Here is a 72,089-nt window from a genome sequence, read left to right as displayed (position 1 = left end):
GGGGGATTTCAGACAAAGAAGTGAGCCATAGTTTGATCCAGTGCTCTGATGAGGGAAGTAGAGATCACTGTGATGGTAGCACACAGGAAGACTGCGGGGCTGCTGGGGAGGTGGGCTTCCGGCAGGAAGTCCTTTCTAAGCTGAGATCTAGATAATGAACATGGAACTTCAGGAACAGAAGTGGGATGGGATGGGCTAGTGTGGGGGGCATGGAGGACGAAGTGTTAATGCAAAATACAGTCCAATGGGAGGTGCGTTCCAGGAACTGAGCATAATTCAAGATGCTGAAGCACAGCGTGCAGTTGGAGTGGGCAAGGGCTTTTTAAGAGAGGAGGCTAGGGATGTGTATCCAATTATGAAGGACCTTATAGGACAAGCTAAAGATTGATCTGAGGACAAAGGGGACCCAATAAGGATTTTAAGAAGGAGAATGATGAATTGAGAAAGATCAATTAGGCATCAGTGTGAAGAATGGATTGGAAGGGTCAGGAGGTAAAACGGGGAGCCAATAGGAAGCTGTCAAAATAATGCAGTTGAGAGATAATGATGACCTGAACTAGGGTATGAGAGTGGAGTGGGGAGAAGTGGACGGAATTAGGAAGTGAAAATAATGAGACTTGATAATTGGTTGAAAGAAGGAGGTGAAGGAAAAGAAAGAGGCCTATGTTCCCCTACTTTCCTCGTTGAAAGACCTTGTGGATGATGTGTTTCCTCTCCGGGAGGGAACCCCAGTCAGTTGGGTTGGAGCTCTTTGCACGAAGCCATGCTATCTCCCTTCTATCGCAGATTATGCCGTGTTGAGACAGAAGTTGGGCAGCCAAAATGCAGCTATGAATCAGGTGCGACAGTCATGATTTCCCAAGACAGTCCTGTTGTCTGCCTGTTGTCCTCATCTCTCATCTGGGTTAGCATTTTTCCCAAGAAGAAAAATTATAGTCCCCCTACTTATGGGTAAGCACCCTCACAAGGAAAAAGAAGTTAGTTCTTTTCTGGAACACAAAGTTCACTGGCGTTGCTGGCTTTTATAGTATGGAAAAGGGATGAGTTGGCTGGAATCATTTAGCAATGAATAATTCATTATTCATATAATTTATCTGAGTAAAATTACTGTAGAAGAAATTCTAGGTTCTATCTATCCTAATTGCAAAAAGTTCAAGTACTCATTGAACTTGGGAAATTATTTCACCCCCAACTTCCATTTTATTTTTTAAATTGTGAGTATAAGTGATTCTAAATACTCCGATAGGGCTCTAACAAGCCATAGACTTGACTACAGCATTATAAATATTTTGCGGAGCTTTTTTTCACATAGATATGATTTACTGTAGATGAGATTATTCTTAGGATATATTTAAGGAAAAGCCCCACTCTATCCTAAAGTGAATAACTGATTTCTGTGCTATGGAAAAAGAAGATTTCCAGGATGTCTGAACATGGTGAAACTATTCTCTAGCTCTGTCTTAAAAATCTTAAAACCTACCTAAATGTTTTTATCTGCTCATTTACATATTTATAGCCCATCTCCTTCCAAAAAGTATACAAGACGGTTCCAAAAGATTCAGCCCCCTGAGAGACCAGTTTTTCATAGAAGTCGATATGTTTCTCACTGCAAATTCTTTTCGAAAGATAACTTATATGGGCTGCCTGGTTATTTCACTTTCAAACAGATTGCATTTGAAAAACGCATTTGAGGGTTGGCTCTTTGAAAGCTGGAACACATTTTTCTTTCGGAAACACTCTGATGGTTGAGTTCCCAGGCAAGCGCGCAAAAACCTGGTCAACCTTGGATGTATATTACTTGCTTGAATTTTGGGTCCTAGAAGTGTTACTGAGGAGCGAGGAATGAAGAGAGCTTCCCTCCACCCCCGTTTTCTATATAAAGAGGAAAAGTCTAGAAAATGTGAAGTCTGTCTTATCTCCACCTTTCCCTCCCTATTTCTCTTTCCTGCCGGTGCTTCTCCAGGGCCCTCGTGCTATCTTGAGTCCTCACTGCTTCCCTCCATTTGGGCCTGATTCCAACTCCTTACAAATGTCATATTTCCTAATGATGACTTCTTTCTCCCCTAATAAAACGTCCACGCCCTCAGTGTAGTTAGCTTAACTTTCCATTAAAACATTCTTATTCAACACCTGTATGTGAATGACTAATGGATTCTGAATATTTGCAGAGCTCTTAAAAAAAAAAGACAGGGAATATATATTGTTTCAAACACATGTTTTTTGGAGGAAGAGCATAACACAATTTAACAATAGAAAGTGGGGAAATTGGGGGTCCACCCAGTGGCAAAGAGGTTAAGTGTGCACGTTATGCTTCGGTGGCCTGGGGTTCGCTGGTTTGGATCCTGGGTGCGGACATGGCACCGCTCCTTAGGCCACGCTGAGGCGGCGTCCCACATGCCACAACTAGAAGGACCTGCAACTAAGATATACAACTAGGCACCAGGGGGGATTTGGGGAGATAAAGCAGAAAAAAAAAAAAAAAGATTGGCAACAGTTGGGAAAAAAAAGAAAACATAGGTCAATATCTACCATAATTGTTTTTCAATTTTCCACTATTGATGAGACAAGGAAATTACATCATCTGTAAACATCAGTGTTTAGGAAACATTCAGAGATAGAGAACATATACCTGACCAAATAATGAAGAAATGAAAAAAAAAAAAAGGAGGTACAATTCAAGAAGCCGTCCCATTCACCGTAGTGATCAGAATCGAAATGAAGCCTGTCGATATAAAAAAAAGACTGTCTTTGGAAGAAAGAAAGTGCCTTGATGGCAAGCTCTGATCATGGCATGGAAACTGGATTGGCCCCAAAGGAGAAGGTAAACTAAATCTTCGTAACAGGTCCCTGATGTCATTTAGGGATAAGAGGAGAGTTTCCTCACATTCAAAAAATGGAGTCACGCGATCTTGGGTGAAAGAAAGGGGTTTGGGGAGTATGGGGGAGGAGGGAGGAGAAAGCGCTGAGGAGCGCTGAGGTGGTGGGTTTTTTTAAATTGCTGATAATCTATCAATCCTAGATTGCAGAAAATCCCCACAATGCAAACGGTAATCCACTTACTTTAAACAAAGGCTGGGACTTGAAGAAGGCAGATCGGCTAAATCTGTCACTATTCGGGAGTGACCGCATCTGTTTGAAATTCGGAACCTCCTCAGATAAAGTGAAGGTTAAGGCGGAGTGAAAGAAGCACTTTTTATTTGGTTTTCAGTCTTATTTTGGCAGAAGGGGACTTCTTGTCTGTGCGGAAGCATATTCGGGTTTATTAAGGTATAGGGAAATTCGCCAAGGTTAATTTACTGTACTACGTTTTATTAGTAAAAGAAAGGTTCTAAAATCACTCCTATTTCTACACAATACTTATTCTTAATATTCCTTACTCAGTGAATTTGTCATTATTTATGTAGACATAAAAATACTGAGTCTCTGTAATCTTTTTTTGGGGGGGGGGGCGATTAGCCCTGTGCTAACATCTGCTGCCAATCCTCCTCTTTTCGCTGAGGAAGACTGGCCCTGAGCTAACATCCGTGCCCATCTTCCTCTACTTTATATGTGGGACGCCTACCACAGCATGGCTTGATAAGCAGTGCCATGTCCACACCCGGGATCTGAACTGGCGAACCTTGGGCCACTGAAGCGGAACGTGCGCACTTAACCGCTGCATCACCAGGCCAGCCCCCTGTAATCTTAAATTCCAGTGCAAACTATGATTCTGTTCTGCTATCTCCCATCATGCCAGAACGTAATTCTCACAGTTTGATAAAGAAGCTTCTTTCGTATTTCAAGAGCTGTTTACAGAGCAAGTATATCTTTGAATAATATATAATTTATGTTTTGGATCAATTTATATTCAAATCTAGTACCTCTATAGATTTATGCTAAGAACACAATACTTTTTGTTTAATGAATTATTTCTTGAATAAATGAATTTTCTATGGAGAATTTAAGAACAAGGTAAATTTTTTAAAAGCGCGTTTAGCTGGGTAAGTCAGGAGATGCAGTACAGATGCAAAGAGCGGATACAGTGAAGTCCCATTGGCAGCATAGCAACTCAACGCAGTCCTCTTAGTAAACAAGGCTCGGGGCCGGGGAGGGGGGGGGGACAGTAAACCACGGCATTCTGTAGTTTACTAACTTTGTTCAATTCATTATTTCATAAGGTCTTCATAATTTCTACCTCCAAAGTATGTCTTACGTATGACTACTTCTCTCTTTCTAGCGACACTGCCACTCCTTAGTCCAAGCATTCATCATTGCTGCCTTGGGTTATAATTGATGGCTTTTACTTTATTCCATTCCCCACGCAACTGGCAGAACAATTTAAACCAGATTATGTCACTCCCTGGTTTAAAACCCTCCTACTACGGGGCTGGCCCCGTGGCCGAGTGGTTAAGTTCGCGCGCTCTGCTGCAGGCGGCCCAGTGTTTCGTTGGTTCGAATCCTGGGCGCGGACATGGCACTGCTCATCAGACCACGCTGAGGCAGCGTCCCACATGCCACAACTAGAAGAACCGACAACGAAGAATACACAACTATGTACCGGGGGGCTTTGGGGAGAAAAAGGAAAAAATAAAATCTTTAAAAAACAAAAACAAAAAAAAACAAAAAACAAACAAACAAAAAAACCCTCCTACTAGCCCTCAACTCAGAACACCATTCATACGGCCTCTACATCTGGACCCTGCCCACCTCCAACAATCCATTCTCCTCTCTCACTCACTTCACTCCTGGCACGAGTTTTCTTCTAATTCCTCCAATACTTTAAACCTTTCCCATCTCAGGGTTTCTGTGTATGCTGTTCTACTTAAAAAACTCATTCCCTACTATAAGCTAAGTTAGTTCCTTCTCATTTTGGGGCCAGAATATTATCGTACTTATCCTTTTCTAAAGTTTCTCTTTCTTGCTCTCTTGTTTCTTCATGACATTTGCCACAATTTGTAGTTGCCTTGTTCATCTTCAGTTTACTTAGTGTTTTTGTCTTGTCTCTCCTAGATCCATGACCACGGAGACTCTGCCCATCTTGTTCCGATGAGCGCCCAGCACCTAAGGCAGAGCCTCGTGAGTAGTAAATATGCAATAAAAACTCATTACGCGAGAGTTCATAAGTGAAAAAAATGAACAGTAACCCTGTGGAGTGGACACGGGCTTTTCAAAGTGGCTAAAACTGTTTACTGATGATGACACACCCGTTAAGCGGTGAACCAAAGAGAAGTTAAGCCTTTGTGATTGATAGTCTAGGGTTCACTCCTGTTCACTGACTGGCCATCGGCTGTCTCCCCCTCCTGCCACACAGCTCTGTTGAGAAAATTACTTAATAACAAGGGAGAAGCTGAGGATAGTCATGGAGCATGAAGGGCACAAATTATAGACAAATTTGTTATCTTCTATACATTAGTAATGAGCAGACCAAATACAATAAGTGAGAAGCATGTAAAAACCAGACTGGAGAAGGCCTTGAACGTCAGGGTAGAAAGTCCACACTCTATTTGGGAGGTAATGAGCGCCCTTCGAAGGTTTCAGAATAGAGGAATGGTATTTACAAAATGGAACTTTTGCATGAAGAATGTGAGGATAGCGTATCAAAGGGAAGTGGAAGGGATGTCCGCTAGGGAACACATTGCTGTTGGATTGTGTGGTTCATCAGATCACATCCTTCGTGTAGATGGTGTTAAAATGATCAAGTGAGGGGAGTCCAGAACCAGAGGAGGGTGATTCCATTCTGCTTTCTGTCTCCAACTACCTAAGTGTCTTATAACCTCTCTGGCTTGTATTAGATAACCTCTAATCTTCTAATTCTAGCACTGACAAAAGTGCTAAGCACACAAACACATACTTATTTGTTAAACAAATGAGTGAATAAGTAAATGAAATCCAGGACAATATGATACATTTTTCATATTTTAATATTTCTAGTTCCTTGTAGAAACCTTGAAATTTTAGAAAAGTGTAGGAAGGAAACAAAAATCACACATAACCCCAGCATCTGAGACAGCTATGATTAACATTTCATGCCCCTCCCTTCCATCTCTTTTTTTTCCTGTTTTTATCTCTTGCACTTTATCACTTCCATGCTACCTCTGTAAAAATGTTTATTATGAATTGGGGGGTGATTAGTATATTCTCTATGTGAAACATTTGGAAACGCCAAAAAGAAGAAAATAAAGCTTTAGAATCCAACTGTGTGTATACTTTTGTATACTATTTTTTTTTTCCTAAGGAAGACCAGCCCTGAGCTAGCATCAGCCACCAATCCTCCTGTTTTTGCTGAGGAAGACTGGCCCTGAGCTAACATCTGTGCTCATCTTCCTCTATTTTATATATGGGACGCCTACCACAGCATGGCTTGATAAGCAGTGTGTGGGTCCACACCTGGGATCTGAACTGGCAAACACTCAGACTCCCAAGCAGAGCGCAAGGACTTAACTGCTGCACCACTGGGCAGGCCCCTGTAGCCTACTTCTTAAAAACTGGTGTAGCACATTTTCTCATATTGCTAAAAATTTTTCAGAAGCATGGTTTGTAATATCAACAAGCTAGACAAAGATATGGATACTGTCACGTACTCATCTTTTTGCCCTGCGAAGACATCCTAGACTTCCATAACTTCAGCAGAATTATTTATTCCCTCCTCTGCGCTCCAATACAACGTGTTCACCATTCTATTACCCTAACTTTGACTTCGTACCATTATTACTCTAACTTTGACTTCGTACCCTAATTAGCTGTCTGTGTCCTCCGGTTAATTACGGGCCCCCAAAGGGCAGACACTTGCGCATCCCTGTGTCCTTGGGGCCTAGGACAGGGCCTGGAGTTAAAGTGGGTTTTTTGGTTTTGTTTTGTTTAAATCTCAATTTCAAAAGGCATCCTAGAGTATCAACAGCCATCCATCAGAAATTTTCCCCTTTAGGCATTTACTGTCATTTCAATTCAATATATCTAAAACTGTTATGACTCACATTCCTCCTACAAGAAAACAAACAAAATAAAACAAAACCCTCCCTACTCCCTCTGTAAGAATATTTCTCCTTATCGGAGGTACCTGATTATCTTGGTCAAGCTTTCAATCTTGAAATTATTTTGACCTATCTGGCTGCTTCTCGTTTCCGGTAACAATTTATTCATCCCACAAACTATACTGAGTGTTGCTTTATTCCATGCGTTCTTCCGGGCGCTAGGTGTATCATGGGAAACAGGACAGACAAGGTTCCTTATCTTCTGGCGCTTACATTCTAGAGGAGAGAGAAAGTCAATATGCAAAGAAGTAAATAAATATGAAAAATAGCAGGTAATGGCAGGTGCTCTATGGAGAATTAGAACAAAATGACAGGCAGACGGTGGATACTTTCACTTGATGGGCAGAAAAAGCCTCCCTTTGGGACGTCCGTCCTCTTCTCCTGTCCCTCTACTTCTCTCGCCAAGAGGCCATCGTTGCCCCACGCACACATTAGTATAACAGCTTAACGGATGGGCTCCCTGACTCCATAATAAACTCCGTATCCTGCCGCTATGCTGATCTATTCGATTGTTGTGGGAGGGAGGGGATAAGATCCGTGGAAAATCGTAATTTTCTCCTTTGTTAAGCACACTGATAACAGTCTAAATTACAGAACTCAGATCCAATTTTTACTTACCGAAAAGAAAACTTAATTACTCATTAGTTAATAAGGGATTAAAATTGGAGAGATCTCTTTGAATTTCAGCTCAGAGACCTTTCCGATTAGTGTTTAGGGACAAGGGGTTCAGAATTACCCCCCGAGGGAGCAAGGACCAGGCCCTCAGTCTTTGACCGCTGAGGAGCTGCAAGTAAGTGCTATGAATGGCACCGTTTTATTGACCTTCTACTACTTACACCTCATCGTAACCCTCGAAGATAGACATAATTAATTAACTTGCCTCAAATCCCCCCAATTAGTCAGTGGTAGTGCAGTGACTAGAACTCAAGTGTGTCGTTTGTCCAGGGAGATGCCTTAAACCTTACAAGTTGTTTGATTACAAATGATATCCTTCAAAACATCAACAAGAACTACAAATCAGTGGAAAGACAGTGGCGCCTAGAACAATTATTTGTAGAATAAATGAATAAACACATAAGAACAGATAGGAAAATTTATACCTGAAGTGGTCATTTAGAGAAATGCGCAGAGTGAGGGATTAACCACCGTTAAAGACATTTGTCCATTCATCAATGCAGCAGATATTCATCAGTACTTGGGGCAGACGCTGTGCTTGGCAGTGGGGATATTTCCTGCGCTCAGGGACCTTACAAGCTAGGGGGGCAGGTATATATTAACATATATACAGGCTTTGAAAGAAAAGCACAGGCTACTTCGAGAGTTGCGGACCTGAGCTAAGGTCCCTGGAGGGTCCTTAGGCACTGACACTTCAGTTGGAACTTGAGAAGTAAATAGGAGTTTGTCAGGCAAGGCAGTAGGTATAGGCATTCAAGGCAGAGTGAGCATTGCATCCAAAGGTCCCAAGGCAGAAGGCAGCATGGTATTTGAGACGCTGTAAGGCAACCACTCTGGGTGGAGCATGGTGAAGGGAGTGGGCAGCAGGGATGAGGGAGATCATACAGGGACTAAAGAGCAATGAAGAGACACCGAAGGGTTTAACCCAGAAGGACAAGACCAGACCTGTATTTAGGAGGCGTCGTTACAATGGTGCGGGTGAGACTTCATGACAGCGCATTGGAGAGAGAGAACTGCGTGGATTCAACACATGTTTAGGAAGTGGAACAGACAGGATTTGTGATCGACTGCATTAGGGTGTGAGGGACAGGAAGATTTCTGGACTGACTGGCCATGCTTCCAAAGTACGAAGGTGGTGTTAATTAACAGGATTGGGACCCCAGCTGGAATGAGAAGAGTGTGGGGAGTGAATATCATAAACTCCATTTGAAGACCTAAGCAGTTGGGAGAATGAGGCTGGCCTGGGCTGCATCAGATGGTTGTCACAAAGGAAGGGTTGAATCTCACTGGCTGAGAACAGTGATCTCTAACTTTTTTTTTTTAATTATTTTATTTTATTCTTTTTTTTTTTTGAGGAAGATTAGCCCTGAGCTAACATCAGCTGCCAATCCTCCTCTTTTTGCTGAGGAAGACTGGCCCTGAGCTAACACCCGTGCCCATCTTCCTCTACTTTATATGTGGGATGCCTGCCACGGCATGGCTTGACAAGCGGTGCCGTGTCTGCACCTGGGATCTGAACCAGCGAACCCCGGGCCGTTGAAGTGGAACGTCCGAACTTAACCGCTGTGCAACTGGGCCGGCCCCAACGATGGAATATTTTAAAGATACACAGAAACAGAGAGATGAGTACAAGTAACCCCTTGCATGAACCAATCATCTAGCTGTGCCAACCATCAACTTACATTCACTCTGATTTCATCTATACCCCCACCAGCTCCTTCCCATCAGCACCCGATTATTTTGAGGCAAATCCCATATATAATTTCATCTCATCCATAAATATTTCAGTGCATATTTCTAAAAGATAACTTTCTGTTTTTCAAAGATTGGCAGCTGAGCTAACATCTGTTGCCAATCTTCTTTTTCTTTTTCTTCTTTTCCCCAAAGCCTCCTAGCACATAGTTGTTATATATAAGTGGTGTGTAGGTCCGCACCTGGGATCCAAACTGGAGAAGCCTGGGCCACCAAAGCGGAGCACGCAAACTTAACCACTGTACCACCAGGCCAGCCCCTCTTAAGTCTCTTTTTCTTTTTTAGGAGCCTACACTTTAATAGGATAGATAAGACCTAATTAGTTATATTTGAAGTAGAAGTGGATAGGTGGCATAAGACACAGAGAGGTAAAGTACAATGAGAATTCAGAAATAACTTTTGGTGACAGTCTCCAAGAACAATATTATTGTTCTAAAAAAAAAAATACAGGGGCCGGCCCAGTGGCGCAGCAGTTAAGTTCTCATGTTCCACTTCAGTGGCCCGGGGTTCGCCGGTTGGGAAGCTGGGTGCAGACCCATACACCACTTGTCAAGCCATGCTGTGGCAGGCGCCCCACATATAAAGTAGAGGAAGATGGGCACGGGTGTTAGCTCTTCCTCAGCAAAAATAGGAGGATTTGTGGCAGATGTTAGCTCAGGGCTAATCTTCCTCAAAAATAAATAAATAAATAAATAAATAAAAATACAGCGGAATAGTACACAATACCTATTATACCCCTTGTAAATGAGAAAGGATTCTTATACTTCTAAGCACTCAAATACTTTCTTGTATCTAGGAAATCTAATGCCCAACTATATACAACAGAGGAAAATACATTTATTCCTAGCCAGTTTACAGATTCCTAAAAACTTTATTATGGTAAATTTTAAACATATACAAAAGTAGACATATTACCCTCAATAAGCTTCAACAATAATCATAACTAATCTTCTTTCATATATAGCCCTACTCACTTATCTTTTCCCATATTATTTTGAAGAAAATCCCAGATGTCATATATTTTATCTGTAAATGTTTCAGTATTTATCTCTAAAAAATACGGATTTTAAAAAACATAAGAAAAATGCCACTATCGCACCTCAACTATTACCAATGATCCTTTCGTATCATCAAATATCCAGTCAGTGTTCAAATTTCCAGTTGTCTCAGAAATTTCATAAAGGGGCCTCCTTCATACATTATGTCTATTTGAATGAAGATCCAAACAAGGCCCACAAATGATAAATGGTTGGTAGTTTCTTAAGCCTCTTTTGCTGTCTGGCTTCTCCCTCCATTTCTCTTTTTCCTCCCTTGCAATGCATTTGTTGAAGAAACTGGGTCCTGTGGCATATCCCACATCCTGGATTTTGCTGACTGTAGACCTGTGGGGTCGTTTAACCTATTACTCTGTCTCCCGTATTCCCCGTTAACCTGTAATTTATCCTAGAGGATTGATCTTGTACAGGTTTCGTTCTTTGAAAAGACTGCATCACAGCTGTATTATATATTTTCCTCAGGAGTCACATAATATCTCCTTGTCTATCCACCTGCTTTGAAGGCAGTTAATGATGGTCACTGTTTAGAGCATGACCGCCCAAGAGAAATACAACATGAGCCACGTTTGTAATTTTAAATGTTCTAGTACCCCTAGTTTTTTAAAAGTGAAATTAATTTTAATAATATATTTAACTCAATATATTCAAAATATTATCATTTCAACATTGATTAAAAATGACTAATGAGATATTTTATACTCTGATTTTCATATCAAATCTTTAAATTCCTGTGTATTTTTTTCCCTCGCAGCTAGCGGGTGCTGGAGCTGGCTCACACTGGCTCACGAGAGCAATTGTATCTCACGCCAGCTCTACATTCATGACATCCTATTAGTAGCTCGAAATTGGCTACGGTGGTAGTATTTACACCTCGGCAAATACCACAAAGCAGGGCTCTGAGAGCCACTTATTAAACATTTACCAGCACACCACTGCTAATAACACATCTCAGTTTGGACCAGCCACGTTTCAAGTACTCAATAACCATGAGCGGCTAGTGCATATTGTATTGCCTAGTCCATTACGGGTTTGCAAACGAGTGTAATCTATTCCATCATTCCTTCTTTGTTTATGAGCTGGAATACTTCTACAGAGAAAACTTTTCTTCAGTTAACTGTTTAGTTACCAGAATGCTCAGTAAATGAAGGAAGGCAAGATAAGTCCTTGATTCTTTTCCTTTATCAACTAGTGTTCAAAATAAAGAGTTGGTTCCCTAGCAAAAGTAACCAATTAATACTTTTAGTGTCATTATGAACTCATAAATTCTAACATATTTGATTGTTTAAATCCATTGCGTTTATTATTTTTATTGATGTTCAAATTGTCCCATCTCTGGCCAGTGGAATCCTTTTCAAACTCACAGCCTACACTTCCAACGGCTATACTAACACCATCCAGAGTTTACACTTTATGATCTCAATCATTAGAAGGCTTATTTTCTAGATCAAAAGTTCAGAAAGTCTGGGATTCATTGGCTCAGCTCATTTCAAGTTCTCACCACGGCGACCAGCAGTGTCACGTGGAAACTTGGCAGCTCTGTTAGGAATCAAGGGAGGGGGCAGTCCCAGAAGATGTCCACCATAACATATTGAAAATATTACACAGAAAACTTTAAAACACATCATCCTTCTTACGTCATCAATTGGTTGCTTCGTTTATTCATTCAATACATATCCATCAAGAACATACAGTATTTATGGAACTATTATTCTGACTATACAAATTTGTTAAAAGAAGCATAAACCTATGTGAAATTGTTGAATCTCTAAAGATTTTTGGCTTTATCAAACTGAAAGAGAATAAGTGTTAAAAACAGGGATTTTTTTTAGAAAGTAACACAGAAGGCATAATTGTACGTATTTCAGAAGACAAAGAGCATCTTTTCGTTTCATGTGAGTTCAAGAAACAGGCACCTTTTACTCAGATTGTCCCTTAGCTATGAAAAGTCTATTTCACATTAAACTATTTGATTTTAAATTTACCTATGGTAAAACTTAAATGGGACAATAAAGAGCTCTAACCAAGTAACTGTGGTCCCTCCGCCTTTTTAGCATCCTCCGCTGAAACCTCTGCAGGGACTAACATTGACCCAACATCCCTGCTACTCGACTGCAGGCTGCACAGATAGGCACTTCAGTCACGGTCACATGCTCGCATAATTTCCAGGGAGCAAAATATGAAGAACCTGCTTTCTAGTAAAAATAGAATGCACAATAAGCAAAATATTCAAAGAATAAATTGTTAAAATTCATCGGGTACTCCTAAATAAGCAAAGAAGTAGTTCCATGATTTCCTTTTTAAAAACAAAAATATCAATGAAAGTTTCAAACCTGATGATTAAAACTGTAGTTGTCTTGTAATATTTAAGGTTTTTCAATAATATCCTTGCACAAGTACATTTGTAGACAATTTAACAAACAAACACAACCATAAAACACGTTAGCAGGGAAAACCAGTAATAAACCTGGGGGATAAACAGGGAAAGATACTAGCAAAGGCAGCCCTAGATTCTGAGACCCACAAACGAGGAATTGTCATCCTGTTTATTTTACTCGAATCTTGGTTATCAACTTTTTTGGGGGGAGGGGAGGCCTAGGAGCTAATTTACTTAACACTCCTGATTTGCTTAGCAATCTTTAAATAGAGTCATCGTTGCTTACCGATGGGGATGCGTTCTGACAAACATGACATTAGACGCCTTCATCATAGTGTGAACATCATACAGTGCACTTACACAAACCTAGACGGTACAGCCTACTACACACCTAGGCTCTATGGTACTAATCTAATGGGACCACCATTGTGTATGTGGTCTGTCGTTGACTGAAACATCGTTATGTGCACGTGACTACATTACTTAGTCATTTCCAGGAGTCTGGCACTAAAGATAAATAATTATACTTACTCATGTTTGCTATATTCATTTGAATTACAGGGTTCAGTGATTTCTAGGGGACGTAAAAGTACCAATGAGAGTTATTGTCCTTGCTTAGTCACTCTATTTTATATTATTCATTTCAGAATAATCTATTGCAAGTTCAAGTTGATAATTTTATTTCTTCTAATTGTGTTCTATTACATGCACTAATAATGACACACACTGTCATTTTTTCAGTCAACATCCCTAGAAAGGTTACCAGCGTAAGGCACTATGCTAGTGTGTTAGGGATACAAAGGTAAATGTGACATGATGTCCCCTGGGAGAGTCCATAGCATGGCGGCACAGAGAAATCCAACCATAGGTTTGTTAATATAATGTGGTAGGGGCAGTGATAGGCCTGGGTCCTGGGTATAATAAAAACACAAAAGTTTGTGTGTGTGCGTGCATGTGTAGGCAGATAAGAGTTTCTAGGAAGACACAGTAACTGAGGTAGATTTTACTAAAGAACAATTAGGAGTTAACCAAATGATGAGGAAGAAGGTAGGAAGGGGGAGGGTGTTCTAGATAGAGACAGAGGAGAAAAAACACCACTGCTAGAGAGGAACGTGAAAGACAAGCAGCAGAGGGAGGTGATGAGAGACTAAAACAGAAAGTTAGGGGCACAGGGCCAGCCCGGTGGCACAGGGGTTAAGTGCACATGTTCTGCTTCAGTGGCCCGGGGTTCACTGATTCGGATCCCGGGTGTGGACATGGCACCGCTTGGCAAGCCGTGCTGTGGTAGGCGTCCCACGTGTAAGTAGAGGAAGATGGGCACGAATGATAGCTCAGGGCCAGTCTTCCTCAGCAAAAAGAGGAGGATTGGCAGCAGTTAGCTCAGGGCTAATCTTCCTCAAAAAAAAAAAAAAGAAAGAAAGTAAGTTAGGGGGAAGCCACACCATAGAATTCTTGAATTCCCTGTTAAGGAGCTTGATCTTTAAGGAGGAGTCACTGAACTTTCGAAATAGGGAGACACACTGGTAAGAATGAACATGGCCAGACCAGACACTGGAAGACTAGTTAAGTGGACGTCGCGGTGTTCACGGCGAGCGAGGATGGAAGCCTGAACTCGGTCAGTGACAGCAGGGGTGCAGAGCAGGGAGAGGATGCAGGAACTAATTAGGAGGTATAATTGGTAAGACTCGGTGATTGGTTGAATGTGGAAAATCTAGAAAACGAAGAGTTAAAGACACTTGAGAAGCATAGCGTCAACACCAAGTCTAACAGAATACGGGAGACGGAGCAGGGTTGATGCGAAGGGAGGCCTGCCATGATGTTGGACTCACCGAGCCCGAGGTCCACCTGGAGCATACATGTGGCAGACAATCCGCAGCTCAGGAGAAAGGTTTGGGGTCTGGCTGCAGACTTGGGGCCATTACCAAGGGATGGTTAAAATAACGGCAAGGCGTCAAGTAACTCAGAAAGAAAGTAGGAGAATTTTTCTCTCTCAACTCACTGTGGAATGATACTTTCAGGTACTTCTCCCCGCCATTCACTGTGGACTGTAGGTGCAGTAACTGTTGTCAGTGGATCAACCTACAAGATTTATCATTCATTTCTTTTGTTGATGTTTTTGAGGAGGATTAGCCCTGAGCTAACCTCTGCTGCCAATTCTCCTCTTTTTGCTGAGGAAGACTGGCCCTGAGCTAACATCCACGCCCATCTTCCTCTATACGTGGGACGCCTGCCACAGCATGGCTTTTGCCAAGCGGTGCCATGTCCACACCTGGGATCCGAACCAACGAACCCCGGGCCGCCGAGAAGTGGAACGTGCGCACTTAACCACTGCGCCACCGGGCCGGCCCTGTTCTATCTCTTATTTCAACTCTTATACCAAATTCTATCTTTCTAGCAAAGACGTCCCTAAATTTTAGTGATTCAGTTCTTCGTCTATTAATACATCATTTGACAATATGACAATATCAAGGCAGCAGCAATCGCACCATAAGATTTCTTGCGGAACTTTTAAAGCGGCAGCTGAATTCTCTGATTAATTTTTTTAAAAACCTCTTACTTTCATTGACTTTTAAGTTAATTCAGAACTGTCTTCTGAGCACCTTCAAGGAAAGAACCATGAGCAGAACTCTGGTAGTGACATTCTAGAACCATGTGGGGCAACCATGCTGACTAGCATTCACACAGTTTCCAAGAGCTTCTGAAAACAGGCTTTGCGCAGTTGGGCAAAATGAGTGGCTGGATAGATTTTCTTTTCAGGTAGGGCCATGACCTCTGAGATCTTCCGCTGTCTTTGCTCTGATCTATAAAGTGAGCAAAGCGCTGTCTGCTTTCTGCTAGAAGTAGTCCATCGCTAGTCTGAGACCAAGGCGTTGGATACGAATGAAGGCACAAATCCTGTTGCTGATCTTAACAGCCAACGGGGGCCACCTGTCCCTCCGTGCCTATGTCCCATGTCCATGGTAAACAATCTGACACAGCAGGTCACAGCTCTAATTCCCAACCACTCCAATTTGTCACAGTACTTTTTGATGATCCACGACTGTACTTCAGAATCCTAATCACATTGCCCAGCAAGAACTAAATTACTACTAATGAGTTGGAGCTGACAAGCAGGATGGAGCTCGAGTGCCAAGGCGGGTCAACACCTTCCTTTTCTACTTGACTTAAGGCAGGCATCAAATGTGATTTTTCTGGAGATAAAAAACTGAACTGAGAGTATAAAGATAAGCAGAATTGTGCTCCTCCTTCAAGGAACTCACAGAGGAGTAAGGGAGACAGACCTGTGAGATAAGTGCAATAAGGGAGGTTCCTTCACATTTACAGTTTAATTTGATTTTACAGTTAAAACAAGAAAGTGGAGGGGCCGGCCAGGTGGCGCAGTGGTTAAGTTTGCACATTCTGTTTCAGCGGCCTGGGGTTCACTGGTTCAGATCCTGGGTGCGGACCTATGCACTGCTCATCAAGCCATGCTGTGGCAGGCGGCCCCCATACAAACCAGAGGAAGATGGGCACGGATGTTAGCTCAGGGCCAATATTCCTCAGTAAAAAAAAAAAAAAAAAAAGAAGAAAGAAAAAAAGAGGAGTATTGGCAGCGGATGTTAGCTCAGGGTTAAGCTCTCTAAAAAATAAATAAATAAAATAAAACAAGAAAGGGGAGACGAAATAAACATACTCGTAATCTACATCATCCTATGCAAGTACACAGAGTACAAAGCTTTCACCTCCTACCAAACTGATATCCACGAGACCACGGGAAGATCGGTTTATTTCATTCAATCATGTAAGGGTGCTGAGATTCATCTCTTTGAAATGTCACAATCCACATGGATTTCATGTTAACAATAAATACAAAAACTTAGCCAGCTAGACATAAATAGCCACAATAAACTGGTTCACTAGAAACCCTGTATTTAACAGGGAGCAAATCCAAGCATAGCGCTGGGATACAGAAAGTTACCATACAAAAAATCTCAGAAAACTCTTCCACAATCCTCCAAGCGAATCTCCAAAGTACAACGTCCAGCGACAGATTCCACGAGTCAGAGGGACGTGGAGAAGGTGGGAGGGATTCACCAGAGAGCCACAGAGATGATTGAAGGGTTGGACGAATAGGAGCTGGAAGTTATTTAGCCTAAGTTAGAGAAGACTACCAGGTTTCTTAATAACAGTATTCAAGCCTAGGGAGGGTTGTTATATACAAGATGATGAACAGCTGCTTTCTCTCTCAACTGGAGAGCGGACAGAAGAAATAGACTTTGATTACAGCACGAAAGATCTAAGTTAGATATAAAGATGAACTTTTGAGAATGAGGATTATTGGATGAGAAACTTTCTCAGGATCCTCTTCTTGCACCTGTTCTTTAGATTTGTGTGTGTGTGTGAGGAAGATTGGCCCTGAGCTAACATCCATTGCCAATCTCCCTCTTTTTGCTGAGGAAGATTAGCCCTGAGCTAACATCTGTGCCAATCTTCCTCTATTTTGTCTATGGGATGCTGCCACAGCATGGCTTAATGAGTGGTGCTAGGTCGTGCCCAGGATCCGAACCCAGGAACCTTGGGCTGCCGAAGCAGAGCATGCAAACTGAACTGCTACACCACTGGGCTGGCCCCCATACACCTGTTCTTTAAATGATACTGTTTCACAGGGTTCTTTGCAAATTCTGTATCTCTTCTCACTTTACTTGTTCTCCTTAGTTGATTTCATTTACTCTAGTTGTAATTACCCATTATAAGCTGATAATTCCCAAATACCTATCTAAATATCTCCAATCCAGACTACTTTCCAAATGCCTGCTGGACGTCAGGCTTTTATCTTGTGCTGTTGCAATAGCATCATGATTGACAGCCTTGTCTCTCCAGTCTTCAAATCCATTCTCTGGTCTCTATGATGGTCTGCCCTTTCTATCTAAAAGCAAGTCTAATCATGTCATTTCCTTGCTTAAAATCTTCCAATGGCTCCCCATGACTTATTTGCTTTCCATTATTTGGCGCCTGACTTATCCAATATCATCTCCTGTCACTCCCCAAATTTTATTGATTCTAAGACAATTTCACTTCTTTCATCCCACTGTGTTTTTATGTCTCTGTGCTTTTTTAAGACTCTGTACCCTTCATTCCTCCTAGAACACACCTCTGCATTTCTTTCTATGGCCAATCTCTACTCCAGTTCCAGGAATTTTTCTCTGACCTTACCACGTTGGACTAATGACCCCCAATCAATGTTCATGAATTTCCATGAGAACTTCCCTTGAGTACTTTAATGTTGTAGTTAGTATTAGTAAGAGCCTTTTCAGGCTTCAGATTCAATAACTGCTCATTTAGACAACATCTAAGTGGCTTTCTAACAGAATCTAGTGATCAACCTTCGAAATGGTATATACCAGACTATTCTGTTTATCACGTTACATTCGGGCTGCTGCTCATCTGACACTCCTTGCTGCATTTACTCAGGCATTTCCATATTACTCCTCCACTACTGGCCCCAGTACCTTTGCCTTGCTCTCTCCTACAGTAGCTCAGTTATCGTTATATGCTTAGGCACTTTATGTACATCATCTCCAACTCAATTCTTACAATGTTCCTATGAAGCAGGATTAGTCTGCCCATTTATTTTTTTTTTTTTGAGGAAGATTAGCCCTGAGCTAACATCAGCTGCCAATCGTCCTCTTTTTGCTGAGGAAGACTGGTCCTGAGCTAACATCTGTGCCCATCTTCCTCTACTTTATATGTGGGACGCCTGCCACAGCATGGCTTGCCATGCTGTGCTAGGTCCACACCCGGGATCCAAAGTGGTGAACGTTGGGCTGCTGAAGTGGAACGTGTGAACTTAACCGCTGCACCACCAGGCCAGCCCCCAGGATGCCCATTTCACAGGTGAAAAAGTCACCACCGATATGCAGATGACATACGTTGTGTGTGTGTGTATACACACATATATTTGTTTATGACACATATATATCCTATAAGCCTAGCCTACTTAACATGTCCTCTTAAATATCTCAAAAGAACCTCAAAATCAAATTTCCAAAAAATGAACTCATAATTTCACCACCAAACTTTGTCCTTCTGATGTCACCTGTCTCAGTGAATGTTGTGAGAAACCTGAGGCATCCTCAGCACTCACCATACCCAATTCATCACCAACTTCTCTAAAGTTTCCCTCCCAAAGCTCTCTCCAATTGGTCCAGTTCTTTCCACCGTCACCATCATCAACCTAGCCCCAGCTTTCACTGTCTCTTATAATAGCCCCTATTCCCTCTGGTCCTCTTCTTAGGCATTTTCAACAGCCAACATGATCTCAGAAGGCAAATCTCATTATGTACTTCATGCTGCCCCTTCCTCGACCTCATTTAAAAGCCCTTCAGTAGCCTCTCATTGTTCTCACCAGAGACAAACTTAAAACTGCTACACAATGGATCCACCCACTTCATCTCAAACCCACCTTCTGTCTCATCCTGCTCCCCCGTCAACTGCTCCAACCACTCGGGCTTGCTTTCCATCCTTCAAACCTATGATGACCCATTCCTCTGCAGGCCTCTGCACAGGCTAGAAAGCCATCTTTCTTCTCCACTTCACCAAATTACTTTTCTTTCTTTCTCTCTCTCTTTTTTATTTTTGCTGAGAAAGATTAGGCCTGAGCTAACATCTGTGCCAACCTTCCTGTTTTATATGTGGTTCGCCACCACAGCTTGGCTGACAAGTGGTGTAGGTCCACGCCCAGGATCTGAACCTACAAATATGGGCCACCGAAGTGGAACGTGCAGAACTTAACCACTAGGCCATGGGGCCAGCCCCCAAATTAACTCTTAATCATCCTTCAGATACCAGCTCAAGAGACACTTACCCAAAGAAGTCCTCTCTGGTCACCCTAAAGAGTCAAATCTTTGAAGGTGCAAAAGCATCATGTTCTGCTCCTTCTTCCCTCCCTTTCTTCTTTTTACATTTGTGATTATTTGATTGTCAGTTTCCTCCATTAGACTGTAAGCTTCATGACAGCAAGAACTGTGTCTATACTTGCTCACCATTTATCTCCAGTACTTACTACAGCACCCGGCGTGTAGTAAGGATGTGACAACTTGACTAATTTATTGGTTTATATTTGCCAGACGCTGAGCTAAAAGCTTTACATATACCATCCCATTAAATTTTCACAGCAGACTTAGGGGGTGACTACCATTCTTCTATTGGCTCCATTTAACAAATGAGAATAACAGGGTCTAGAGATATTAGGTAATTTTCCCAAGTCTCAAATTATGAAAACTGAAGTCCTCCACAGCATGTGTGACTGGTGCCCACCATGGATGTGGATATCTTTGCAGACCTAAATGTATTAACTAAAGTCACACTGAGCATGCGAGAAGGTAGAAATCGCTGAATCAGGAATTGATGATTTATGTCTCTTGAGCAAACCTGAAAATCCTGAAATATTTAAGAGGCAACAACAGAATCCCATGGTTGTTAGGTCAGGTTACCTAAATGGAAGAAAACAGTAGGCTGTACCTGAATTGTACTTGTTCAATGAGCCAAGTGTTCCACTGATCATTGAGGCATAATCACTTTGCACAGGACAACACTGACTGCGACGGGCCTGGGGAAACCTATCTGAGAGCAGTCAAAAAACTTATCAAACCGAAATTAATGACTTGATTTTCACTTCACCAACAGGAAAATAGCTTCCCTCACTTACGCTGACTGTCCTTGTACATGCAGATGACACTAATGAGCCACTGTAAGTAGTGCAACTACGCTGAGCAGCTTATCCAAAGGTATTTATGACTCTTCCCTTCTCCACCCACACTGTCTGGTCCATTCCTTTTGGGGACAGAAGAATAATGGCACCACCATTCTTTCTGGCTCTTGTTGCAAGAGTAGCACAAAGTTTGAGGCAAAATTTTATGTTGGTAGATCATGAGTGTTTGGAAGAGCTCCATCTATGTTTCTGGAAGTAAAGGATTTTTTTTTTTTTTTTTTGAAGATTGGCCCTGAGCTAACATCTATTGCCAATTTTCCTTTTTCTTTTTTCCTCCCCAAAGCCCCAGTACATAGTTGTATATCTGAGTCATAAGTCATTCTAGTTTCTTTATGTGGGATGCCACCACAGCACGGCTTGATGAGCGGTGTATAGGTCTGCGCCCAGGATCCGAACCCCTGGGAACCCTGGGCCGCTGAAGCGGAGCATGAGAACTTAACCACCCGGCCCCAGAAGTTAAGGATTTTTAAAGTATCATTGCTATCTTTTTTGAAATTGTTGCCATGATAGCTGTGGAATTCTCATTATACCTGAGAGGTGGGAGGCCAATAGATGCTATGGAGAAAGCTGTTAGGAGTCCTACTAGCTTCTTGGGCAGGACTTCAAGAGGTGGGAAGAACTTGTCCATCTCAATGATATTGTCTCAGATTTGCAGCTCAGGGATGGGCATCCCCAAACTGGGCTTGATCACTCTGTTTAAAATATTTTAGATTTCGGACACTACTTCAAAACCAATCAAATTCAGAAGAGACTGCCAATTCACTATTTTTCAACAGAACATTTATCTGGCAGGATAATCTAACTTGTTTACTAAGAGAATTTCTTCCTAGTGGGTGAATTTACATAGGAGGCCAAATCAGAAATCAGACTGTTGGGCCAGCCCGGTGGCGCAGCGGTTAAGTCCGCACGTTTCGCTTCGGCGGCCTGAGGTTCACCAGTTTGGATCCCGGGTGCAGACATGGCACTGTTTGGCAGGCCATGCTGTGGTAGGTGACCCACAGATAAAGTAGAGGACGATGGGCACGGATGTTAGCTCAGGGCCAGCCTTCCTCAGCAAAAAGAGGACGATTGGCAGCAGATGTTAGCTCAGGGCTAATCTTCCTCAAAAAAAAAAAAAAAAAATCAGATTGTCGGACAAGCATATAATTAGGAACCAGATGTTACTAAGAAGTATGTGATTTAGTCATTCCTTGCTTAAAAATCTTTCAGTCTTCCTATTGCTTTCAGGATAAAATCCAAAGTCTTTATTGATCTCTCCTCCTCCTTTCTTTTCAAATCTCACCTCAAGCATTTCCAGATAGTCCAAACACACTGAACTACTTAAAATTGCCTTACTTTTAGGATAAATTTCCTCTTATTTTGGCAAAATGCACATCTGTACCTCCAAACCCTGCTCAAAGATCTATATTCCTCAGCAACTCAGTTTTTCAAGCCAGCAACAATCACTCCATCCTCCACGTTTCCACAGCAATCTGTACATCTCTCTATCAACACTTAACCGTTATAATTACTAACTTACATGTTCCTGTCCCTCACTGAAACGTGAGTTTCTAGGGAGTTGGGACAATCTTATTTATCTATTAAATCTTAGTGTTTGGTACACAGTAGAAATGCAAAAAATGCCTTTAAACGGCTTGCTGGCTATGTCCATTAAACTAGGTGGTAAGTTGGCTGTGTCCATCTCTCAATAATTCCAGAATATTCTGTTTTATAAAATATTCCCCTTTACATTCCGTTAGACCAGTGGTTAGCTCAAGGTTTTGAATTTTGTAAGTAAAAAAAAATTTTTTTTTAACGTTTTGGGGAGCAATGAAGAACATTTAAAAGAAAAAGCTACCATCCATTGACATCACAATTTCAAAATATATGTCAAGTCTAAAACATCAGGAAAGATTTAATTTCAAAATAATAGGCAGTCTTTTATTTATTTTTTTTGAGGAAGATTAGCCCTGAGCTAACATCTGCCGCCAATCCCCCTCTTTCTGCTGAGGAAGATTGGCCCTGAGCTAACATCCGTGCCCATCTTCCTCTACTTTATATGTGCGATGCCTGCCACAGCATGGCGTGCCAAGCGGTGCCATGTCCGCACCCGGGATCCGAACCAGCAAACCCCAGGCCGCAGAAGCAGAACGCGCAAACTTAACCGCTGCGCCACCAGGCCGGCCCCCAGGCAGTCTTTTAAATTGAACAAATTTAACTTCATAGAAAGTTCTCTAGATTGTCTTTATTTTTCATTTCACCACCAACTGGTGAAAAATAGCATTTGGGAAACACTGAACTGGACCAGTGTCCTCCCAAAATAATTTTGAAATACTATGTACCATTTTATACATTCTTAAGGTAGCATCTGAGATATTTTCATTGTATGTCTAAATTGTAATGAATATCATTTCTGGCATGTTGTAAATATTGACACTACAAAATAAAATGATATCTTCATAGAAAATATTCAATGGAATCTATATACTACAATTATTTGATATCCACCATCATTTAAAAATACATGAAAAAATAGTTAGAAAATTTACATTATTCCTTTATTTTCATTCCACTTCCCCACAGTTTTATAATATGATATTTATACTCAAAACTCTATCAATTTAAATTTAATTTAAAAAATTTCTATGACCCTAAATGTTATAAAATATCCTGAAATGAGATACGATTACAATTATCAGTGCACTTTTTATCAAAGCAACATAAACATATTGATATTAGACATGACATAAAAATGTACTGAAAACGCCATTTCTTAATTAGCTGTTTTTCAGTTAATGTGCCAAGAATCTGTTCGCTAGAAGGAGAGTTTGTCACACATTTTATTCTTTTTTCTTCTTTTGAATACATGCTGAGAACATCTGTGCACAAAAAATTATGGATGATGGAAATAGAAGTTTAGTTTTAGCTATGTCACAAAATTCTTTAAACCACTTCCAAGTTATGTGTGAAAAACCCTGAGTGATCTCTCTCTGCAAATTATTCCTAAGGATCAACCAACACTTCAACAAAGTCCTTCTTCAGTTTTGTTGAAAGCAAAAGCTGGAGTCGAAACAGTGTAGCTATCATGCGATTAGGGACATTTACTTTCTCCCTTTGTCTCTGGTGTCCCTTTTCCAACCCGGGGCCATGTAACACAGTCAGATTAGGGATCGGTGAAAGGTTTGCCTTTCCTGGCGGAGCGGGGGAAGGGTGACTGTGAAAGGGGAAGTCGGAAAGGAAAACCAGCTTGGGAGGCGCATTCTCCAGAAGTTCAATTTTTTGGAAAAAGAGTGCATATGGAAGTTGAAAGCCTGGCAACTAATTCTCTTACAAACCAGCTATGTGCTCACGTGTCCCTTGGAAATTCTTTGTACACGTCCAGGGCTAAGCGCACCCCAGCCTGAAGAGCGCTGAACTCGACCTGAAACTCTACGAGTTTTCTTGGAAGCAGTTGCATTCCAACCCCAGGATGTACTCTCGATCCTGAACATGTGGAACAGTCACCCTAATCACATCTGTGGGACGGCGGGTTTCCTTTGTAAAGACCATCTCATGATATATACCGATTCTGTCAGCTTTAGTTTCAAGGTGTGGCATTTTCTGACCTTGACATTACCTCCAAATTCTGGGGGGAGGCAGTCATCTTATTTGGCATTTAAGCCCTCTGTGAAAGTGCTGCATGAGGTTCCGTAGAAAGCCCTGTTTTAGGGTATTTCTTCATAGTGCTGTACCTTTATAGCTTTGGCATCTTCCTCCCTTCCATGTTTTCTCACCTGATCCTTCTGAAGCTAATTTGTTTGCCTTGGTAAATTTATGAAAGAGGTGGATTAGTGTGAAATCTGTGGCGCCTGAACAGATCCTAATTAATCGACCTATCAGGGAAATGAATATGTGAGCCAAACAGTATCTGTAACGAAGTATTTGGGATGGATCTCCTACTGAAATCAATAATGTAGATGTGGTTCTAATAATCCAGGTTTTGATAAAAATAACTATCAGCCTCCTACCCCGACTCCATTGTTCTCATTCCTTGCAGCCTATATAAAAATTCATGTTGTAAAAAGAATCTATTTTTGTGCAACTCATATATGCAAAGAAGGCGTTTGACTTTTTACTTCTCTCTGAGAATACAGTGAGCCAACCCCTATTTGTGACGAATTAGAAGATAGAGAAACTGCAATCACAAAATGGTTAGCAATCATTAAATTTGGAATTTTCAAAAATTTTTAATTAGAAGCATAACTTCAGAGATAAAGCAATGTTTTTATTTGAGAGTACCTAATAGTTTTAATTGGAATTATTTTCATTCACTAGCTTTAATTTTTAAAAATTCCAAAACCACCTTTCTCCAACTGTACACTTTACGGAAATGCCTTACATTGTACAACACGCAAATATTATCAACACTTAAAACCCACCATAACATATCTCTGTTCTACTAGTCTATTCGGTAAAATTCTGTTCTATGGTTTAGTCTTTGTTGAAAGTTCAAGGTTGTGTGTACCTAGTGCTTGCAAATTTGCACGTTCGTAAATTGAGTCATTCAACAAATCCTTACTGATTGTCTGTGTCATAGTCACTGCTTCTAAATGCTGGAACTACAACATTGGCAAAACCAGAAATGATCCCTGCCCTCACTGAGCTGTAAGTTTATTGGAGGAGTATGCAAAATTCGAATAATTACACGTTCAAAAACTGCAATTGTGACAAGTGCTGTGACAGAGAGTTAAAAAACACTAGGAGAATCTGCAATGGGATATTTGAATGTTGGGGGGTGTGGGAGGTCAGAGAAAGCTGCCTTGAGGAAGTGATGGAGGGATGAATGTGGGTTAATGAGGAGAAGGGACAGAAGAGAGTTACAGACAGGGAACAGCTTGTGCAAAGGCCAGACAGGGATCAAGCAAACATGAAGGAGAGGAGGAGGCCAGCTTCTGGGGGAGAGTGTTGGAGAAAGGGGGGAACCGGGCGCGAGATGAGGCTGGAGCGGTGGAAGGCAGCCAGACCTTACTGGGCTCTGCAGGCATTGAAAAAGTGTTTTGAGATGTAGACCAACAGAAAATAATTGAAACCTTTGTACGGTTAAGTGTGGGTGGGGTGATAGGATCAGACTGGCATTTTGAGAAGATTACTGGCTTCCCAGGAGGAATGGAATGGAATGGACCGCCAGAATGTGTGGTTTATTGAGATACCTGGAGATGCCTCCCTGGACGTATGCACGTCAACTTAAGATTTTGAAAAATAGTGTTCTAAAGGGATTGGAATTTTCTAAGAAAAGAAACACTGGTTTTTATCTTTTAAATCTTTTGTGTTTATTTTTGGGGGGCAGGGCAAAGTGGTTCACAATAAGTAGAGAAAAAGGAGAATGAATAGTACTTTTCCCCAGAAGTCTTGGAGGAAAATACATCACTGATTATCAAAGTTAACTTTTCTCCCCCAAATAAAAATAGCTTTATTGGTTGCTTGGATTATATACTCAAGGTAAACAAACATTCTCAATATAAGACAGTATAGAAGGTGTATTGTATAAGAAAGTTTTCTAGAAACTGAAATTCTACTACTGAGATAATTATTGTCCCCATTCTGGTGAATATCCTTTTAAACTACTTTCCAGGCTTATATTTACTAGGAACTTATGTATAGCTCTAGGGAACATGGCTGTTTTTTCCAGCAACATAATTATGCCCAGTGCTTAAAAGAGTAGGTGCTTGATAAATATTAATTGGATGAATTATTCCTATTATATATGTTGATATGTTATTTTTTTCACTCAACAATAAGCCTTGGACTTACATAATACATCAACTTTTTTTTTTTTTTGAGGAAGATTAGCCCTGAGCTAACTGCTGCCAATCCTCCTCTTTTTGCTGAGGAAGACTGGCCTGAGCTAACATCGGTGCCCATCTTCCTCTACTTTATACATGGGACGACTACCACAGCATGGCATTTTGCCAAGCGGTGCCATGTCATCCACACCTGGGATCCGAACCAGCGAATCCTGGGCCACCAAAGGGGAAAGTGCGCACTTAACCACTGCGCCGTGGGGCCAGCCCCCACATCAACCTTTTTAACAGCTATCAATAATTTATTACAAGTGCGCACCATAATGTATGAAAATAACCCCACACTGATGGAAGCTCAAGTTTTTCAGACTTTTAAAGTGCTACAATAAACACCCTTGCACAGACTGGTTTTTTTGCTGAGGAAGATTCACCCTGAGCTAACATCCACTGCCAATCTTCCTCTTTCTGTATGTGAGCGGCCACCACAGCATGGCCACTGACAGACGAGTGGTGTAGGTCGGCGCCCAGGAACTGAACCTGGGCCACAGAAACGGAGTGCGTGAACTTAACCACTAGGCCACAAGAGCTGGCCCCACAGACATCTTAACACACCCGTTTAGGATAAACTCCTAGAACTGGAATTCCTGGGTAAGAAGATATATATGCATTTTATATTTTGACACATACAGCCAACCAGCCTACCAGAAAAGTTATTCCTATCTACACTCCCAACTATATTCATTTTCATATTTCTCTGATGGGTTGAAAAATTACTTATCCACTGGTGTTTCTATGTACACTTCTCTGATTACTGGCCAAGTCTGCACATCTTTTCATATGTTTACTCGTCACTTTTATTTCTAATGTGATTTTCTAATACACGTCCTTTGTGCATTTTCTTCTTCTACTATACGTTTGCCTGATAGATTATAAGAGCCCTTTGTATATCAGGGATATTAAGCCTTTGTCTGTCACATATATCCCAGATTTCTTCTTCCTAACTTACTTTAAAAAACCTTTATTATGTTTTTGAAAAACAAAAGTTTCACAATTTATATTGTCCATTCTGTCCATCTTTTCCTTTAAGGTTTCTGGCTTTTGTGTTCTGCTTAGAAACAGGTCTTTCACTGCCCAATATTATAAAACTGCCTCCCTAATAGTATTTGCTTTTGGTACTTTTTACACTTGTGAGAGCATCTCTGGAGGGGAGTCATGTGGTACTAGTAAGACTTTATTAAAATGTTCATTCCCTTTGCCAGAAGTTCCTCTTTTAGAATTTATCTTAAACAACAGAAAAAAGTTTTAGTTTCAGGGATTCACTAAAGAACTGTTTATAATGGCAAAAAAAAAAAACCCCACAACAACAACCCATAAACAATGAAAAGTTCCACAATGGAAGACTGGTTAAATCAATTATGGTATATCCATAGCCATTAAAATGATACCAAAAACATTTAATCATATGAAAGCATATTAATAACTCAAAGTACAAATATGCTAAGATCTAATTCATAAACACTCAAAAACAACTTTAGCTAGGCACAGAAAACGAAGACTGCGTTTACAGTCGGGTATGGAAAATAATGGGTGATCTTTTTTCTTTTTCTTTTCTCCTATGAGCACATTTAAACAATAAAAAAGAAAGTTTAAAATTTAGTGTAGGGGCCGGCCTGGTGGCGCAGCGGTTGAGTGCGCACTTCCACTTCAGCGGCCCGGGGTTCACCGGTTCAGATCCCAGGTGTGGACATGGCACTGCTTGACAAGCCATGCTGTGGTAGGCATCCCACATATAAAGTAGAGGAAGATGGGCATGGATGTTAGCTCAGGGCCAGTCTTCCTCAGCCAAAAGAGGAGGATTGGCAGCAGTTAGCTCAGGGGTAATCTTCCTCACCAAAAAAAAAAAAAATTTAGTATAGACTATAACCATGCAGATATAATATTAAGTATATCGTGTGTTTTAGTAGCTACGAATGCCTTAGACTAGAGCGTATACTGTTGTCTGCAACCTTACAAGCCTTGAACAAGTCGGTTAACCTTTTTGTACTTGCTTTTCCTCATCTGTTAAATGAGGATAGCACTTCTTACCCTGGGTTAACTCACAAGGAGGTTGTGTGAAGTGTTTGTAATTCACTGTAAGCTACAAAGAAAATGGTGCTAATAATTTAATTTTATAACTATATGATTCCCATTGCTTTCTTTTTTTGCTTAAACGCTTTTATTGAGGTATGATTGACATACAAAAAGCTGTACATATTTAATGTATATAACTTGATGAGTTTGGAAACAAATATGCACCCGTGAAACCGTCACCACCATCTTTGCCATAAACATATCCATCACCTTCAAAAGTTTCCTACTGCCCACTTTATTATTTTTTTATGATAAGGACACTTAGGATCTGCTCTCTTAGCAAAATTTCAAGTATACGATGCAGCATTGTTAACTATAGGCAGTACGCTGCACAGCAGGGCTCTAAGACTTCATCTCATATAACCGAAACTTCCTACCCTTTGACTGATACTTCTCCTTTCCCCTCCCCTCGGCCCCGGCAACCATGATTCTACTTTCTGCTTCTATGAGTTTGATTCGATTCCTCAAATAAGTGGTATCATGTAGCGGTTTTCCTTCTATGCCTGGCTTATTTCACATAGCATAATGGCCTCCACATTCATCCATGTTGTTGCAAATGGCAGGATTTCCTTCTTTTTAAGGCTGAATAATATTCCATTGTATGTATATAAGAGTACTGTTGCTTTTAATATAAATGCAATGGAAACATTAGCTCAATACCTTTAAAAATAATACTTTTTTTACTTAGCTGAGAAAAAACAGAAGAAAGAGAAGAAAATGTTGCCTCTCAAAATAGATTGCAAGGAAAGATAAATTAGTCAACAATTGGAATAATTTACTAATTGCCTACTATGTGCCAGGGTGGGGCTGGGGTAGGAAAGTCTAAGAGTGAATAACGCACAGTCTCTACTCTCAGGAGCTTCACTCTGGTGGATGACACGCATCAACCCCACACGCAGAATCACAGGCCATTGTCACTGGAAGCTACAGTGGCAAAGAGCAGACAGAGGCAGAGGGCCTCTGCGGGGGCAGTAAGGGACAGTCAAGTCTGACGGAAGATCAGCTGACCCCGATCCAGGAGCTCAGCCCCACTGCAGTGACAGTGGCCCGGGATCAGGGTAACCTACAGCAGTTTTACATAGCCCAAAGAGAAATCAGGGGACAAACTGGTGGGGATGCCCCATTCTTGAGGGGTTCCCCTGGTAAGTATAAAGGGGAATCCCCCTGACTATGGTAGAACCCCAACAGTAAATATAGGGGCGAGAGGGGAGAACAGATCCCTGCTTGCTGGTAGGAGACTGGAAGGGGTGGGGGAATTCTTAAAAACTCCATTTACAGAACAGGAGATCCCCTTCTGTTACTCAAAGTTCCCTTGTACAGGCTGTTCTGAGACATTTGTGAATACTGGTCCCTTGAACTTTGCTGATCCGATCTTCCTTCAGGGTCTAGAGAAGAATATATATTTATACATACAAAATGACAAAAACATAAATACATACACACACATACATGTACCGCACACTCACTCTATTCGGCTGTGAGGAGTTCAGTGGTCCCAGAGTTTGTCATTTATTTGTACCACTTGAATCTCGTGTCGTTCATTCTTAATTAGCCCACGTTTAAACATAACTCTAGACAGAAGACAATGTGGATCTTACAAAATATAAGGTAAGATATATGTCTGAGAAAAATACACTCCTGACACAATTAACACCATTATGGATTCAAGCATTTTTGGTAATTGACACTCGCAGAAAGCAAAAATAATAATACCAGCAGAAACTTACATAGTGCCCATTATGTACCAGGCATGTAAGATGAAAAGAAACAAAGATATGAATTTAACAGTTTTGGAATGAAAACAACCTTTAAAGTTGAAATAAAAATTCTCAAGTCCATTTTCACTTCCCATCACTTTAAGCCTAGATAAGCAATTAACTTCAGTAACTCTCACCTTTTTTTTACGAGGGAAGCAGTGGTGGTTAAAATATTATAAATAATGTATTTATTTGCAAAGTGCCTGGAATTTTAAAAACGCATTGAGGACAAAGCACAGTATTATTATAACATTCTTCCATATATTACATGGAAGCACATATATACAGCTAAGCAGACAGAATCCTGTCACTTCTCAAAGGGAAAAATTCGGTCAATGGCAAAGACCCTACACTTTTAAACTTTCCAACAACTGAAACAAAGCAGGACAAAAGAAATTTAAAAAACCCACAAACTGTACCACTCTGAAGACCCATATGGGAATTTCAAGCTGGGGATCGCTGGTGGCCAGGTGACAACACGATCATGACCGGAAAAATAACTCAATGCCAAAATCTTCTTGTGGTAGGTCAGCAGCATCATTTTTTACATGAAAATGACATTTCATCTATAAGGCAGAACCAATGTGTTTTGTTTGAGACACAACATTTATACAGATATCAGAATTACAGTGAACTAAGTGAAAGTTGCTTTGAAGGAATCTACACAGTCAACAGTATAAATGAGGCTGGGAGTGCACACGTGTATTTAGTCCATTGAAAAATACTAAGACAAATGGTATTTTATAATATGGCTGGGAAAAGCTGTTTTTTAACCTTGAAAAACCTACCATATTCCACATTATATATTCACAGCATTAGCTCTTTTAAAAATAGAAACTCCTGAAGAGAACAGAATCAGAAAACCAGAGGGCCTAAAAACTGTAGTACATCCTCTTTACAAAACACATCATTTTCCATTAATACATAAAGTAGATCAAAGCCTCTAATAGTAATCTATAACCGTAAAGAGTTGATGTGTATTTCTTTTTCTATGCATATCTTTATATTAATGAAAAAATGTACCCTACCATATAAATATTTTTTCCACTCAATAATTATCTTGAACATATTAGTTTGTGATTAAACTTAATACATTTCTTAAAGGAATAAAAAAAAAAACCCCTCCATAGTTTAACATTTCTTTCTTATCTGAAACAGGTTTAAATAAAAATAATTTAAGCTTTCACACTGTAAAATAGTAAAATGAATCTAAACTTCAGAATACGCTAAATTTAGCATCTTAAAATTTAAAAAATAAGGAGTCTAAGGGCTCTAGGTTGGAAAACCTTTTTCTGAAAAACTCGACCAAGAGGATAAGAGGTTCATTTCCATCTTAATTTGTGCTTCTAATCACTCTGAATTCCACTTGCAATGTAGACAGTTAAGAAAAAAATCAGCTTTAAAAACCAATTCTCGTCTTTAAACGCACAATCTTCGGAGCCGCACAGAGCGTCCGTATCAGCAGGCTCCTCCCGCTCCTGGGGAAAACCCTGCCTAATATTTATAACGTTATGACATACTGTAATACTCACAAGGTGGTTGTAGAAGTATAAACACGACTGGCGTTATCTGATTGGCTGCTGGTGATGTAACACCCATGTCAATACTTCCCAGTGAACGCACGTGTTCGACCTTTTATTTAAATTTCCATTTCATCACAGCAATAAGACACTCGGGGCGGTGCATTTTCTGTGAAATGATGACCGCCTGGGGCCCGAGGTGCTGCTCGCGCACACAATGCATCCGACGACGAGGTGTCCGTGCTCGGCACCTCCTCGCGTGAAAGGCACCGCCTGGTCCAGTCTTTGTGCAGGAACAAAATAAGTTCACTTCCCCGGGCACCGCCGCCTGCCCCCAGCCAAACGCCGGGCTGGAGCGCAGCTGCCACCGGTGGCACAGTTATTTGCAAAGTCCCAGGTGAACTCGTGGCGCGGCCGGGACAACGCGCGTCCCGGGCGCGGGGAGGTGCGTGCGGCCGGGCGGCGGCCCTGACACTCGCCAGCTGTCCGGCCTCCGCGCAGCCCGGCCCGGCCCGGCCGCACGCGCCCGCCCCTCCCCGAGACCCCCGGCCGGCCGCCCGGCCTTTGTCCCCCCGCCCGCGGCCGACTTCCTTCCCCCCGGCCGCACCCCCGCCCCCAGGCCGGAGCGCCGCCCGGCCCCTTTCCCGGTCCCCTGGCGCCCCCACCCCAGCCGGCCCAGCCCAGGCCCAGCCCCCTCCCCCCGCCGCCCCCACCCTCTCCCCCTCCAGCGGTTACTGCTACCCCGGTGCATTGTGGGCGCACGGTCCGTTGTTCATTTGCCATTCGACCTCCGCCGGGGCCTGGTCGGACGGAAACGCTCCGCCGGCTTTATTGTCGGCTCGCGATGTGGCGGCGGCCGGCCGCGTAGCGCGCCTCGGAGCCGGCGGCGGCGGCGGCGGCGGCGGGAGTCGGCGGCGCGCCGGAGGCAGGCTCGCCGGGGGAGGCTCGGTGTGCGCGCGGCTGGCGAGCGGGGCAGCGGCGGGGCGCCCGCACTCCGCCGCCTCGCAACTTCGGAGGCCCCGCGCGCCCGGCTCTGCTCGTCGCCTCGCCGCCGCCGCCCCCTTCTCCGCGCGGGACGCCGCCGGGGCGCCGCGGGGCGGGGGCGGAGGACGCGGGGGCGCCCGAGGCGGCGGCCCGCGCGGAGGAGGCGGCGGCGGCGGCGGCGGGCGCGGGCGGCGGCCCCGGGCGCGAGCGCGGGCCGGGCGGCCGGGCGGGAGGGCGAGGGCGAGGGCGAGGCCGGGCCGCGCGAGAGCGGGACGCCGGGGCGGGGGCGCGGCGGCGGCGGCGGCGGCGGCGGGGAGCGCGCGGGCCGGAGCACCGGGCGGCGGCGGCGCGCGCCATGTCGTTCAGTGAGATGAACCGCAGGACGCTGGCGTTCCGAGGAGGCGGGTTGGTCACCGCCGGCGGCGGCGGCGGCGGCGGCGGCTCCGCGAACAATAACGCCGGCGGGGAGGCCTCGGCTTGGCCCCCGCAGCCGCAGCCGAGACAGCTCCCGCCGCCCGCGCCCCCGCAGCCCGATGGGCGGGGGGCCGACGAGGAAGCGGAATTGGAGGGCCTGGAGCCCCAAGCCCTGGAGGCCGCCGCCGGGCCGGCCGCCGACGACGCCAAGGAGGCGCTGCTGCCCCCGGACGCGGGGGGCCCCGGCTCGCTGGGCGGCGGCGGCGGCGCGGGGGGCCCCCTGCTCGCCGAGAGGAACCGTCGGACTCTGGCCTTCCGCGGCGGCGGCGGCGGCGGGGGGCTCGGCAACAATGGCAGCAGCCGCGGGCGCCCCGAGCCCTCGGCGTGGCCCCCGAGGCATTTCAATGGGCGCGGGCCGGCGGCCGTGGAGCTGGAGCTGGACGCGCTGGAGGGGAAGGAGGCGATGCAGGACGGCGCGTCCCTGAGCGATAGCAGCGAGGACGAGGAGGAGGGGGCGAGCCTGGGCGACGGCAGCGGGGCGGAAGGCGGCAGCTGCGGCAGCAGCAGGCGCTCGGGCGGCGATGGCGGGGACGAAGCGGAGGGCAGCGGCGTGGGAGCTGGCGAAGGCGAGGCCGTCCAGCAGCTCCCGCTCGCGCGCCCCAAGTCCCTGCTGCAGAAGCTCCAGTGCTCCTTCCAGACCTCCTGGCTCAAAGATTTCCCCTGGCTGCGGTACTCCAAGGAGACTGGCCTGATGTCCTGCGGCTGGTGCCACAAGCCCCCCGAGGACGGGGGAAGCGGGGACCTTCCCCAGGTGGGGCACGATGAGCTGTCGCGAGGCACCCGCAACTACAAGAAGACTCTCCTGCTGAGGCATCACGTCTCCACCGAGCACAAACTCCAGGAAGCCAACGCCCAGGTACAGTAGGTCCTGCTCGCGCTTTTCAGGTCTTTCAGGGAAAGCGGTTATCACCTAAAACCACTTTCCCGGGCGGAGGCATCGTTCCAGGTGGGAGAGGCGCGGGATCTTCTGCGCGGGGCTTTAGAAAGGCTGGGAGCAAGTTTCCCAAAGTTATCTGTGCCGCGGGTGGGGAGGGGCATGCAATGGCAGTTTTCTAATCGTAGCGCTGAATTTCTCTTACATTTTTTTTTATAACGTAGTTTTCTTTGCCCATCAGATTAAATCAAAGGGAAAGTTTAATAAAGCGAGGTTGAAGGTTTTCACCCTAAAAGATTGATTTTTGCGGTCAAAAGTTTTATTAGCTGTGATTTTAGAGAACTGCCCTGTGTTCATAGTTTTTTAGCGTGCCGGTGGAAGTAAAAGCTGGTAACTCTTTGAAGAATGAGTGAGACAATTTCGTTAACCTTTGACTCCAGCCCTTTCAGGAAAACATCCATCCGAGAAAATTTCTATCAGGTCAGGAAAATGTGAAATGTGAGAGTAGTATGTAAATGTAGAGGAAGCTGCTTGGATTGACAGTCCTTTCTCTTGTGAATAATTTTACTAAATTCATCTCCCTTGAACTTCTTGTTGAACTTTCTTGCATACCACAGGCATGTTTTTGGTAAATTACTGCATTTTCTTGTTTCCTTCTACCCAGATTTCTGTGCTGAGTTTCTGTAATCTTCCCATTTTCAAAACGTTTCTTACAAATGCAGTTGACTTTAAATTTAGCCTATTAGAAATGTTTAACGTGAAGTTGTCTCGAGTGGATGACTTAGACTGGTAGGGAGTATATTTACCGAACTGCTTGAGATCGTAAGTCCTTAGTTACAAAACAAGTGAGCCATGCTTTAGCTCTTAGTTCTTATAATATTTCCAGCATGAAGGTGGTAGTCTTACCATTTTCGTAATCCCTTTTCAAACCAACCAGATATTGATCAGTCCTCCTTTTAAGACTTTTAAACAACCTGTGGTGGTGGGTGGAATTCATCCTTTTGTATTGGTAGCCAGTCATTGGCTTTAGAAAGTCAGCTTTCAGATATTAGTCCCTCTGTGTTTTTATTGGAGTGATCTTTCTGCTCAGAACACTTATACTGGAGTTACATTGTCCGATAACTCCGTACCACAGAAGTTCCTCCAGAAGTTAAGGCTTTAAAGCAGAAGGTTATTTTTCCCAGTGGACAATGGCGATAGTTTTTGTACAAATTTTAGTTGCCTAAGCCTTAGAAGGAAGGTCGCTTAAAGATAGAAGGCCCAGAAAGGTTAAGTAAATTGTGCTAAGTCTAGAGTCCTTGGTGACAACTGAGACTAGAGCCTATAAGGAATGTTGTAATGGAAAAAGAAAGGATTTTGGAGTAAATCTGGGTTCAGATCTCAGCTTTCTGCAATTAGTAGGTTTGTGAGCTTGGGCGGTGGAGTGAAACAGAACTAACGTTTCCTTGTCTTCCGTATGCCAAACACACATTTGCCTTACTCTGCAAGGTAATTTGTTCCCGTTTTACAGAAGAGGAGGCTGAGGCTTTAAAGGGTTAAGTAATATCTTCTTGAAGTTGTTTAGTGAGATGATGGAGGTGGGGGATTTGTGAAAATGGAAGTCTGCTTTTCTAAATAATGGTAGGTTGGTATTTAGAAAATTTTAAGAAGACAGTTGGAATGAATTTTCTTAGTATTACAGTGGACCAGTTACTCTTATCAGCATGTTCTCTCCCTGTAGGCAAATCTGAATGGGAATGCAAATTATAATTAGCTGCTTAGTGAACCTGAAATCAGAGGAAAGGGAATTAGTTGGACAACCTCATAATGGACTTGGTGTGGTGTCTCCTTCTCCCCTGGGCGCATATCTGGAGCAGGAAATTCATTCCTAGGCAGAGCCCTTCCTAACCTTGATCTCTGTATTATCCCTGCCTTCCCCTTGGTCCCCCTGAAACGCCCTTTTTATAGGTACAATCTGCAGACCGTCTAGCTCTTACCACATGCCTCCATTAGACTGGAGACAGTGCAGTATAGGAAGTCCTGGTTGTCTGAGGCAGTCTCTTGGTTCCCTTGATTGGATTTTGGATGTTTCCACTCTGAATTGATCCTAATCATGTCTCTGTTTTCATTCTAACTAACCTTAGTTTGGGGTGTGACTGTGCTGTTGACCCCAGGTACCACCTACGTAATCTCTTTGTCTTATTAGAGTGAGTGACAGTTTCAAGAACTGACTGACTTCTTCCTTTGGGGAGGGTTCAGTCCCTTTTTTCCCTCGCCGCTCTGGAGCCTTTGATCACCTGTAGGAGGCAGTATAACACAGTCTGTAAGAGTCTCTGAAGGTTTAAGATTAGGGGGACCTGAGTCCTAATCCTCTCTACTTGGCAGGCAGATGAGTTAACTTCTGGTTTCCTCCTGTATGCAAAGTATGTATGCCAGCACGGAATCACTTGGTAAATGATGACCACTATCATCATCGTTAGCTAGTTTTGTCGTAGATAAGTCTCCTGTAACAAGATTTTGTTTGTGTGGCCTGGTACGTCACGTCTCAGTGTTACGGTTTTGTCAGTTTGGAAGTCGCTTTATCTCAGGGACTCTTGATTCTAGAGCGCAGTCTGGTGCTCTTTTTCATACGCGCAGAGTCTTTAGCCATCCAGCTCTTTGAACATCCTGAGACTTCCTCATCATACTTGCAATTTTTCTCAGTGGCATAAAGAATATCTTGCATTAGTTTTCTCCTGCCTTAAAAGTATTGAAATGAGAGTTCTGAAGTTCTGCAGCGAGAATTCAGTCTGAGGCCAGGGATAGTTCAGTCCCTTCATTTCCCGCACACCAACCCCCCTTTTTTTTTTAATTTTAAGAACACCTGTTTTTTGAGAGGAGTTTGGCCGTATCTTAGTCTGTCACTAAGAGTTAGTTTTATTTCTTGTGCTTTCTGTAAGTAAGAAAAGTCCTTTTTCATTGATTCCATGGGAGTGACCAAAACATTGTAGCACACACTTAAAAAGTTTGATGTTCTGTTAATCGGATGTTGGTTGCTAAGGAGTGCTCATGGGAGAGTGCATAAACATGCTTTCAGAATCTGTTCTGAGCCTTCTGTTTCAGAGAGATCCCCGTCTGCTTCATAAGGATGTAAGGGACAACATACATAGTTTTTATTTTGTGACAACTAACTGTCTGCGTAGAGTCAGGTTCAGTGATTAGCTCACACAGGATTTGACTGTTGGCCCGAGGGCTTTAAAATTGCCTTAATAACAGTGATTGCCACTGTCTTGGTTTAGATCACTTTCCACCCAGTTAGGAAATTTTCACAGTCTAAGTGACGCATTCTGTCAACTCTTTGCAGTTTACAAAACCTAAAACATGCACTCAAATGTATTGTTATAAATGTACTTAACCTTTCTAGACAGTAGATACTGAATTGAGATGTGTGATCTGATTGAAATTACTAATTGGAATATGTTGATGTCAGCAACTAAAGCAAAGGTGAGACAGATCTAACACTTTTCTTTGCATTCGGCAAAAATAAAGCTCAAAGATTTGTTTTTAGCAATTTAGGAAGAAAGTCCAAAAAACTCTTCACGAAGGAGAAATAGGTGTTAAAGATGAGCCTGTGGCCCATTAAGAACCGTTTTGTGTAACTGTATAGGTTCTAACATTCACTCATTGTGACTCAGTAATAGCTGGTTCATTTCCCTTGTGTTTTTCAACTTTTTAGTAGTGTGTCTTTGACTGTACCTTATAGTGCGTCTAGGATTGGCTTCTTTTTCCCCCTTAAATTTCCTTATTAGGTACCTGCAAGGCACCGGAGAGAAACATATAAGTAAGACATTTTCTCTGCCCTCAAGGAAACTTGTAGTTTAGTGAGGAGAGACAGATATGACACCAAAATGATAGGTGCCATGTTAGAAGTAAGTTCAGGTCACAGTGAAGACACTAAAGGAAGGAAGTCATTGACTGACTTGTGAAGGCTGGGAGAAGCGTGTAGAATTGGCTCCCGAACTTAATTGTGTTGAATGAATAGGTGTTGAACAAGGAGGAAAGGGCATTCCAGGCATTGCAGTTGGAAGCAGCATGAGCAAAATAGATACTGATGTCTTGGTTTCTCTGAGAAGTGGATAATTTGGTTGCTGAGCAGGATGATAAATCAAGTTTGGGGGCCAGCCCCGTGGCCTAGTGGTAAAGTTCAGTGTGCTCTGCTTTTGCGGCCCACGTTTGGTTCCCAGGCATGGACCTACACCACTCATCTGTCAGTGGCCATGCTGTGGTGGCAACCCACATACAAAATAGAGGAACATTGGCATGGATGTTAGCTCAGGCCAAATCTTCCTCAGCAAAAAACGGCAACAAAAAACCCCACCAGAATCAGGTTTAAATAGATAGACAGACTCCAGGTAATGAAGATCTCTTATCGTGCTAAAATGAATGTATTTTATTTTGTTAACCAGTGAGCACACTAGCAGTTTTAAGGAAGGGAGAATTATGGTGACATACGATGTGTTTCTGTTTAGAAGCACCTGTGTAGTGTGTGTGTGGGTTTTGAGGAGAGAGTGGGTAGTAAAGCCTATCTTTGCCATCCAAAATTGGCTGGATTTTCTAATCACCTGAAGATTTCCGCCCTAGACCTATGGAATCAGAGTTTCTGGAGATGGTACTCAGACTGCAAGAGAAGATGCTGACACTGAGGGAGGTCATAGAGGTGATCGGAATCCTGCAAAGGAGACCTTCCGACCTTCCTGTCCTCTTCTGACTGTTAGAATTTGTCAGTACCACCAGCAGGCATCTATATGGCATCATGTTTGCTGTGGCCTTGTTTGTCCTCATTCTAGAAATTCAATTTGTTTTTTTCTAAAATTTGGATTTGAAAGTGGAAATTGATGTTTTTGTTTTTCCAATATACTGTTTGAGTGGGTTGTGGCAACAAAATAGTACAGACTTTTATGTTTTTCATGCTTTCAGTTTACACTTTGATGTTTGTGTTGGAAATATCTTTTTGTCTGCTAATCCACTTATCAGAAGAGGACTATAGTTCTGGATAGGGAAGTAAATACTAATTGTATTTTTGGTTAAATAGCGTTGTCTTATCCTTTATGGATTGACCACAGATGAGCTCCCTGTTTGCGGCCGAAGTTCTCTCCCCCTCAGAAGTGTGGGGAGACTGGGTGGTGGTCTTATCTAACTCCCCAAGCTAGAAGGCTGAAGGCCCTGTGATTCCACCCCCCCCCCCCCCCCCGCTAGTTAATTACTCGGGTTCTGCTGATTTTACCTTCCAAATATTTTTCCAGGCTCTGCCTCGCCATCCCTCCCTCCGTTGACATTATCCGCCTTCCCTGGTTAAGGTCCTTGTTTCTTGCAAGTATGTTGCACTGTTACCAGTCGCTTCCCCTGGTCACAGTATCTCTAGTCTTAGTCCCCTGATGTTAATCCTCCGCTTCACTGCCACAGTCATTTTTGTGTCTGCTAATCCAGTCAGATCACTCTGTTCCTAAAGCTCTGTAAGGCACCTACCTCAGTGGTTCTTAATCTCGTGGGGAACTCCGTCTCTTGATAATCTGATGAAAGCTATAGACACTTACCTCCAAAAATATTCATAAGTGCATATTTGCATTTCTTGGGCTTTTTTTTAGATCACCTTGAAGTTCTTTCGTAAATCTGGAATTGTGAGGATGCTGTAGACTGTCTTGGTCTTTTTTCTCATGCTGTCTCGTGGGCTTAGAATGCTCATCCTCCCCTTCCACTCTCTCTCTTTTTTTTTTCAGGAAGATTAGCCCTGAGCTAACTACTGCCAATCCTCCTCTTATTGCTGAGGAAGACTGGCCCTGAGCTAACATCCGTGCCCATCTTCCTCTACTTTTTATATGTGGGATGCCTACCACAGCGTGGCTTTTTGCCAAGCGGTGCCATGTGCACCCCGGGATCCAAACTGGCGAACCCCAGGCCCCCAAGGAGCGGAACATGTGAACTTACCGCTGTGCCCCTGGGCCGGCCCCATCCCGTTCCACTCTTGCATCCTTTAAGGCTCTGTTCAGGTCTTTCTTGCAAAAAGCATTTCCCCCACCTCCAAAAAACTGGATTAGATACACCTCTCTCTGCTTTTGTAACACGCTTATGCACTCTTTGGTACCTTGAAAGTCTTGGCTGCTAGGATGACTTCAGTTTGGGAACTGTACTTACTTATTTTGGGTCCCCAGTGTTGAACCTGTCTAAAGTAGGCATTCGCTTAATGCTTATTAAATAAATGAGTAAAGTCAGTATTTTTTGAGCTTCAGCAGCTTTTTCCTCATGAGTAAAACGTTTACATTTTTTAGCCTTTCTGAAATAAATTTGAAGATAATGTGTTATGAGGTTTTTAACTAAATAGACACCTTTCTGTATTGTCTTAATTTGGGAAGGGTTAATTCTAAGACGTCTTCCAGATCTAAAATTATTATTTTATTTATAGGTAATCTTCACAAATAAAAGCATTGAGGACTTTTCATACTTACAGAATCTCCAGTGTAACAACATTGTCTGATTTTAGAAGTCTGAATGTCCATTTCCTTAAAATCTCCTTGTTTAGCCAGTTTACACTAATGTCTGGGCTAAATTGTGTTTTCATTTTTGGGAAAAGGAATAGAAAAAGTTTCCCAACATTTGAAAAGACCGGCTATGGAAATAGTTAAACCTTTTTGTCAGTATATTTTTTACTTATCAGTGATATCTCAGCTTTCCAGTAGACGTGGAAGTTAAAGAAGGAGCCAGAGACAGAAATGACTTGAGTTCTTTGGGACTTGCTGTAAGATTTGAGAACTAAGAATTTCTTAGTTTATTTGGTTCAGCAAATAATATTGGCAGTTTATTTTAGTGCTTTGTGCTTATTCAGCTCTGTTTCACCCAAATCCTCAAATAATACTCCCCTTGGAGAGTACATAAACTCTTGACTTGTAAACCTTTCATTGCGAAGGACATATTTAATAGTTGCTACAGAAACATGGCATAGTGCTCTAATCAGTAGTGAAAAAGAAGTTGCTGGTGTTGCTTGTAACAGCGGGAACATTACTGTTCGTACAACAGTAACGAGCAAAAACAGTGGTTGAACAGTTGGTTTGATTCGTATCGTTTGTGTTAAAATAGAATGGGCAAATATTTTGGTGGATACACTTTTGTCTGAGTTATTTTTAAAAATTAGGACGTTTGGTCTGATAATGGCAGAGAATTTCAGAAATTGGGACTGGCCCAGAAAATTCAGAACACAGTGACCGTAGCCTAAAGTGACTGACTACAGTTAGACGTGGCCACCTCCTTAAAAGTGTTTTGGACTGCTTGATGTCTACACGTAAGGCAGTTCTTGACTTGCAAATGCTAATTCACTGCTCCCACAAACATTTCATGATGTGCTGCCAAATTTTGATCAGTGCTTACAGTTTCTGCCCTTCGGAGCATTCGCACTGTTAAAGCTGTATCTGTCGGAGCTTTGAAGCAGGTGAGCTTTGCTGTGTAGGTACGGCACGCATTAGCAAAGCTTAGTTTCAGGCCTACCTTCAAGAAAGATTCCTAGTTCAAGTTTGGAAATTTCTGTAGTGAGTAGAAAGCATAAGGAAATTAGTAAAGTCTTATTGCTAAAGTCTCGTAAAAGGGAGATCAAGTAAACAGTATGATGCTTTTATAGAAAATTACACTGTAGCAGTAACGATTATAGCGTTTTCAGTATTGGTTTAGTTCTTTATTCACACAAGTCCTAAACATTTTCATTCCCCCTTGCTAAATGGTTTGAAATTTCACAACATACTGGTTTATATACAAGATCTAAGGTTAAAACGTTTTTTACCTCACTTCCCTTCCTCCACCCCTCAAAATCAAAAATGTGGGACTTAACTCATGAATTATTTGTTTTGATGATTTTACTCCAACCTTGGCTGTCACTAGTTTTTGCTAAGGATTGGGTGTTGTGGTGGGAGGAGAAAATAGCTGATGTAGAGCGTGGGGCGTTTTGGTGTGAGAGTGTGAGAAGGTGGAGGAAGGGTGTTAGAGTATGAAGGCGCTATACAGTTGGGTCCCCGGGGGTGATAGGACTGCCACGCCTCAGTTGGAAATGACAAAGAAATTCTCTACTTTCTGTGCTTCGTTCAGTAGTGATCAGATACCCCAGATTTGCAGGCTTATCCCGACTGTTCCATTATCCCTGTGAAATACTCAAGCGTCCTGAGATTCTGATATTTGGGTTCTTTCAATTGACTTCTCATATCTGGAAGCAGAAAAAAATTCTTGGATGGACCGTGTGACCTGGTTTAGTTTCAGAGAATTGGGATTATTATATGTATGGCCTCCTGTGTTGAGAACTCGGCGTTAAACCTAGTATTTTTGTAATTTAGCCATACTCATGATGGAGTTGAACAGTTTGGGGATTGTTTAGGAATCTCACCACCATTTAGAATATTGTTTCCATGAGAATTCTTTTGCAGTCCTAACAACTGTGTTCTCTACAGCCTTCTGTTTGTTTCCTAATTCCCCCTCCCTCTCTTCTCCTCTCCAAGCACATCAGCCCTCCAGCATTTTTACAACATGGTATGCATCTTTCCATGTTTTTCCCATGCTCATATACTTGTAGATCTGTGTGTGTGTGTTTCGTTATTTTATAGAAATGGCCTGTATTTAAGTTAATATTTTGTATCAAGGAAAATATGAATTTTTAACAGCCAAATAAGGTTGCCATTTTCAGTCATCTTTTCTACTAGGAAAATCTAAGCAATTTTTCTATTAGAAAAAAATGATTACTTGAGTTAACCTAGCTAAGTTATTAAACAGTGTGCCGAGCACTGTTCAGGGTGCTGAGGGAACATACATCTCTGCCTTTAGGAGCCTTAATTAGAACATTCTAGGACTGCTTTGCAGTAAGAAGACTCAGGGATGATGACTTGCCCAAGGGCGTGCAGTTAATAACTGGTACAGAAGTGTTCTGAAATCTAGATCATGCTCCTTCATTCTCACTGTTGGAGCACACAACCTTTATTGTTTTATAGGAAATTGCCCTAACTTTAGTGATGCTAAACAGAACTGTAAGGAATACTTGTAAGATTGATAGGAGGGAAAATTATAAGCATTAAGAATTTTGAGTTCAGGAATTTTTGCCTTACCGTTAGTATTTATGACCCTAAAGAGAGAAGGCATTTTGAAAGTTGATTGGGAAATTATATAACTGGATATTCTTGTAGTTGAAGCACATTTTCCTGTTAGGGTCTTAACTTTATCTCTAGTTAGACTTAATTAACTTCATTGACCTAAACTATTTGATTCAGTGTTTGCCAAGACTAAAATTTGCCTTTTTAATGGGGTTAAATGGGATGAGATGCTTGGCATATTGTAACTTGAATATTTTAAGTTCAGTCATAAAGACTGCTGCTTTCCTATCAGCTAAAGAGATGAGGCAGACTAATTTGATTCCTCTAAATGGAAGTTTCCTTTATGTAAGAAGATGCCCATTTTATTTTAATTTTAAATAATTCTCAATCCATGTTCTTAGCTGGTATTTGAAAAGAATGACATGATACATGTTGTTCTTTAAAGGAAATCCTGCTGATCTCATTCAGATGTGTGTGATTTTTCTTATACTAGCACTGGCTTGCACCGAGCTATTCACTCCTTTCCTCTGAATATTTGGGATCGTGAACATTTCAGTCTCAAAATAGAGAATGATTACTAACAAGTTAGGATATTTGATTCATGCTTTTTAAGAAGTTATATTGATGATATTTGTTTTCCTTGGTTTGGGGGCTTTAAAAAGTAAGTAAAATTTAATGTTGGTGTTTTCCATCCACTTGCAGGAGTCAGAAATGCCGTCAGAGGAGGGGTACTGTGACTTTAATAGTAGGCCAAACGAGAACTCTTATTGCTATCAGCTTCTTCGACAACTGAATGAACAGAGAAAGAAAGGTATTCTTTGTGATGTCAGCATTGTGGTGAGCGGAAAAATCTTTAAAGCTCATAAGAACATCCTGGTTGCAGGCAGCCGTTACTTTAAGACTTTATATTGCTTTTCAAACAAAGAAAGCCCTAACCAAAACAATACTACCCATTTAGATATTGCTGCAGTTCAAGGTTTTTCAGTCATCTTGGACTTCTTGTATTCTGGTAACCTGGTGCTCACAAGCCAAAATGCCATTGAAGTGATGACAGTGGCCAGCTATCTTCAAATGAGTGAAGTTGTTCAAACTTGCCGAAATTTCATTAAAGATGCCTTAAACATAAGCATTAAATCAGAAGCTCCAGAGTCTGTAGTCGTGGACTATAATAATAGAAAACCAGTTAATAGAGATGGTCTGCCTTCATCACGGGATCAAAAAATTGCCAGCTTTTGGGCAACACGGAATCTTACCAATTTGGCAAGTAATGTAAAAATTGAAAATGATGGTTGTAATGTCGATGAGGGCCAAATAGAAAGCTACCAAATGAATGACAGTAGTTGGGTCCAGGATGGTTCACCTGAATTGGCTGAAAATGAATCTCAAGGTCAGACAAAAGTTTTTATTTGGAATAATGTGGGATCCCAGGGAATTCAAGAGACTGGCAAAGCAAGGAGGAAAAACCAAACTACAAAGAGATTTATTTATAATATACCACCTAATAATGAAACGAATTTGGAAGATTGCTCAGTGCTGCCGCCACCTGTTGCCTATCCGGAAGAAGATTTGTCGTTCATCAAGGAGGAACCAGGTAAACATTGCGTATCTGAGGGTATCTCTTCACTTTTCATTCCGGGGCTAGTTGGATATAGTCTTGAAGTATAATTTTTAAGTATTTTTTTCATTATATAAGTAAGACTAAATTTGCATGCTATAATAGAGGGGGGGAAAAATCACTCAAACAAGCACATAATTTTGGTGTATCTTAGTTTTTTCTCTAGGCGTGTACATATACATATATATATATATGTGTGTGTGTGTGTGTGTGTGTTTCTCAAAGGTTGTGTTAATAATCAGGCGTTTGCCCATATTGTTATATGACATGTGGACTCCATATATAGTTCTTTGACTTTTCCGATCTTTAGCCTTGGTGCCCACTTTTTTTGTACCCAGTGCTGGAAAAAGTGAAATCTTTAGTTGTCGTACATAATCAATTTGTCATTTCAGAACCTTTTTGATCCCTAGTTAACATTCTTTTTTTGTGTGATTAAATCCCATTTTATTTATTTGTTTTTACAAATGCTGCTTCTTAGTCATTTTATTTGCTTTTTATTATATATCCTTTTTGGTGAGGAAGATTGGCCCTGAGCTAACATCTATTCCCAATCTTCCTCTTTTTGCTTGAGGAAGGTGATATCTGTGCCAGTCTGCCTCTATTTTTTATGTGGGGTGCCGCCACAGTGTTGCTTAATGAGTGCTGCTAGGTGTACACCTGGGATCTGAACCTGTGAACCCCCAGGCCGTGAAAGTGGAGTACATGAACTTAACCACTACGCCACTGGGCCAGCCCCCCTTAATTAACTTTCTTTACTCTTAATTTTTTTTGTAATTAAACATTTAAGTGTTTTGTTTAATTTTGCAAATGATAATAGGATTATTGTTGTTTGTTTAGAGCTACTTAGTGTTCTCTTCTCACCATAAATCTTACAGAAGCTGGAATATTTTGTTTGTCCTACTGTCACCTCATTTTCATTCTCATTTGCATTAGCTAAGAGAGACCTCTGAGACCTTACTTTTCAATATATCCCCGAAGGAATGTATACAAGAATCTCAGCGTATCACATTTATAGTGTGGATTTTTTAAAAAGGGGGTAGGGAGCCATTGTTGAAGAGTGTGAGCAGAAAGATTTGAAACTTGTCTTTACCTTTAATTGCCTGTACCTAAGTTAATTTTATTTGAAGAAGCAGCCCAGTGGGTTTGAGGTTTTCCTGTGCAGACCCCAGACATGTCCACCACTGTCATTCATGATTTAATGCTTGTTTTGCTTCAAAGCTCTGTAACTGTTCAGTGTCTGATTTACATGATGCTGATCATCTGGGGATGGAGGACTTTCTGTTAAAAAGAATCATTGTTTTTAGTTCCCAAAGAGCAGGATGCCCATAGTAATCCTGTGAAATGGTTTCTTTGGCTTTCTAGGTTTGAGTTTAGTTTCATTGGTTTCCTTTCATTTTATGTACGTTAAATCAGCATGCATGTATAATGAATAAATACTATTTGCTCATCTTTTCCCTCATACTCATGAAGTCTTTAGCAATAAAACCTCAGAGGCAGTTTCTTTAAAGTATTAAGGGTAGACAGACTTTCTTACAGCACTGTATTTTGGTTTAATTTTTAATATAGAAGACCTTGAAGCAGTTCTCAAAAATTTGAGTTCCCTTGTCTTTCTGCTCCATAGGTTAATCATTTAATAGTATGATGGGAACCCTGTAGTGCTTTTTTTAAGTACATATACATACACACACACAATTTAAGGAATAAGCAGATTTTTTAGGTAGTAGTTGATTGGCAAAACTAATCAGAACTACCCCATTCTTAAAATTAATGCCACATATAATTGGAGCGATTCAAAGAAAAGAAAAGCACTAATATTGAACGACAGTTTGCACTTTCAAACGTAACAACGTTACCAGCGATTACCCTGGCAAGCACCCTCGCCGAGGTTCTCTCAGTGGACTACGTCTACCATAAATTAATTTGTTGGTAATCCAGTGTTTTCAGTTTATCTCTTACATCTAATAAAAGATAACCTTCTTCTGTCATTGGTATCCACTTTGGGTTCTGTCAACCTTGCGTAGATCACAAATTTGGTTGTATCTGTGATTGTGTCAGGAGTGCTACATTCCAGCTCCTAAACTTTTTAGTGCTTCTAAATCCAACTTCATTCAGTGCAGAAAATAGCTGTTGATAGTGCTCTTAGAAGAGGGTTATGGTTAGGAGATAAGAGGACATAGAGCCAGGGTTGGCAAATTTTTACTGTAAGGGGCCAAACAGTAAACATCTTTGGCTTTGCGGGTCGTAAGGTCGGTTACCTATCTGCCCTTGTAGCATGAAAGCAGTTGTAGGCAGTGTGTAAACTCATGGACGTGACTGTGTCCAATACTTTACTGCTAACGCTTGGAGTAGAGCAGTGGGTCTCACGGCTGCTCGTGGGCATCACCTGAGAACTTGACAGACCATGAGGATTCGCTCTCTCCACTAGAGATTCCAGTTTAATTGGTGTGGGATGTGGCCTGGTTATTGGAAGTTTTTAAGCTCTACAGGTGACTATACTGTGAGTCAAGGTTGAGGTCCGCTAATGAAAGGAAAGAGGCCACACTGATCCAGGATTTGATGATGAGCTCTGCCGCTTACCCACTATGTGACCTTGATCAAATTAAGTTAAACCTGTTTCCTCACCTTTAAAATACGGTGCTTATTTTACAGGATTATCATCTTAGTCTCCCATTAAAGTCAGTTTTTAAAGTCAGTTTTCCGGTGCAGTGTACTTCCTATCAAGTTCTGGGTAGATGGTTTCAGAACCTCAGCTTGACCTTTTGTTTAAATACTAGAAAGAATACTTTTTAAAGCAGCCTATCCAGTGTAGGATGACTATGAGTATTAGGAAGTTACTTTTATTTATATATTTATTTTTTAAAGATTGGCCCTGAGCTAACATCTGTTGGCAGTCTTCCTGTTTTTTTTTTTTTTCCTCCCCCAAGCCCCACTGCATGGCTGTATATCCTAGTTAGTTGCAAGTCATTCTAGTTTTGCTATGTGGGACACCACTACAGCCTGACTTGATGGGTGGCACTAGGTCCCTGCCCAGGATCCATACCAGTAAACTCTGGACGGCCGAGGCAGAGCGTACAAACCTAACCCCTTGGCCACCAGGCTGGCTCCAGGAAGTTCTTTTATATTGAGCCAAAATTTGCTTCTTTTCACCTTCTTAGTTCTGCATTTTGAGTAGCGGAGTATGAGCCTAACCTGTAATCTCTGTAGTCTACCTGGTAACTGCAGAATTAGACATGTGAAAACTTCCCTGGAAGTCCCCTTCTAGGCTCAGTGCTGTACTTGCCACCTTGTGAATTCCAGACCCTTTTACTGTCTTGCTTATAGTCTCCCATAGCTTGTTTCCCCCTGAGATTTTGGTGCACAGAATTGACTACAACTCTTCAGGCAAGCTCTGACCACTGTATAACAGTGGGTCTATGCTTACCAAGGTTAAGGCCTTTCTCAAGGTCATTCAGCTGTAAAAATAGAGGCAGGTTTCATGTTTAGGGCTGTCTCACATTAAAACCTTGCCATTAGTAAACTAGCAGACCTGGTCTTTTAAAAAATGAATCCCTTTTAAAACTTCAAACATTTTTATGAACCTCACATCATTGGTTATACTTTAATTTCCATTTATTGAGAAAATAGTGAAAAATTTCAGCAAAATAAATGCCTTTAAATGAATTTAAAGTTCTGTACCTAAACTTCTGGGAAATCGTAGTCAGTTATTCATTTGGTCCACAAGCAGTGCTTCGCCTAGTGTTTGGCTCTGTGGGTCCCTCGTAGGAGCTGTGACTTCCCCCAGATTCTTAAGCCCACAGTTTGTAAACCACAGCTCTAAACAGTGTTGTCTTCTTGCCGCATAATGTTGAAGCTGGTGTTCAGATCCTTCTTAAAGAAAGACTTTAAGATAGTGAGCTAAGAAGGTATACCCATAAATATCAGGGACTTTATTCAGATGGCATTGTTTGTAATCTTAAAGACACCAGCATAGCTGTTTTTGACTCACTACTGGGTTCGCCTCAGATCATTTTTGATATGAGGATACTTGAAAGTAGAGCTCAGGAAAGGTTAGAAACTTCTGTCCTTTTTACTGTTTTATTGGGTTTATGGGATAATTAACTGTCAGGAGAAACTAAATTCTGGGTAATAGGCAAAAAGCTGTCATTGAACCCAAATCCTTGTCTTGCTGATTCACAACCAGAAAACAAATTTCAGCCAAATAAAGTAGATAAAAGTCTAAGATTAGAAATGAAACTATAGGCGTAAATGCCTGAATTGTTTTACAAAGTGTGTTCACATATCTTGTTGCTTTTAATCAGAACAAGTCAGATGTTAATCCCATTTTTGATCTTTTGATGCTCTGGACTCATATGGAATATGGTTTTGAGTCTTGATTTTTGTATTATACCAGTAGCAATCCCTAGCAGTTTGTATCCATTGTAAATAACTGCACTCTACATATGTACATACGTTGTATTTATGCATGCGTACATAGCTCATTTTGAACAAAGATTTTGAAATGGCTGACAAGAAACAAATCAGTAAAAATACAAATATAATTTAGCAATAAAGAAGGGTGCTAATATGGTTGCCCTAATTAAGCCTTTAATTGGCTCTAAGATACTAAGCAGCCTCTCAAAAGAAGGAATCATACCTGTTCTACAGGACGATAGACTTTTCTGGTACTGAATTTTTAAAGGAATTTATCCAGTGGGGTTTTATATAGTTGACACCGAGTAGTATAATAGACAATTTCCTCAAAAGCGTTTTCTAGTAAATGCAGCAGTAGATTGTATCATTGATTTTTATCTTTAATAAAAGCTGATATAATTTTGTATAGATGATTGAAATTTTTCTTAATGCCTTACAAGTGTTCAGATGCAAGGTGGTTTTACTTGATCAAAGGATATAATTTAGAGTTCTTTTAAATAAAACTTCTTTCATCTATACTTCTGATGGGAAAACAGCTTTACAGCGTTTGTACATTTTTATTAATCCTTACAAGTAGCATTGAAATCAGGTTTAAGCTTTACATTTTCAATTTGTATAATTGCCATGTGGTTACAAAGCATGTAATTTGAGTATTTAAGAAAACAACTTTGAGAAAAGAATGCTCAAACTAAATATCTTTAAGCTGTCCTAATGAGTCATATATTTGAAGTAATGGATTATTACTTCTAATTGCAGTAAACTCTTTAATCAGATTTATCTACTAACTAGCTTTTCTGCCTTCTATGTTTTGGGTGATAATTGATATTTGGCATTACTTTCAGATGTTTTGGAATCTTGAAATGATTTTTTTTTTTTTTAAGATTTTATTTTTCCTCTTCCTCCCCAAAGCCTCCCGGGACATAGTTGTGTATTTTTATTTGTGGGTCCTTCTAGTTGTGGCATGTGGGACGCCACCTCTGCGTGGCCTGATGAGCAGTGCCATGTCCATGCCTGGATTCGAACCGGCGAAACCCCCGGCTGCCAAAGCAGAGTACGTGAACTTAACCACTTGGCCACAGGACCAGCCCCTTGAAGTGATTTCTAAACGATCAAATTTTTAAACCTATTAAACATTTTTACAATTTTGAAAATTGGCCATATTGATCTGAGACTTCGTAATATTTTGACCATGCCATATAAATTTACTTATGAATGATTGATTAATTGATTGATTTTGGTGAGGAAGATTGCTGCTGAGCTAACATCTGTACCAATCTTTCTATATTTTGTACGTGAGATGCCACTACAGCATGGCTTGATGAGCAGTGCATAGGTCCATGCCCAGATCCCAACCTGCAACCCTGGGCTGCCAAAGTGCAGTACACACACTTAACTGTTGTGCCACTTTGCAGCCCCTGAACTATTTAAAATATGTTTAAAAACCACAAAACTTGAGCTGTGAACCAGTTCTGACAGTTAAGATACACTAGCCTTGAGTGTCATATGGGATAGAATAGCCTTGAGTGTATCCCATATGATGTCTCTAATAGGAAAGAAGGAAGGAAGGAAAATTTCAGTATTCAAGGAATATTCTGCAATATTGAAAGCTGTAAAAACTACCCAGAGCTTTAATCATTTTGGCAACAAACTTGATACCTAGTTGGCAACAAAACCAGCCATTTATATTTTTTACTTATTTCCTTATCTATGAATATCCATATGTTTTGTTTTAGAAATTCTGCTTTAGTTACAGGATGCCCTAGACCCCCACTGGGGGTGTTGTAGTTATTACTTTTCTAAAATCTGAAGATGTTCGCACTGTACGTCTTGCCCCAAGCATTTCAGATAACAGATTTATGGACCTAGATTGATATGCTTTCTCTCAGGGGATTCCAGCGTCTGTTCTGCCTTTCAGGTAGAACTGTAAGTGATAATGTTGTCATTTTTCTTAGAAACTTACAATTGGGTACAAATGGTAGTTTGAAGACCTGATGCTCATTTGAAAAAATAAATGTCCACCAGCAGTTAATAGGCTGTAGGATATACTAATACTTAAGACTCTTCGATATTTACTCTTAAAAGGATGATAGTAGGCAACTACCGTCGTGCATTGCTTAATGACGGGGAGCCATTCTGAGCAGTGTGTCATTAGACGATTTAGTCTTCGAACATGGTACAGTACACCTACACAAACCTAGATGGTGTAACCTACTACCCACCTGGGCTGTATGGTACTCCTCTTATGGGACTGCTGTCATATGCGCATCTGTTATTGACCAAAATGTCGTGATGTAGCACGTGACTGTGTGTAGTGGTAGGAATATTCTGCCATCTTTTTTTCCACCTCTCCTGTACTTTTTTCTCTGCCTAGTGCTCCTTTCCTTCCCTGTCTGCCATGTTTGACCCAAGAGATGGCTAGACTGATGATTACAGAAAGGTTAGGAACCCCATGGAACTAGGATCTCTGTGGCCAGACTAAAGCTGGTGCTGAAGGAACCTTGTATGGACCCGTTAGAAAAGCATTTTGTGACTTCTGCCTGCTGAGGGGCTTAAGTTGCCTAACTCCTATTAGGTGTCAATCTCTGAGAGTTTTTATGAAACTGAATTTTTGATTTCTGATGTAGCCTCAATATTCTGGGGTGACCAGATAAGACTTAAATTTTCATTCAAAGCTTGACTCTCCAGAAAAGTATGTTATAACCAAATATTACTTTTTTGGGACTCAAATAGCTTTTGACATCGTAATATAAGGGGAGATTTGGTAATAAAATTTGTATTTAAGTCCCCAAGAAACTAAGCAACATACCAGAAGATGTTGATGTCAAGACTAAGGAAGTCCCTTACCTGGAACTTGTTCACGGGAGGACGGGACGGCTGTGGGGCAGAGGCAGAGCCAGTGCGCCAAGATGAGTCTGAGTAGGGAGTAGGGCACAGGTGCGCTGGGAGGTTCCTGACATTGAAAGAGTGGGAGAAAACGCCCCAGAGAAGGCAGTGAGGGCTGCATCTCATATCGTGCAGCGGTTGGCCCGGAGAGGGAGAGGGGCGTTCTCTGACTACAGGGTGGCAAGGAATTGGAATAAGTGGTAAAAGAATAGAAAGGGGAGAGTAGGGGGCGCTGAGCTTGGCTCAGGAGGTTAGGGCCAGATTGTGATTCTCTTTGTTTGACGTGGTCATAAATTGTGAATTTTATTTTACAGACTCTGAGGCAATGAGCAGTTTTTAGCTACAGATTCGATTTGTTTGTGTTTGCCTTTAACACACAAACGTTTGGAGGGTGTTGTTTGTGGATTGGAGTGTGGAGGGACCTGGGGAGACCTGTCGTGGCCTGGGAATGGCAGAAACAGCAGCCTTGTTTGAATAGTGCAAAGAGGAAACAGCGGAGCCTGGTCTAAGAGAGTGCAGTCGCTTGAGTCAACGCGTTTGGGGTGAAGGGGAACTGCTGTTTGCTGAGTCTCCAGGCTGCTACAGGAACGGTTAGGGTGCTTTATATAGTACATTTGCGACTGAATTTACTCTGACTGAACGGGACAAAAACCCCATAAAATGAATGAAGAGAAAAAACCTGTACCTGTTTATGAAAAAACCAAAAGACCCTAGTTCTGAAACCGTCTTCAGAGAAGAGAAACTTGATGCTGATGTGTATTTATATGAAAGCAGAAGTTCATAGATCTTAATGAGTCTCTGAAGAGTTTTTGTACAATGGCATTTTAGTTATTTCCTAAACCTTGATTTGTGGTGTCCTCTTGTATTTCATTCTTTTCAAGAATATTTGTGTTTTAAGAAAATCTGGGTTCGTCTGTACCTCCCTCATGTTTGGGAATTTTGAGAACCAAAGCACGTGGTCAGGGAGCCCTTCTTCCCAGCACGGCTGTGTGTGGCACTGTCAGGCGGCTGCTGTGCTGCTCACTCGCCGCGTGCTGGGAAGGCGTGCTGGCCCGCTGTGGGCCAGGAACCTAGAACCACGGGCACCAAGACTAACCTCCCTGATCCACGCCTTGTGTTTTATTGCACTTTATAATTTACTCAGGATTTTCCTTTTCTGATGTCACTATTAATGGCAACTTTGTGAAGCAGGCAAATATTGCAACTCTTTTTTTTGTTGTTGTTGTTTTTGTTGCTGTTTTGTTGTTTTTTGTTTTTTGGGAAGATTACCCCTGAGCTAACATCTGCTACCAATCCTCCTCTGTTTGCTGAGGAAGCCTGGCCCTGAGCTGACATCCATGTCCATCTTCCTCTCCTCTATATGTGGGATGCCTACCACAGCATGGCCCAACAAGTGGTGCCGTGTCCGCACCCGAGATCTGAACCGGCGAACTCTGGGCCACCGAAGCAGAGTGTGCGCACTTAAACACTGTGCCACTGGGCCGGCCCCATGCTACTCTTTTCTATGTGAAGAAAATAAAGTTATGATTGCTATTAAATTTTGAGGGTGGCGGCCGGCCCCATGGCTGAGTGGTTAAGTTCACATGCTCCGCTGCGGCGGCCCTGGGTTTCGTCGGTTTGGATCCTGGGCGCGGACATGGCACCGCTCATCAGGCCATGCTGAGGCAGCATCCCACATGCCACAACTAGAAGGACCCACAACTAAAATATACAGCTATGTACCAGGGGGCTTTGGAGAGAAAAAGGAAAAATAAAATCTTTAAATTTTGAGGGTGGGACTGAGATATTTACCATTCTTTTTAGTCTCATTCTCTTTCCATTGCTTATTGATCAATTTTTTTTTTAAGATTTTATTTTTCCTTTTTCTCCCAAAGCCCCCCTGTACATAGTTGTGCAGTTTTAGCTGTGGGTCCTTCTAGTTGTGGCATGTGGGATGCTGCCTCAGCGTGGCCTGGTGAGCGGTGCCATGTCCGCGCCCAGGATCCAAACCGGCAAAATCCTGGGCCGCTGAAGCGGAGCGCGTGGGCTTAACCACTTCGGCCATGGGGCCGGCCCTTGATCAGATTTTTTTAAACCCATGTGTCACATAGCATTTTTTAAAATGTATGGTTAATCAGAATTATAAAAAAATGAACTCTGAAGAGGAGGGTGCTTTAAAGATAGACAAATGTATGGCTTGTAAAGAGCAATGATAGCTAATACCTGGCACAGTTAACATTTTGGAGATGGTTTTCTTCAATAAAGAGAAGGTTGATAAGGTGAATGTTGGTTTCACACACAGTGTGGATAAGGTTTGGTTTTGTTTATTTAGAGCAAAAGTACATCAGGTGTCACTAGGAAAGTTAGCTTCAGATGCGTGCACTTTGCTCCTGTGCTGTCTTGTTCCGGGATTGCAGCTGTGCGTTTGTTTCGATTGCCTGCTGTGCCAGGCCTGTAGCTTTGTGCTCATAGGACGTTAGCAGGAGGCAGTGTAATACGGTGGATAAATAGTGCAGGCTCTGCCGCTAGCTCACCAGAGTCCCCCCATAAAGTCCAGGATAAGAGTTACCCTGCTATTATTACGTAAATATGTAGTGAATTTTAAATGAGATAGCGTGTACAAAAGGACTGATTTCTCCATGCATAAAATCTGGTTTTTGTTATTGTTCTTTTGGGGGAGAGGTCTGCTGTTACCTGTTCACTGGAGAAAGACCTTTGTAAAAATAAGAGAAATTGTATGTGGCTGATCACTTGAATAGTATTACATATACCTGCTGCCAGTCAGGAAGATAGCTGCTATCTTGTGAAAGTAATGTTTTAAAAGCGCTTTAAAAGGATCTTTGGGGCCGGCCTGGTGGGGCAGCGGTCAAGTTCGCACGTTCGGCTTCGGCAGTCTGGGGTTCGCGGATTCAGATCCCATGTGGGACCTCTGCACCGCTTGTCAAGCCATGCTGTGGCAGATGTCCCACATATAAAGTGGAGGAAGATGGGCACAGATGTTAGCTCAGGGCCAGTCTTCCTCAGCAAAAAGAGGAGGATTGGCAGCAGAAGTTAGTTCAGGGCTAATCTTCCTCCAAAAAAAAAAAAAAAGATCTTTGTTTCTTTGCAGAGAGATCTTACCCCCCTTTGCTTAGTTTAAATGAAGTGAAAAGTTTCCCTAGGAAGGTCATGAGTTTCCCAAAAAGCAAGCACATTAGAGTTTACTTTTTAATCCTGCAGTTTTAGAGAAAAAGATGATGCCCGAGAGTTCATTCCCAGCTCAAGTGAAAGGTTGGTTGCCTGGCTCTCCCCACTCACATCAGCATAAGTGATGAAAAATGAGTTGCTGGCGGTTTGGCTGGTTTCAGATAAGGTGCAGCAGTGATAGAATGCGTTGATTCCCGAGTTAGCGTGCTGTTTATGGAGGCTGTTGTCAGCCTGGAAGTGCTGGCCTCTTTTGAGATTTCGTTTTTGGTGTCAAGGACCAAGTAGTTGGTTCCCTTCAGAGGAGCTCTCCTCGCTGTCGTATGGGTCTGGCATTGGCTCTGAGAGGAAATGTTGTTCAAAGGACCGGTGCACTTGCCACCTGTTAGGCTTTTAGGCTCAGATGCTCTGTGCTTAGTGTCCATGTAGGATTCAAGATCACAGGTGAGTTGTGATACTTTAGAGGGAAGGTAGGAGACAGGAAATGCCTGCTTTAAGAACTAGCTGAGAAAAGCCATCAGCAAGTCACTATAGAATGCCACCTAAATAGAAACATCCTGTATTTACAAACTTTCTTGGCAGAATTTTAAGAAGTGCCCTCTGAACGGACTGTACACTTTAGAGTAATGACTTTTTAAAAAAGATATTGGGGGGCTGGCCCCGTGGCCGAGTGGTTAAGTTCGCGCGCTCTGCTGCAGGCGGCCCAGTGTTTCGTTGGTTCGAATCCTGGGCGCGGACGTGGCACTGCTTATCAAACCACGCTGAGGCAGCGTCCCACATACCACAACTAGAAGGACCCACAACGAAGAATATACAACTGTGTACCGGGGGAGGCTTTGGGGAGAAAAGGGAAAAATAAAATCTTTAAAAAAAAAAAAAAAGATATTGGGAAACCTAGTAAAAATTTTGGAAAATGATTTTAATTTTATTTTTTGATTATTGAAATACATATAACTTTTCATAGGAAAACAAAGCCACTAAATTTCAGTTCATAGATATGTTTTAGTGTTACTGTATACCAGAAAATTGAGAAATTCTTCTTCCAATACAATTCAAACTAAACTAGTAGTACAGGGTTGCAAAGGGCGGAATATTCAAGCCAGCATTTAACAGCATTTGTCGAAAAGCCTTTTATTTGCTATGCGTTGTGATAAATACTGGGAAAATAAAAGCTAAACAGTCTCCCTGCTCTCAAGGAACAGGGGAGGAGTGCACCTCTGTTTACTGTTCCTGCTTTCCACGCTGCTTCATTCTCCAGACTTCACCCAGTGCCTCTAGGTGCTAACCTCACATTCTGCTGTTCTACTTTATGGAGAAAATAACAGCCAGCAGACTGTAATGTCCTTAAGTGCCTGTCTTCACACTTCTCTCTGTATATACTGATTGTCTTTGCTGTCCCTCTGAAGTACCCAAACGGATGCTTCTGGATACCAGATTCCCTGGGAGTCTTACAAAATTGATAATTCCTTTTCTTTGCAGTATTTCTTTAATACCCTTGACTTCTCCTTTTCTTAGTGACTTCTTCCTTTCAGTATTTACATGTTTATGACTTTCACCTTAAAAAAAACCTTCTATTTCTCACTCTTCCCTTTTACAGCCAAATTTCTCAAAAGGTCGGTATTGTATCTGATAATTCATCATCTTCCATTCACAACATAAGCCACTCTTACTCTTTCTACTTGCCCCACTGATCCACCAGTGTTGCTGTCACTAAGATCACCAGTGACCACTACGTGTTCAATAGTTACTGAATGAAATAAGAGTAACACACATTTCAGTCCTCATCTTGAATTTCTGGCAGCAATTGTCACAATGGACTACTTCTCAAAATACTCTTTTCCTTAAGTCTTTTTATATCTTTTTCTAGCTTGTTAAATGCTAAGATTCCTCTGTATATTTCTTGTAGTCTTCTCCTCATGGTCTCGTTTGTTCACTCCCATGGCTTTATTTACCATGTATTTTCTGACAACTCAAACATTTTTATCACCACCCCAAGCACCAGATCTATAGCCTTTGGTACTGAATTTCTCCACTTGGAAGCTTAAATGAAAAAAATAATTAAAATTTCGAGTGTTTGCTGTGTACCAGGCAAAGAGCTAATAAGCACTTTTGGTTTATTATCTCATTTGATCCTTAAACTTCAACTTAAGGATCCAGTGATGCTGCTGGTCTAGGACCATGCTTTGAGAACCTCTGCTTTAGAGAGGCACACTGACCTGCTTCACAGCTGTCACACAGCAGGGTCCCGGACAGTGTCTAGAACTGAACCTTCCAACACTATCCCCACCGCACACACATCCTGCCCCTTTATTAGTTATGTCAGACTCAATATGCTCATAAACTAAACTTCCTAAACTCCTCTTTCCCCAAAACTAGTCCTCCAGGTTCCCTAGCTGCCATTCGTACAGGTTAGAAACTTCCCTCATTGCCCTCAAACCCCACCCCCTTCGTACGCAGTCTGTCACCAGGCTCTGTCCGTACTTCTCCCACGAATCTTCTCAAGTTCACCCATTTCTCCACTCGCCACTGCCGTCACCCGAATCAAGGCCACCATCTGCTCTCCCCTCAGTTGGCGAAGCAGCTTCCTGAGCGGTCTCCCTAGGTCTCCGCTTGCCCCCTTTAATTCAGTTACACAGCACAAAGAAAGTTTTTAAAAGCAGATGAGGTCAAGTCCCTGTTAAAGTCCTTTTGCTGCTTTTAGAATAAAGCCAAAATCCTTACCTTGGCCTACAGGCCTCCATGTGACCTGAGGATCGTTTCGTGCTATCTGCCTCTCAGTCGTTATGCGATTGTGTAATCCTACTGGCCTCTTAGTGTGAGTACCAGATCTGTGCAGTGATCTTGAGTTTTATAACTCGACACGAGAATCCTGGCTGGCTGGGATTCCATTTATGACTATAGCACAATTTATTTGCCCCACCATAAATTTTTTAAAATAAGTATCTGCTTATAAAGAGGAGTGGTTTTGTTTTTGTTTTTACCTGCAATATTAGCAAACCAGAGCAGTACAGGGTGATGATACCAAAGATGAGTCTTGAATGGGAGGCAGAGGAGACATTGTCCATAAAAAGTGGCATTTTCAAAATGTCTTCAGGGACTTAATTCATTTGAGAGAGTAGGTAGATCATACCAGAGGGTTGACGCTAGATTCATAAGCAGGAACCTGATGTTAGGACCTTGTATTCCAAACTAAGGTGTTTGAAGGCTGTCCGGAAAGCTGTGGTGAACCATTGAAGATTTTAAGTAGAGGAGCAACTGAAAATTTATGTTTTAGGAAGATCTCTCTGGCAGTGTTGTGGGAAGTGAATAGAAGTGCTAGGCACTGTATTTGGGAGGCAAAGAGACCGAGAAAGTGAGTGATTCATGGAACTAATCCCGGAGAAGAGTGACAATTGCCTGAAGTAAGGCAGTGGTGGAGAAATGGAAGGGCTGGAACACATTCAAAGGGAATTAACAGATTAGAACCAAAGGTGTTGTCTGGTTACTGTGCCTTCTTCTTTCACGCTGCCTCTCTGCATCTTTTCTGTATTGCAAGATTAACTCAGGGATTTACCTCTTCTCTGAAGTCTTCCTTTACTATTCTGACTTTAATTGGTCTTTTCCACATCTGAGCCAATGCAGAGACAATAATGTTTTATACATCTAGTACTTAGTACTAGCAGTAGCAGCTGTCTTTTGGGTGCCAGACACCATAGTTGTAACACTTGGCTTGCATTACCTAATTTTCTATATCAAATTTCTGGTAGAGGTGGATCCAACTGAGGAAACTGAGGCACATGCTCGCATAAGCAGTAACAGATGGAGCTGGGGCACCCTGGTTCCTCCCTGCTACACTGTACTCACACTGAGTGTGCACATGTTCTTTTGGTTGCAAACCATGTTGTGTGCTTCTGTGCCTTGTAGCATTAAATACATAGTAGATCCTCAGTACTGGCAGATAGCCTATCTGCGTGGTCTGCATAAGAAACAATTCCGAGAAGGGAGTGGTGTTTGGGTGATGGCTGTGCTGTGGTTGTAAATAGCAGATTATTCTGTATCTCTTTCAGATCTGGATGGTGCTCTGCTCTCAGGGCCAGAATGTGATAGGAATGTGAATGCAAACTTACTGGCTGACGCCACCTCCGGGCAAGATGGAAGTGATGCTGGTAGGTACAGTAAGATTTTCGTGAGTACATTCGAGAGGATTTGAACATTGGGAAATATTTGTGTATGGGTTTATTAAGGACCTCCTGCAGTTTCTTTCCCTTGAAGAAGAGTATTGTGTGTGAATACTTTCCATCTGTGGCAGGCAGATTATGTTCAGGATAGACTTGGGAAGCCTGGTAAATACAGACAGATAGGTAGGGGGCCGGCCCCATGGCCAAGTTGTTAAGTTCGCACGCTCCGCTTCAGTGGCCCTGGGTTTGCTGGTGTGGATCCTGGGCATGGACCTACACACCGCTCATCACACCATGCTGTGGCAGCATCCCACATAGAAGAACTAGAATGACTTACAACTAGGATATACAACTATTTAGTGGGGCTTTGGGGAATTAAAAAAAAAGGAGAGAGAGAGGAAGATTGGCAACAGATATTAGCTCGAGGCCAATCTTCCTCACCCACAAAAAGCATACTTTAATAAAAAATGGATAGATGTTTCTTGTTTGTTTGGGGAGTCATTTGTTTACAACTATTGAAACTCTTAAATATCAAGTAATTAAGCTACTAGAGCTTGTGGCTTCCTGCTAGTGTATAGATGGAATGAGAATGGTAGTTATGAGAATGGTTGGCTAATGTATTTGAATTAGTGATGATGTAAAATAATAGTGTGGTTGTTGGTGGCTATGTAAAAGGTTAATTCCAAATAGTAATATTTATATCAACTGTACTTTGAAGTGTCCAGCACAGGAAGACAGAGTCCATGAATATTCTAAAGAATAACATGAGTATGTTATGAATGAATTAGAAAGGAGAAAGCTCTCTTCACAGAAGAATGCCAAGCTAATCAATATAAAATGATAGAATTGGAAAAATACCTATTTTGCAGCCCCCAGAGGAAATAGTTCAAGATCTTCAGTGAATGTTAAGCCACTGTTGATGAGCTTATCCCACGATAATTGGATGAAAGATTATTGTAATAGTATATTCACATGGTCTCAGTGTCATTCCACAGGTTACTCCCAATTACAAAGGGGAAGGAGTAGCTTTACAATAAAGAGATCTGATGAACATTACCATAACCAAGTGAATAACCTTAGTTCTAGTTGTAAAAGAAACTGAAATGTGGTGCACTCGCTGGCACACATCAGCTATGTAGTAGTTCAGCCAAAATGTTCACCCACATCTAATCATAACGGGGAAATAATGAGGCAAATCCACACAAATCCAGCTAGTCCGGATTCTAAAATCTTAATGCCATGAAAGGCAAGCACAGGAACCACTAGATGCAAGGAGACCAACTAAGTGCATCCTGTCAATCTTGATTACATCACGAGTCCAAATAATGACTAAGGGGGCCTGTGGGGAACAGTTGGAAATTTTCATATGCAGTATGGATTAAGTGATAGTTAAGCAATTTTAAATTTCTTTGTTATGTGTGTACATAGAGGGAAAGCACTTGTGGTAGTACTGATGTTTGTTGAAGATACGTGAAGGGATATGGATGTTCACTGAACTTACGTAGCTTTGAAATCCCTTTAAAAATTCATGGGGAGGGGCTACTCTTTACAGGAAGCTATCAGGCTTCTGAATATAGTAGGCACTGACCAAAATTAGGCCATAATTCTGAAGGGACTATTTTAAGGTGATTTCTCCTAACTGTTGAAAGGAATTTACAAAAAAAAAATTTTGAAATTAATAGTTTCCAGATCAGATTGGTTGATTTTTTTGCTTAAGGACGACTGGCCCTGAGCTGACGCCTGTGCCAGTCTTACTCTATTTTGTATGTGGGTCGCCACCACAGCATGGCCACCAACAAGCGGTCTAGGTCCAAGCCCAGGAACTGAACCTGGGCCATTGAAGCAAAGCCTGCCGAACTTAACCACTAGGCCACAGGGCTGGCCCCCAGATCAGTTGAATTTTGAAGATTTTTTGCTTGTACAGAAAATCACTAATAGTGCAAGAGTTTTTTTTATCACACTTGCTTTCTTGGTTTAGAAATCTGGTTCAGAATGGGGTTTGTTGGGCTGTGTGAATTCATCATTTTAAATTTTGTGTACATAAACACTTTCAGCGGAGAAGGGTCCATATAATTCATCCCATTCTCAAAAAAGTAAACCCTTGAGTTAGAGTCGCCCTCTTTAGGGAACATTTTGACCCATTAGTATTTTTGCAACTGAGATCAGCCCTTGTCTTAGGATTGTAACTTCAAAAACATTGCTTTCTTCGTAGCTTGCCATCGTGGAATACCCAGGAGGGTATTAGTGAACAATAAGCACGATTTTGAAGTAGACCTTTAGTGATCTTAATGCTTCTTCAGTGTATTGAATTACAAAGGCAATACCTTTGTTCAAGTTGCTCTTAGACTTTCTACGAGTAATCTCTGCTGGTTATAAGAACGTGGAGAGATGAAGGAAGTTGGGATGAGGCTTTCGTAATTTGAATTATCATTCGTATCCCAGATAATGGTGTTTCTTGCTTGTTAATATGGATGCTTTTTATTATATCTTTGCTATAGGTTATCTAGAGAAACATGGAATTTTAAGCATTAAAAATCTTTAATTCTGAATCTCAGATTATCAGTTCATACGTTGTTTTAGGGCTATTCTATCTCTTTATTGTTATATGTGGTGAATAATATTTAGTTGAGGATGTAAGTATATCTAACATGATTTCTAAGTTAGTTTTCCAGGTATTTTGAGTGAGTCAAAAATATGTACGTTAGCATTTACTGGACACGTTTATTCAACAGTAATTGAAGGGTGTGTGTTTTGAACATTAGAAGTACTGAGCTGAATAAGATAGGCACAGACAGTGCTTGCTCTCAGAGCTTACTTTGTTGGACACTGATTTGGGCAAGAACTGAGAGTCATAAAGCTCAAACTTATTTGGAAATGTGAAACTGAAAATTGATAGATTCACCTTCGTGAGCTACCACCCCCATCTCAGTCTCCATCCCACACTCATGAACATGGTGCCTCACTTTAGGATTCTGAGAACTTCCCCCAAACGGTAATGCGTTATAGTTAAATTATACAATTATAGATTCAGAGGATTTTCCTAACATTAAAAAAGCAGGTATTAAAAAAGCGGGTGAAAGTGTTCCAAATATAAAACAATTTGCATCAGTAGTAATGAAGTGCAATTTTTAGACATTGTGGAGACCTTTTTGCATTGTTGGGTATTGATATTTTCACCAAAGAAGAAATTTTAAGTCCTTTTAATTTTTAAGAGAGGCAATGTATCTAGCAAATAGACATAGGAAAATGAAGTCTTAGCCCATTTGGGCAGACATTCTTTTTTAACAGCCACGATGTCCATGCAAGGAAAATTAATGAGTTGCTGCGTAAGTAAACTATGCACATATTCTGGAAAGGCATGTTCCAGGCAGCGGAAAGAGTAAGTGCAGAGGCCTCGAGGTGGGAGCCATCATACTGTGGAGGAACAACACAGAAGCCAGCGTGGTTGGGACAGAGTCACCAAGAGTGTGGTTGGAAGCAGGGGCTCCATCAGATAAGGCTTTGTGTAAGGTGTGGGAAGTCTGGCTTTTACTGAGTGAGATGGGTAGTCCTTGCAGGCTTTTGAGCAGAGTAGAGCCAGGCTCTGATTTAAAGTTTTAAAAGAATCTCTGATTGCTTTGTTGAGAACAGACTCTAGAAAGGCAACAGTGTGAGCTGGGAGACAAACTGATGGCTACTGAAAATAATCCAGATGGAAGAGTGTGGATGGTCAGTTGGATCAGGGTGGCAGCAGCTATGGAGGATTCTGGATGTACTGACATTGCCAAAGGACTCCTAGATCCAAGGATTTACATACATATTCAAGACGAAATTAAATCCAGAGGAAGAGGGTTCCTCTCCCAGCTAGTCTGAAGATCCTCGGGCACAGATGCCCTAGGGGACGTGACTATTTTATTTTGTTTCTCCCCTCTGGATTTTCATTATTTTATTTAAGGATGGAGTTAGAGAGGTTTTGATGAATCCCTAGGAGGACATTCAGTTACCTTGCCGCCGTGTGTCTGAAGCAACAAACAAGGGTCTAATAATGGAAGAATTTCGTTTCCCTGTATGTGTTCATATTCTTTAGCCTTAGTCCATTTTTCTATACTGATTGGTCTTAAAGCAAGATGATGTGGTTGTTCAGGGGACAGTAAGGAGACTGTCCTGTCCACACCTGGGCTTCAGGGTGACGGTCTCAAGTGACGGAATAGTTAGGAATAGCAACTACTCAAGAGAGAGTTCTGTTTTAACTATGTTTGAAATACAGTATTTAAAAGGTCAGTTTCAGTGGCCAGCCCTGTGGCATAGTGGTTAAGTTCGGCACACTCCACTTTGGTGGCCCAGGTTCATGCGTTCAGATCCCAGGTGCGGACCTACTCCACTTGTCAACCATGCTGTGGCAGCATCCCACATAGAAAGTGGAGGAAGATTGGCAAGAGATGTTAGCTTAGGGCTAATGCTTCCTCAGCAAAAAAGTAAAAGGGTGGTTTCATGTGGCCTCCATGAACCATTAAATAGAATTCAGATTTATTCCACTGAGTATGTAACTATTTTATATTAAGCTATTCTGTCATGATGCCCATAGGATATAAACAAATGTTTTCTGTCTTTTTATTCTAATGAGACAGATCCTTATTACCATCATTATATCAAAATCTCTTCTCCACTGTATTAGGTACTTCACATGATTTCAAGTATGGCCTGATGCCTGGCCCTTCAAGTGATTTCAAGTATGGATTGCTACCAGGTACTTCAAATGACTTCAAGTATGGATTGATACCCGGTGCTTCAAATGACTTCAAGTATGGATTATTGCCCGAATCTTGGCCAAAACAAGAAACTTGGGAAAATGGCAAGTATTAGTCAACTGAACATCCACAGAATTCATAAATAATTTTTAACAACTAAAAGCTTCATGTTCTGGGTTTAACAAAATCAGATAGTGGTAGCCGTATAACAACCCCTATTTTCAGAGACAGATAAGGCTTTGATAGCAAGTTTTCTGTTTAATGTATAATAAGTGTTTTTTTCCCCCCTCCTCAAAGGTGAATCATCTCTAATCATGAACAAGTTAAAATGTCCTCATTGTAGCTATGTAGCCAAATACAGACGAACACTAAAAAGGCATCTGCTCATTCATACGGGAGTCAGATCATTTAGCTGTGATATTTGTGGAAAACTGTTTACTCGCAGAGAACATGTAAAAAGACATTCCCTGGTAAGTAACTTTAAATGTAAGTGGGTCTATGAGATAAACTATGTCAGTGGAATGTAAGGTATTTTAACACTGTTACCTGCACATTTAAGGGACATTGATTATTAAATAAATTGCTTTAAACAAAGAATGTGATTTATGAACTGATACTGAGCTTCTTTATCCACTCGTTGTGAAATGGGTGGTTTAATTTAATTTGAGTGGTTCAAATGCATTGTATTGTCTATTCTATCCTTATATTGGATTTTTCCCCCTTTTAATTAGGTGCATAAAAAGGATAAAAAATACAAATGTATGGTGTGTAAGAAGATCTTCATGTTAGCAGCCAGTGTTGGAATAAGACATGGATCTCGACGCTATGGTGTTTGTGTAGACTGTGCAGATAAATCACAACCAGGAGGGCAAGAAGGTGTAGATCAGGGACAGGATACAGATTTCCCTCGGGATGAAGAATATGAGGAGAACGAAGTGGGAGAAGCTGATGAAGAGTTGGTTGATGATGGAGAAGATCAGAACGATCCATCTCGGTGGGATGAATCAGGAGATATTTGTATGTCTCTAGATGATTAACTGACCTACTATACTCCTCAAGGATGCTGCATTTGGACATAATACGAATCAACAATTTGAATTGTTGAACTTGAAGGCTTGCAAAATATGGTACATGCTGGATGGTAGTTATGTTGCTGTGAAAACTGTAGGGTCAAAGCCTTATAGCAAAAAAATTTTTTTTTTATATTTGCACAGGACTGTACAGCAAACAACCGTGTGGTTGGATTACATGGAGTCCCCACATCTTCAGTCAGTTATCAAAGTAAACGTATTTTTTATTTATAGGCTATACAGTAACTGTTTGGGTCCTATGAAAATACAGTACTTGTCCTTACAGACAGGTATTCATGTGCCACTTTGACGTGAATGAAGCAAATCCATTTATGAGAGCACAGTGACAGCTGGCCCAGTTACTCTGTCCATCGAACCGCTCAGGCTAGTGTGTACTAGTAGAGTTTTGTTGCTATTTTTATTTTTATTAATTTTATTTTTTTTAATACAGATTTTCAGTGAGGGGCCTTTTCAACCCCATTGGTTCTACTTTTCTGTATTTTCCATTTTAATTTGCTTTATAACTTAAACCAAGTCTCTTCTAGTCTTAGGTATTATTTCTCAATTTTGTGCTGATGGGCATGTTTATAAGAACTGGAGAGGTAATTTATTGGAATGAACTAACTGACTTCCTCCATTCCCCCCTTTCCTGTTTGACATGAATTTTACTACTTCCCAAATGAAGAATGATGTTGCAAAGTTACCGTGGCGAAGTTGACAAATACCACTAAAATGATTATGATTCAGAAGTAACTTCCTCCTGCTGCTCTAATCTGATAAATGGTTACTATATGGCGTTATCTGACATGGTGTTCGGTTTTGGGTATCTGTTTCTTTGGCACTATTCTTGTTTGCCTCTTTTTATTTTTGCCAGTGTACTATACCTCAATCCTATTTGAAAAGACAGAAATATAATCGAAAGAAAAGTCAAAGAAACAATAAGTGAAATGATTTGTTTTCTAATTTATCCTCCGTGTCCAGTTTGGTTAGCTTGTTATGCAGTATAAGTGAAATATCAGGTTTTTCCTCCTGTGCCCTTTTTATCATTAAAAGTAACACAAAAAGTGCATTCTCTTGTTTCATACTTACCGGGATATTGAGTGTTTTGAAATTATGATAGGTAATTAATTTATTTCTTTTGAATTCTTTAAAGTCACTACACCTTGATATATCGTCTTTCTAGTAGTCACCATGATTGAACCATCTACAAACATCTTACAAATAAAATATTGAGAGGCTTTACAGTTTTTCTTCTATTAACTAAATTCTTCAGGGTAAAAGGCGTGATGTATTAAGTTGAAATTGTCAGATTTCTTTAGCCTGACGACAGATGAATTAGCTGATTGTTAAAGTCACAGCAACATTTCCCATAATCAATGTTAACATGCATGACATTTATCAGGAACATATTGTATACTATATAAGATTGAGGGATATCATATTTTCAGCTTTCTTTTAAATAGAAATTGAGTATATTTTCCTATTTTATATCAGGTAACTAAATTATGCTAGTTGTGTGGAAAACAATGCAAAGTACACTTTGACAGACCTAATCCTTTTGGTGCTCCATCTGATCAAAGTTGAAGAGTTGATATGTTTTTTAAGAGACAGGCTTCTTCATTGTCTGATTCCAGTAGAATAATGGTTTAATGTTAGATATTGATGTTTCTGCTTGGATAAATCAAAGATAAAGTACAGTTACATGGTTAGCTGCAAATTTTGTCATCTAAACTTTATTGTAGTTTCTACATAACTGTAAAACTGACATGAATATAGTTTGGGTTTGATTTTTGTTTAAGACTGAAGAGTATATCTTATTCTCAATGTTCTAGACAAATGAGTAAAATGTAATTCTGGTGGGGTCCAAAGTAGACGTTAGTTGGGCAAAGATACTATGAATGAAAAAGTATTTTAAACGTAAAATGTTCTGCTTTGTGAATATGTAAGTATAGTATAAAGATTTCTTTCATCCCATTTATCCCCCTCCTTTAAAATAAACCATAGTTTACAATTGGTAGATCTGTCTATATATAAATATATATTAAAGAGAAAAGATATATATCTGAAAATCACCTAAATCTGCTTTGTTAGACTACACTTCACTTATTGCATAGAAACTGGACTTGGCTTTACATTCGTAATGTACTTTTACTTCAAGATATGAACTTACTCTCTTTAAACTGAATTTTCCTTTACTGCTTAAATCATTTATGTATATCTGGTAAATTATGACCAAATTTTTGTTAGCTTGCATACAGTGAATTGAAATACACACTTGGTACACTACGGGATTGCTGTGCTTCTGTTTGGTTTTAGTTGGAAACAAGGTTTGATGTAGATGGCTTGTTATTGTTAATTTAAAATATTTTATAATTGTCCATTACCTTCTATGTTGTGTTGTGACAGATTTGGCTATATTTTTTAGTCAACTGAAATATGATACTTTAAAAGTTTGTTTTTAGAAAGGTAATCCAAAGGAAAAATGTTTATACTCTTGAATATATTAGCCTCAGCCTATATAAAAATTTCTTCTTTAAAGTAAACATTTTGCCAGAAACAGAATTCACAGATTTTTCTACTTGCTGACTGCCTAACTTATTTTGTTTCATGATCTTGAGGGACTGCCTTTTTCCTTCCAGATCTTTTTAAAAAATAGTTTTAGTACTAAGGTATACTACTGGACGTTTCTATTTTTTTAAGTATATTCTTTTTCTGACTTACAGTACAATTTCAGGAAGTTGATAGATACTAAGAACTTAGGATTGGTCTCAGAGAAGCAACAATGGAATACTCATAATTTTGTCTGTGGAGCCCTGGCAGAATTATGTGTTATACATTTGCTGAACTTTTCTCTTGTAACTTATATTTTAAATGAAAAATATTTTAGAGCTTTTAATTTTAATAAAGGGGAAGAGTATAAACTGTTTCTTTCCTCTTCACTCTAGTAACAGAGTAGACCCTCTCATGTAAATCATGATCATGTATTATTTCTTAGGATTCTCAAAGACAGTTACTTCCTTATGGTCCCCGCTTTGTCATTGTTACTGGCCCTCGTTCTTCATATTCACTAGATGTTTTACTAAATATTAGCACCCTGGCAATTAAGAGCTAAAAAAGAAAAGAAGAAACGTTCTAGGAAGGGAAAGCTGAACAGAAATGGAGTAGCTTTGAAATTTGGGGGGACAACACTCACTGGTTTTGGTAGAGCCATCCTCATGGAGAAGAGTGAGGTGAATGAGTGAATTCATGTAAAGTGCTTAGAACACTGGTACAGAATAGAGGCGTAATACATCTTAGTTGTTTAATATAGATGTGAACCGAGAGGAAAAGAAGAAATGAGAAAAGAGGGAGAAAATGGGAAATGAAAGATGACGGCTTGGAAATTTCTGTTAATGCAGTGTAGTGTAAAAGGCTTGAAGGATGACTGGAGTAGTATAATATGGGGGGAAATGTGATGGAAAACAGGTTTTAAAAATCATAGATTTTAAAACTTCAATAAGCTTTATTTCTATTTCAGGATTTTGTCAACATAGAATAAAGTTTATTTTCTGAATAACGATTTCCAAAGCTATTGGGTTTTTTAGTGCCTACACGTACCATTGCGCTTTACCTTACTTTATCTCGTCCCCTAGGAGGTAGGTGCTATTGTCTCCATTTTATAGAATAGGAAAGGCTCCAAGAAATTTGCCTCACTTAACTTGCATGATGTAACACGGCTACCGAGTGGTAGAGCTGGGTGTTGACCAGGCCTGGTTCCGAAGCCCATGCTCTTTTTACGGCGCTCTGTTGCCGCCTCACTCAACAACGTGTGTGGACTGTCAGCTCTTTCAAGGAGTCTGTCTGTGGAGACATGCTTTCCCTATCAAAGAGCCACGGTAGGAATTTGGGTATCTAACCCTTCCTCCCCGAGTATCCTTACTCCTCATTCCTCCTGCTACAGCGATTGTTTTGTCGCCTGACTATAAATAAGATGCCCAACCTCCATGTAGCACGTGCTATTAATCGGCTGTGGCATTTGCATTTTTGAAAGGATGGTTTTAAACCGAAGAACTAGATGTGAACCCCAGTTTCTGTGCCGTTCAGTCACCCAGATCCTTAAACTCAACTATGGTACATAACATACGTGCTTAGAACTAACAGGTGTTTTTTTGTAGTCACTTTAGGATTTAAAATGAAGAGTTTTTTTCCTGCTGTATCTCTGCTTTCAAGTGAGGTTGAACAGTTCTAGATCATTTAGAATGTGTTAGGGGTAAGCACACTTTAAAAGATGTTTCCTAGCCCTGAATTTTATGACATTGGGTACTTCAATTCGGAGTACACTGGCTATTGAGAAAACTTTGGGTTGAGGAGAGGGGTGGTTGAGGCCATTATGAAATGGGAGAATCAGCATTTTAAACACTGTAAACATAAAAGAACACTTTCTTCTGCCTGCTGTTTGTAAAAGCTCTTTGGGAAGATCTTTTACGAAGACCAATTTTTTAATGTAATTTACCTACCTAGTATAAATGTCCTAAGACATGTATGTAAACTTCCAAGACTGTTCTGTCTGTGTATTTAGGAAATACACGAGAGTCTTTATCAAACCTGAAAATATAAACTTGTGAGCACTCAACTGCTTCTGGCTTCGTGAATTTTGTTGACTGACATTTAATTCCGATTCCTTTGCCTTTAAGGTGTGCTAACTCAGACTAGTTGGGGCGGGAGGACACCTTTGTAAACTTTGACTTACGTATGATGCAGGTACCTTCGTACTTGAGATTTCCCAGTTTGACTTATGGAATGTTAGAAGGCTTTTTGGTTTGTATGTTTTTATACGAAGTACATGAATGCCTCCGACTGCCTCCTAGTAATGCTTGGAGAGCCGCTATAATTAATAGTGATTTGTCGTCAGCGTATCATCTGTCTTTCATCTTGACTACTTGGGAGATTCTCTCCAGCTTTTAGAAAACATTAAAGTATTTCCCCCGTAATTTACACATGTGCATAATTTTGGAAATGGGTTGAAAAGCAAAGGTCAGCTACTTCATCCCACATATACTGCGTATTGGTGGACTAATGGGTTAGAAGTAAATATGTGTTTCAAGTCTTTGAAACTTTATATTTAATAATATAGAGAAAACATACTTAACTGGTTTTTTAAGGGTTTCATGGTGGTGGTTGTAGTAATAGAACAAAGGAAATCATAGAATGACCCGACGTTTAGACTTAAAGAAATGTGAGTTTTGATTTGGTCGAATTAGAGGAGGGGAGTGGGGAGTCCCTGGCATATATGCTTCCTGTCTAAACTGAGAGAACTGTCACGTGGCAGAAGAATTCGATATATTCTCTCTGGTTCCAAGAGGCTAAGATTGAAAGATCGAAAGCTGTTTTGGGGATTGCTGCGGAAAAATACCAAATGTCCCCCTGGAGATGATGTTCTAGATAAGGGGAAAGCATTTCGGCTAAGGCAAGATTGACCAAATATTTCCATTTAAAGGTGCTTTTTTGTTTTAAATTTTTCAGACCATTGTACTTACCGACTTTTTGTTTTGCTTAGTTGAGAGCATTGATAAAATTATATGTGCATAAATATCTCATCAAGGATATTTTGACGCCAAAAAGGACACAGTTGAAATTTAGAAATCCTGTTTAGCTTTATGGAAAAAAAATAGCTACCTGAGCTTTTTTGTTTTTCACCAGGAATCATCACTGACTAGTGTTTGGAAATTCAATTATTGGACCTATGGTTAGAAAAGAAAATGAAAGGTGCTTCAGATCTTAATGTCTGTCAGAATTCTCTTTCTGACTTCTGAACTAAAGAAGGAAATAAATAGGCTACAGGAAATCTATTCCGTTAATGAAAATGAAGAAAAACGAGGCTCCATAGGTGCATGGTGCCTTACATGCTCTTCATACTACCTTCTGACCATCGGCTAGATATTTTTTTTCCAACACAACCAAAGTTTAGCAATAAGAAGATACTCATCTTCCAAGCATAATTAGATATGTTTTAGAATCTTAGTGAAAGATAAGCAAAAGACAGTCTTAGTTCTTGGCACATGTCCCAAAAGCTGGTGACATGACAATACATAAAATGGTTTCAAGATAATTGTAGAATTTTTTAGGTCTAATAAGGGATTCCCAGCGAGGTTGCTACAATGACTTTGCAGTCAATTTTAGCATCCAGGGCTCCTGAACTTGGATTTCAGCATCGTTTCCCTGTATCAAACTCATCCAATAGATATTTAAGAATTTGGGAAAGCTTTGAAATTAGGGACTAGAAAGTATATTCAAGTACAGTTCCTGGCACATAGTCTGAGCTCGAAACTATTTTCTAAGTGAGTGAACATTTAAAGACTTGAGCAACTTTAGGATTTTGCCTGCTAGTATGTAATGGCATGTAGCTATCAAACTAATTGTACTTAAAAGTAGTTTGTGTTGCCAAGCAGAGGATACATGGGATCACGCTGAGCCCTTGGGACCCTTTCCCCCAATACACCCAGAGGTGACCGTGCTGGAAGACATGCCCAAACCCAGCCTATAGCAAATGTTTCTATAGAGATCTCAATGCAAGTAGTCTTTTGTGATTTTTTTTTTTAACCTATACCATCTCCATAACTCGGAATAGTTAGTGACTAGACTAAGGGTTAGCCATTTGCTGCAAAATATTTGTTTTAAAATAATGACCGGCATAGTCACCGCTAACATCTAAATGTCTAATATTCAGTGTATATGTGGAAGATGTGAAAAACTAGAAAGAAAACCCTATAGGAGTTTATTCCTTGATGTACAGTGCAACAAGGCATCAGTAAAGGTATTTGGGTCTGATGCTTTAGTTACCAATATGACTTTTGTATTTCCGAAGAGGCATGTTGGGTGTTGGCATTTATGTTTTACC

At 41.2% G+C, this 72,089-nt stretch overlaps 1 protein-coding gene and 2 long non-coding RNA genes across 3 annotated transcripts; 1 reads left to right on the top strand and 2 right to left on the bottom strand.

The window, feature by feature from the left end:
- Positions 1-7,128: 7,128 nt before the first annotated feature.
- Positions 7,129-12,684, bottom strand: LOC139085010 (uncharacterized). Its single transcript, XR_011542962.1, has 2 exons — positions 12,514-12,684; positions 7,129-7,226 (listed from the first exon to the last, which is right to left on the bottom strand). It is a non-coding gene; the product is annotated as an uncharacterized lncRNA (long non-coding RNA).
- Positions 12,685-30,788: 18,104 nt separating this feature from the next.
- On the bottom strand, positions 30,789-32,317 carry LOC139085008 (uncharacterized). Its single transcript, XR_011542959.1, has 2 exons — positions 31,795-32,317; positions 30,789-30,828 (listed from the first exon to the last, which is right to left on the bottom strand). It is a non-coding gene; the product is annotated as an uncharacterized lncRNA (long non-coding RNA).
- Positions 32,318-33,012: 695 nt separating this feature from the next.
- On the top strand, positions 33,013-69,824 carry ZBTB10 (zinc finger and BTB domain containing 10). Its single transcript, XM_008540282.2, has 6 exons — positions 33,013-34,096; positions 43,891-44,779; positions 59,305-59,403; positions 64,070-64,246; positions 64,440-64,612; positions 64,874-69,824. Exons 1-6 carry the CDS (start codon positions 33,122-33,124, stop codon positions 65,177-65,179), a joined length of 2,619 nt encoding a protein of 872 aa, XP_008538504.2. The 5' UTR covers positions 33,013-33,121; the 3' UTR covers positions 65,180-69,824.
- The last annotated feature ends 2,265 nt before the right edge of the window (positions 69,825-72,089 follow it).

Source organism: Equus przewalskii, chromosome 8 (genome assembly GCF_037783145.1).
Source record: "Equus przewalskii isolate Varuska chromosome 8, EquPr2, whole genome shotgun sequence".
Classification (NCBI taxonomy): domain Eukaryota; kingdom Metazoa; phylum Chordata; class Mammalia; order Perissodactyla; family Equidae; genus Equus; species Equus przewalskii.
Note: the sequence above shows the minus strand (reverse complement) of the source record. Positions and strands in the feature narration are given on the sequence as shown.

What these genes read in the sequence shown, in the direction of transcription:
- ZBTB10 (XM_008540282.2), top strand. Translation starts at nt 33,122, where the DNA reads ATGTCGTTCAGTGAGATGAACCGCAGGACGCTGGCGTTCCGAGGAGGC. An exon ending in GCAAGATGGAAGTGATGCTG is followed by an intron (nt 59,404 to 64,069) that starts GTAGGTACAGTA and finishes CCACTGTATTAG; the next exon opens with GTACTTCACATGATTTCAAG. An exon ending in ATGTAAAAAGACATTCCCTG is followed by an intron (nt 64,613 to 64,873) that starts GTAAGTAACTTT and finishes CCTTTTAATTAG; the next exon opens with GTGCATAAAAAGGATAAAAA.